General features: G+C 37.1%; 3 protein-coding genes and 1 long non-coding RNA gene across 9 annotated transcripts; 2 read left to right on the top strand and 2 right to left on the bottom strand.

The window, feature by feature from the left end:
* Positions 1-19,612: 19,612 nt before the first annotated feature.
* Positions 19,613-24,385, bottom strand: LOC113280869. Its single transcript, XR_003325833.1, has 2 exons — positions 21,460-24,385; positions 19,613-20,700 (listed from the first exon to the last, which is right to left on the bottom strand). It is a non-coding gene; the product is annotated as an uncharacterized LOC113280869 (long non-coding RNA).
* A 19,637-nt stretch (positions 24,386-44,022) lies between these two features.
* Positions 44,023-47,986, top strand: LOC113280868 (magnesium transporter MRS2-5-like). Of its 2 annotated transcripts, XM_026529448.1 has the most exons (7): positions 44,023-44,223; positions 44,428-44,962; positions 45,997-46,067; positions 46,571-46,699; positions 46,853-47,191; positions 47,343-47,390; positions 47,634-47,986. In XM_026529448.1, the coding sequence occupies exons 2-7, from the start codon at positions 44,518-44,520 to the stop codon at positions 47,862-47,864; spliced, it is 1,263 nt and encodes a 420-aa protein (XP_026385233.1). In that variant the 5' UTR covers positions 44,023-44,223; positions 44,428-44,517; the 3' UTR covers positions 47,865-47,986. The 2 variants fall into 2 exon arrangements, with proteins under 2 accessions (XP_026385233.1, XP_026385234.1); XM_026529449.1 differs by lacking the exon at positions 46,571-46,699.
* Positions 47,987-48,437: 451 nt separating this feature from the next.
* LOC113277171 (glycine-rich cell wall structural protein 1.8-like) lies at positions 48,438-49,232 on the bottom strand. Its single transcript, XM_026526330.1, has one exon. It carries the CDS (start codon positions 49,230-49,232, stop codon positions 48,438-48,440), a length of 795 nt encoding a protein of 264 aa, XP_026382115.1.
* A 13,106-nt stretch (positions 49,233-62,338) lies between these two features.
* Positions 62,339-70,392, top strand: LOC113280867 (ruvB-like helicase 1). Of its 5 annotated transcripts, none has more exons than XM_026529446.1 (19): positions 62,339-62,490; positions 62,830-62,898; positions 63,019-63,106; positions 63,778-63,916; positions 64,082-64,227; positions 64,409-64,738; positions 64,926-65,057; positions 65,171-65,353; positions 65,437-65,544; positions 67,274-67,339; positions 67,436-67,801; positions 67,934-68,062; positions 68,167-68,316; positions 68,460-68,611; positions 68,687-68,800; positions 68,889-68,954; positions 69,034-69,136; positions 69,233-69,317; positions 69,502-70,392. In XM_026529446.1, exons 5-15 carry the CDS (start codon positions 64,105-64,107, stop codon positions 68,691-68,693), a joined length of 1,746 nt encoding a protein of 581 aa, XP_026385231.1. In that variant the 5' UTR covers positions 62,339-62,490; positions 62,830-62,898; positions 63,019-63,106; positions 63,778-63,916; positions 64,082-64,104; the 3' UTR covers positions 68,694-68,800; positions 68,889-68,954; positions 69,034-69,136; positions 69,233-69,317; positions 69,502-70,392. The 5 variants fall into 5 exon arrangements, with proteins under 5 accessions (XP_026385231.1, XP_026385230.1, XP_026385229.1 ...); XM_026529445.1 differs by having other exon boundaries at positions 69,034-69,146; XM_026529444.1 differs by having other exon boundaries at positions 62,842-62,898; positions 69,034-69,317.
* Positions 70,393-72,089: the final 1,697 nt, after the last annotated feature.

Genomic DNA, 72,089 nt, shown 5'->3' with positions numbered 1-72,089 from the left:
AATGACATTGTGATGAAAATTCTCAGATCGTTACCAGCCAAATACAATTCTAATAAGCATGCCATCGTTGAAGGAAATAACCTTAATACTCTATCCATAAATGACTTGGTTGGGAAGTTAAAGATCTTTGATCATGAGCATACATCCAAATATGGAAAGGATATTGCTTTCAATGCACAAAAAAACACTAAATTACTTGATAAAGTAAAAGTGTTGGCATCTCTGAAGATGATCCCTCTAAGACCGATTCATCAGATGAAGATCTTGACAAGTCGGTCTCTTTGATCACGAGACAGTTTAGAGATCTTCTTTTAAAGAGAAGTAAACGGTTCACCAGAGATAAACCTAAGTCATCAATTTCCTCCTAAAAACAGGGATACTGATGACGAGGATATGCCATAGTGCTTCAAGTGTAAAGGTTTTGGTCATTTTGCAAATGAGTGTCTGAATCATAGAAAGTACACTGAAAATGAAGGTATTGCTGCAACTCTTGATGAAATGTCTGATCAATATGATTCTAATGAAGACGAAAAATCAAGTGTTGCACTCCTCTGTGAAAATATTGATTTTGATAATTGTAGCAATACGTACATTAACCTCGATATTCTTCTGGGAGAAACTTCAACCACTTTGGAGGATAAAATTAATTTCTCTTTGTCTTCTGGAACTTCTATTTCTATTTTTTTCAGGTTCAACCGTGTGTCTAGCAGCTTGCACAACTATGGCGTCTGAACCATCCTCTATATTGACATGTTGTTATTGTACTATCAATGGTCATGAACACTCCAATTGTTTCAAGTACAAACATAAGATAAGATATGTCAATAAAATTTAACGAAGAGCAAATCGATTACCAAACACGCTCAAATTTGTTCAGAAGTCGTCTGAGGTATATAAACATATCTCTTCTCCGAAGAAAAATTAGACCACCAGAGAAAAGAATACAGTCTAAACAGTCCGTTGGTAGGCTTCTAAAAGGTCCTAAAAATTATCCCCGGCCAAAAACTTGGTGGGCCCGGAGATATGTATAAAATTAAAGCGCAATGAAACGCGGGCCTACAGTAATACCGCAAGTGCACGGTCGTCGGTTGTAGCTCGTGCAAGTACGGGTCGATCCACAGAGATTGGGAGTGTTTTGGAGTTTCTAGCTATTTTGGGTTCCTAGTTGCTATTGGGCTTCTAATTGTGCTTTGGGCTTAGTGGGTTTGTTTGGATTAAATGTGAACTTATGGGCTTTTGGTCTTTAGAGTTGCACTGGGCTTTGGCCTTACAGGGAACTGAACTTGGGCTCAACAGTTCACTTGTGAATTGGGCTCAGTGTCTTTTGATGTGAACTGGGCTTTGGATTCAGTTGGCTTGGTTTAGCTAGGCCTTTGGGCTTAGTGAACTGTGGCTGGACTTAGTGAACTGTGGGCTTGGGGAGGAAGCAGCAGCAGCAGAGCAAAGAAAGCAATGCAGCAGTGGTGCAGCAGCAGACAACAGCAACAGCAGCAGCAGAAGGGCAGCAGCAGTAGCAAGACTGCACAGCAGCTGCACAAGCAGTGCAAGTAGCAGCAGCAGCATAAGCAATGAATGCAGCAACAGCAGGGGAAGCAACAGCAGGGCAAAACAAGGCAAGAGGAAGAAAATAGAGAAGCAACAGAGTTGCAGGGCAGTGGAATAAGAGAAGCAAAGATGGCAGTGAAGCAAAGACAATGCAATAAGAAGCAAAGACAATGAAGAAAATTTAACAAGACAATGACTCAACAAGCAAAACAAGGCAATATAGCAAAGGGAAAGAACACAGCAACTACAAGCAGAAAACAGTGCAAGATGAACCAAGGCCTAAGCCAAGGGCAGGGATGATAGTGAAACTGAAATGGAGCAAAACTAAGGCATTCTTCTAGAGTGGGAAGAGAACTAGCTTGCTCATTGTCACTAGTGAGCACTAGTTTCTCCCCACTACTCAATCAGCTCAATGCAACCTAAGCATACAAAAGGAATGGCAAGATAATCAGCTTGCTATGAGCACTGATTTCTTCCATTACACAATCAAATCAAAGCTTCAAAGGCTTCTAGCCTAGCATTCCATCACTTCATGATAATGAATTGAAACACAGTGAGCATTTAAACTAACAAAGGCACATTAAACAGAGTAAACACTTAACAGGATTAACATTAACAGGAAATTAAAAGTATGCATATCAACAGGAACATAACAATCATGAACATAAATGAAATTGAACTGAAATTAAAAACATTAACAGGACATGAAAGTCCTGGATGCTGGCTATTCCAAGCATGCTTTCTACAACACACCCACACCCATATTTATAGTTCACAACATAATTAGGGTTCTACCCATTTTTACCCAAAATATCAGTAGCTAGGGTTGGTGATTACTCACCCAATTTGATACAATCAATCCATTTTGATGTCGACCCATGCTTCTATTTGTCCTTCTCTACCTCTCCATGCCTTCAATTGCTTCTCACTTTCGACCTAATTTACCAATTTTGCACGCTAGGGTTTCTGATAGAGAACGTGCAAAAATTGAGAAAATAGGTGGCTAAGGAGAAGGGAACAGATGGTATTGGTTGCTTTGATGGACGTGGTGACAGAGAGTTGGTGGAGGTGTGGTGGTGGCAGTGAAGGTGAAGAAGGTGGTGGTACGGTTGCAGGGGAAGAAGGTGGTTCTCTGCTGTGGAGGTGATGGTGGAGAGGGTTCGATGGTTTGGGAGAGAAGGGGGTGTTTGGTTAGGTGGATGGGTTCGGTCGCTAGGGTGTGAGGCGGGTCCATCAAGAGATGATGTTTCGTGAGATGGGCCGTGGGATGTGAAGCTGGTAGGTGGATCAGATGGTGAGATGAAGTGAAGCTTGTAGCGACCGTCAGATTTTTTGATACAACGAAGTTAACGGCTCTAGATGGGGTTAGGTGTTGTAGTGTAAGGCGGAGATATCAAATGTTGATGAACAGCAAGGGAGCGACCGTTGGATTCAACTACCATCTAATCTGAAGGCTTGGAATTTCAGCGCTGTGGTGCTCGGCATAGACTTCAGATTTTGATGATCTATGAAGGAGCGACCGTTGGATGCTTCTGAGAACTGATCTGATGGCTGAGAAAGGAGGCGCTTTTGTGTGTAGAAAATGAGGTTGTGCGCACCATTCTTCGCGGCTTCCTTGCGTAATTTCTCCCGGCTTTTCACTACTTTTCTGCTCTTTTCGCTCCGCGACTCATCCGAACTTTATTTATTACCTAAAAATGCAAAATTAATTAATAAAAATATTTATTCTTGAAAACAATGAAAATACAGAATATGGGATAAAATGTAGAATTAATGCACAAAAGATGAGTTAAAATGCCAACAAAAAGGGATAAATATATACAATATTTGGCACTCATCAAATACCCCCAAACCTGAATTTTACTTGTCCTCAAGTAAAACAAAACTAAGGAAATCCTAACTATACCACTGTCGCTGGTCTCTCGAATGCATTTAGCGTATGCACTAAGCCTTTTAAACCACTAAGTGTCCCTAGTGGACGAGTTGAAGTCTCGTGAAGGTTTACCAGAGGTGTGCCTACAAAACCTAAGGACAAAATATAAGCTCAGATTCCATCAAACGTGACATGTGCAAAACAGTTTAGCTCACAGCAAAATGGAGATGTCAATCTAGCTATCGAAGGCACAATCCTAGCACTGATAACAAATAAGGACATGTGATAAGAGTGTAAAGTGTATCTACACATGTGTAAAGAAAGATCTGAAGTCATGACTACTAATCACCAAGAGATAGTTTCTCAGGTTAAGAACTGAGGTCGAAATCTAGCTAGCTGTCCGGACTTTACGAGAATTGTGAATGAGTTGGAGGTATTTCACAATTACTCGCGTTGTACATCAATGGCATACACCCTCCTTGCTTATTACAATGAAACAACAAAAGATGACTATTTACATGACTCTTATTTACATTGACTATTCTCTTTTTATTTTTGGAACAAGAGAGGATGGAATTGAAAATACTTGATTATTTTTTTTATTGTATTTTTTTTGTATTTTTTCTGATATTTTTTTTTTTTTTTTTTTTTTTTTTTTTTTTTTTTTTTTTTTTTTTGAACAAGGAAACACTTTTGATACATTACAAAAGGAAACAAAAGATTACATGACACTTTGCAAGAGGTAGCCCTTTTTGATGCACCCAGTTAAATTCGATGGTTGTCTTTCTTAATGTAACCTCCACCTTCTATCCCAACCAACCAAAGAACAAGCTAGTCAAGTTTCGTTCAGTATTCTAAAGTGATTGGCAATCGTAACTTCCTATCAAACACCTTGAAGATCGAGGCCATACATGTATTGGTAGATCGTGCGCGTGCAAATTTCTTATCACTATGTGAATTGTGCTAGAATCAGGGTGCCTAAATATCTAGACTAAGACTCCTAATAATACATATTTGCACAAGAGTCAACATTTCAAGGTAAATGAGCTCCATTTTTATGATTTTTTTTTTTTTTTTTTTTTGATTTTTTTTTTCAATTTTTTTGGAATTTTTCAATTTTTTCAAAAAGAAGAAGGAGTTCGTTTTCAATTATGGCAAATTATCATGGTATCTACTCTATACCCCCAAACCTAAACTAAACATTGTCCTCAATGTTTCAAAATATGGAAAGAATTAAAATGCAACATATGGAAAGGGACATGCTGAGTAGAGTAAAAGGAGAGAGAATACCCGATTTCGGCGAAAGCAGAATTAAAACTCCGTTATTCAAGGCAAAAATCCAACATATTTCAGCCGAGATCATATTGGATTAGCAAAATATATACAAAAGGAACAAAAGGGTTTTTAAGAAATTTTATCTACTGGATTATATACAAAAAATTCACCATACACTAACAATCTAAAGAGTTGAGGATCAACCCAAAAGACAAAGTGTAGCGGTTTCAACACTTCACACATAATAAAGAAAAGCAAGTGAACTGTGAAACAAATGAGCTACCCCCAAACCTGGATTTTACAGAAGATAATTTTGAAAACAAAATCGCGCAGTTTCGGGGGTTCATCATGCACAAGGTCTAGCTCGAAATGAACTGTGCTAGGGACGGGCAAACATGCTAATTCCAACTGTGGTTCCTCAAATGTATTATACTTAGAAGCAAAATAGTCCAAGAGGACTTGGGAAGCATACAGTTCCAAACCTAGTTAGGCATTTCAGAAAAATTGGTTTTACAATATTGGTACAAACCAAATCTAGGTTGGGTGGAAGGCCAACAGATTGTGACTCATGTAGGAGAATAGGTGCGTCATTATTAATCAAATCAAAATCTCCTAAATCATCTACACATGTCACATCATGCTCACAATCATCAATCAGTTTAGCAAGTTCACACTCAGAATCATCAACATCATCAACAAATTTATTCTCATGCATCGGCAAATCAGGAGAAATATCACAATGTGACCTAGGTAGAGAATCAGACACATCAAATATATTTTCATGCATATTAGTGTCTACAGAAGATTCAACTATTCCTATGTCATGCTCATCTTCACAGAATAATTGTACGAATCCCATGTCAATATCAAAATCATATGAATTACAATGAGTATTAGAAAAAACAACATTCATGAAGGTCGAGGGCGAGAAGCCATATGTTTTGAACCAACAGGTTCCACAATATTTTCATGTTCTTCTAACATATCATCATAATCATCATCATCATGGTAGCATGCATATTGGTCCTCATTAACAGTGGTGGTGTCATTAGTCGATTCATGTTCCTCTAAATTAGGTTCATATTCAACATTATTTACATGAATGGGACTAGACACTTCATTAGGGACAACATACATTTCCTCATGAATTTCCTCCTTTTGTCGGTGAAGCAAAATCTGATCTAAATGTGCATGAATTCGTTGTAGATCTATCATAGTCTTGCTTACAGAGTCTTAAAGCTTCTGTGGTGGAGTCTAAATTCATGGGATACAAAATTCTTCATGTTCAAATTGTGGTGAATGGTACATGTGTGCATGGTCATTAGGGTTTACAAAATATTGATCGCAACCCTCAAAGGATTGATTATGGTCCCAATGACTACCATTCTCACAATTTATGGGCATTTCATACATTGGATTTTCTCTAGATTGCCTAAAATTATGCAAAATATGACAATTCTCAACAGGGTGGTCTAAACTACCACATGCGGGACATGCATAGATTTCAGGTTGCCTAAGAAAATTAGATGTGAAAGATTCCTCATGTGATTGCATTTCTAAAGCTGTGATTCGAGCTTCTATTTGATCCATAAGTGATGATTGTGTGAGTGAGGCACTAGCAAAATGTTCATTTTCACGTTGCGATGAATGATGCATGTATGAATAGTCATTAGGGTTCATGTATTGCGGCTCGGGACTTTGAAAATGTCCATAATAATTCCTATGACTATTGACATCATGGTCCGTGGAAGGTTCATAACGTGGCACATTCCCATAAGCAAGTTCTCTAAGAGTTTTATTTCCATCCCCAGGAGCAGACCAAAATCCAGACATGATTGGCTCAAAAGCTAAGTAACTATGTTACAAAGCCCAAAATTTGGTTTTTTAAAGGGTTTGGATTTTTGGGAAAAATTTGGTTTTGGTGGGATATATTTGAAAATTTGGTTTTGAAATGGGAGCAAAGTAGAAAATTTTGGTATTTTTTTTTTTTTTTTTTTTTTTTTTTTTTTATGAACTTAGCCTAGCATAAATTATCACACCCCACAAAAGAAAATAAAAACAACAATAAATAATTACAAGCCCATAAAAGAAAAATAAAAGAAAATAAAAGAAAAATAAAATAAAAATAAAAATAATTATTACAAGCCCAAATTAAAAAAAAAATAAAGAACAACAAAAATTATTACAAGCCCACAAATTAAAAATGGAAGCCCACAGGTTGGGTTCTCTTAATGGGTTTAGGCTTACCTATAAAGCACAGCCCAGCTGTTCGGTTTGGTTGCAAAAGCCCAGTTGGGCTTTGGATCGTCCTAAGCTTTGGCTTTTCTATGGCCCAGTTGGGCTTTGGTTCAACTTCTTCACCTTCTGCAGCTTACAGCCCAGTTGGGCTTTGGCTCTCAGCAACAAGCTCAGACCAGCAGGCAGCAGCAGCAGCAGGACCAGGAGCAGCAGAGGTTGCAGCAGACTTGGCCTGGCACCAGCAGGAGCACCAGCAGGAGCACAAGTTCTAGCAACAATAGTGCAGCACCAGCTCCACAGCAGCAGTTCAGGCTAGCAGCACAGCTCAGCAACAGCAACAGGCAGTTTGCAGGCTTGTTTATCAGCAACACCACAAAAGAAAATCAGCAAAGGAAATCAGCAAAGGAAATCAGCAGATGGCAGCACCACTCCCCGGCAGCGGCGCCAAAAACTTGGTAGGCCTCTAAAAGATATTATATTTAAATGCAAAATGGTCCCCGGCAGCGGCGCCAAAAACTTGGTAGGCTTCTAAAAGGTCCTAAAAATTATCCCCGGCCAAAAACTTGGTGGGCCCGGAGATATGTATAAAATTAAAGCGCAATGAAACGCGGGCCTACAGTAATACCGCAAGTGCACGGTCGTCGGTTGTAGCTCGTGCAAGTACGGGTCGATCCACAGAGATTTGGAGTGTTTTGGAGTTTCTAGCTATTTTGGGTTCCTAGTTGCTATTGGGCTTCTAATTGTGCTTTGGGCTTAGTGGGTTTGTTTGGATTAAATGTGAACTTATGGGCTTTTGGTCTTTAGAGTTGCACTGGGCTTTGGCCTTACAGGGAACTGAACTTGGGCTCAACAGTTCACTTGTGAATTGGGCTCAGTGTCTTTTGATGTGAACTGGGCTTTGGATTCAGTTGGCTTGGTTTAGCTAGGCCTTTGGGCTTAGTGAACTGTGGCTGGACTTAGTGAACTGTGGGCTTGGGGAGGAAGCAGCAGCAGCAGAGCAAAGAAAGCAATGCAGCAGTGGTGCAGCAGCAGACAACAGCAACAGCAGCAGCAGAAGGGCAGCAGCAGTAGCAAGACTGCACAGCAGCTGCACAAGCAGTGCAAGTAGCAGCAGCAGCATAAGCAATGAATGCAGCAACAGCAGGGGAAGCAACAGCAGGGCAAAACAAGGCAAGAGGAAGAAAATAGAGAAGCAACAGAGTTGCAGGGCAGTGGAATAAGAGAAGCAAAGATGGCAGTGAAGCAAAGACAATGCAATAAGAAGCAAAGACAATGAAGAAAATTTAACAAGACAATGACTCAACAAGCAAAACAAGGCAATATAGCAAAGGGAAAGAACACAGCAACTACAAGCAGAAAACAGTGCAAGATGAACCAAGGCCTAAGCCAAGGGCAGGGATGATAGTGAAACTGAAATGGAGCAAAACTAAGGCATTCTTCTAGAGTGGGAAGAGAACTAGCTTGCTCATTGTCACTAGTGAGCACTAGTTTCTCCCCACTACTCAATCAGCTCAATGCAACCTAAGCATACAAAAGGAATGGCAAGATAATCAGCTTGCTATGAGCACTGATTTCTTCCATTACACAATCAAATCAAAGCTTCAAAGGCTTCTAGCCTAGCATTCCATCACTTCATGATAATGAATTGAAACACAGTGAGCATTTAAACTAACAAAGGCACATTAAACAGAGTAAACACTTAACAGGATTAACATTAACAGGAACATAACAGGAAATTAAAAGTATGCATATCAACAGGAACATAACAATCATGAACATAAATGAAATTGAACTGAAATTAAAAACATTAACAGGACATGAAAGTCCTGGATGCTGGCTATTCCAAGCATGCTTTCTACAACACACCCACACCCATATTTATAGTTCACAACATAATTAGGGTTCTACCCATTTTTACCCAAAATATCAGTAGCTAGGGTTGGTGATTACTCACCCAATTTGATACAATCACTCCATTTTGATGTCGACCCATGCTTCTATTTGTCCTTCTCTACCTCTCCATGCCTTCAATTGCTTCTCACTTTCGACCTAATTTACCAATTTTGCACGCTAGGGTTTCTGATAGAGAACGTGCAAAAATTGAGAAAATAGGTGGCTAAGGAGAAGGGAACAGATGGTATTGGTTGCTTTGATGGACGTGGTGACAGAGAGTTGGTGGAGGTGTGGTGGTGGCAGTGAAGGTGAAGAAGGTGGTGGTACGGTTGCAGGGGAAGAAGGTGGTTCTCTGCTGTGGAGGTGATGGTGGAGAGGGTTCGATGGTTTGGGAGAGAAGGGGGTGTTTGGTTAGGTGGATGGGTTCGGTCGCTAGGGTGTGAGTCGGGTCCATCAAGAGATGATGTTTCGTGAGATGGGCCGTGGGATGTGAAGCTGGTAGGTGGATCGGATGGTGAGATGAAGTGAAGCTTGTAGCGACCGTCAGATTTTTTGATACAACGAAGTTAACGGCTCTAGATGGGGTTAGGTGTTGTAGTGTAAGGCGGAGATATCAAATGTTGATGAACAGCAAGGGAGCGACCGTTGGATTCAACTACCATCTAATCTGAAGGCTTGGAATTTCAGCGCTGTGGTGCTCGGCATAGACTTCAGATTTTGATGATATATGAAGGAGCGACCGTTGGATGCTTCTGAGAACTGATCTGATGGCTGAGAAAGGAGGCGCTTTTGTGTGTAGAAAATGAGGTTGTGCGCACCATTCTTCGCGGCTTCCTTGCGTAATTTCTCCCGGCTTTTCACTACTTTTCTGCTCTTTTCGCTCCGCGACTCATCCGAACTTTATTTATTACCTAAAAATGCAAAATTAATTAATAAAAATATTTATTCTTGAAAACAATGAAAATACAGAATATGGGATAAAATGTAGAATTAATGCACAAAAGATGAGTTAAAATGCCAACAAAAAGGGATAAATATATACAATATTTGGCACTCATCATCCGTCAAACAGGATTCTAAGAATTCCGTTCAAGAAGGTTACTGTCGACAGATTATTGTTCACCCTAGCACAACTTAATTGTGTTGTTTGTGTATCTTGTCTCATGTGCCTGGTATATTTCAAAAGAGATAAGAGTTTGCACATTTCAGGCTTTAGGAAAAGAGAAAATAATATTTTTTTTTGTTTTGATTTTCCTTTTGGTTTCGCCAGTTTGGAATTCTTCCATTTTTCATATCTAATTGATATTGAAAGGGATTTCTCTGTTTGATCGATAAAAGATGGTTAAAATAGACAATTCTGCCTTCTTTAGGGTTGTGAGTTGTGCGTACGTGAAACCTTTTAGTGTATAAAGGTTCTGTAACCCTACATTCCTTTTTCCTTCTCTGAAAACTCTTTTTATCACAAGATTGCTTGTTGAGCCTGAATTGTGAATTCCTCTCACAATCTCATACTGGTATGGAGAATCCAAGCATTATGTCTTCTGATGGAAAAGATGTTAATATGATTGTTAAGCCATCAATCATGAAGGAAAATGATAAGTCTCATGTTTCATCAACTTTGAAAAGAAAAAGAAGGAACGTGAGAAAACCAAGAGTTGTTCCTTGAAATATTCAGAAGTTTTCTGGTGTTCTTGAAGAGTTGATTGAAACAAGAAAGGAGATTCAGCAAATATAGGATATTGTTTTGAGGAATTTCGAAATTCAGAAGGCCCTGGTTCGACATCAGTCTAGAAGGTTTGTCGGAATTGACTCCTTTCTTCATGAACCTTATGTTCCTATGGCTGTTGACGACAAGGAGTTTGGGGACGATAAAGAATTTTTCAGAGGCCTAATGTCTAGGAAACTTCTTATGAGAATTTATTCTTGTGTTTTAAGAAGGATAACTAGGGTTTGAAATAACAATTATTGTGAGTACACATAGCTATTGCCAACGTTTTTCATCTTGCAATGTTTTTAGATTTATTTATTTAAATTCTAAAGTTTATTTGGAAGATGATTTTGCGATATTTATCTTTATATATTGCAACTTTCTATGGGATATGTGTGTTTGCGTCCGTGAACTGTGATTGTCCCATATTCGCTCAAAAGTTAAGTCTATCACATGGCTTTATTGATAAAAGATAGAATGAACTTTTGACAATAAAAGTTAAGCCTATTATGTCATTATGCAAATATTGATGAATATAGGATGAACTTTTGATTGCCAAGACTACTATTATATGTATTTATGCAAATATTAATGAAAGATAGAATGAATCTTTGAATATTTCGTAGTATTGGTCTTTCCGTAATCCACATCTTTGTGTAAATACTGTGCGGCTCCGTAAGTTCTCTTATGTGAGCATTTTCGAGTAAATTAATCATGGATTCTCTTGTGGTCAATTTAATTGAGTTTTCTGGAAAGAGATTCATGTTTCATGAGATTTGTTAATGTCCAAATCCTTCTTTTCTTGCAAAAGTAAGGTCTCTCTTGTTGTTCTTTCGAGAATGACATTTTATGGGGGAGAGTTCTTAATTGAACTTGTGCTTAATTTCCAAATCTTTGTGGGGAGTGCGGCTGTAGAATATTTTAGGAGTTTTCTTGTATCTTTATTAACTCCTTGATGAATATACAGGAGCAGAGCAGGCAAACACGTTCAAGACCTCACAAGTCTGTGTTTGTAGCTATCTGACTCTATGGACAGAAAAGTCTCTAGAAACGCTTCATCAAAATTAAAAACCAATCGTAGAAAAAGTTTTAATAAATTGGTTATTCTCCAGAAAAAGTTGGATGAACAAATCCGGATCAACTCTGATCTCATAACATAAATTACAATGCTTAAGGATTTGAAATCTGTTAAAATCCCTTTAATGGATTTGAAAAACTCCAGTTGCTTCTCTCTGAAGAACAGTCATAAGTCATGTAATAAACAACGTTCACATGTTGTTAAAACTGATATGACTCAGAACTTTTCTGACGATTCCAAAAGTGTTGTCCCATGTTTGTTTTGTGATTCCTCTAATCACTTTCAACATACTTGTATGTCCTTCCAAAAGAGACTGAAAGTTGCAAGTAATCTTCACATGAAAACTAAACAACTTAGTGCTTCTATAAAAGGACGTACAAAACTATCAGGAAACCCTAAACATGATAGTACTAATAGTATGAGAGCTTTTACTTTAAAATCAACATCACTCTTTCAATGGTTTCTTGACAGTGGATGTAGCAGACATATGACAGGTGATCTCACATGGTTTGTTTCTTCTGACGACTATGAAGGAGGACCAGTAACTTTCGGAGATGGGAGTTGTTGCTACATTAGCAAGAAAGGGACGATCAAATTGCCCGGCGTACCTGAAATCCATGATGTAGTATACGTTAAAGGTATGACTGCAAATCTTCTTTCTATTAGACAAATTTGTGACAAAGGCCATCGAGTTGTCTTCAATGCAAATGGATGTGACATTGTAGACAAGACTGTGAAAATAATTTTTCAAGGAACTCGTGGTAAAAATAATCGTTATCTTCTTGATACTCAGTTCAACAATTGTTGCAATTTGACTAAGGTGGAATCGACACACCTTTGGAATGAGTGTTTTGGTCACACCAACTATCGTCTTCTAACTAAGATCATTAACAAAGAACTTATTAGAGGCGTTCCCAAAATCAATGCAAAGACTGAAGGTGTATGTGGTGCCTGTCAAAAAGGTAAACAAACTAAAGTTCACCATAAATCATCTCGAGATATTCTCACTAAAGATCCACTTGATTTAATTCATATGGATCTCTTCGGACCAATTCAACAACCCACGGTTGCTGGTAAGAAGTATGCTTTAATTATGGTAGATGATTACACCAGATTCACTTGGGTTGCATTTCTGTCTCATAAAAATGAAACCCTTGATGAATTCAAGATTATTGTTAAAAGAATCCAGAACGAACAAGGTCGCAAACTAAAGAAAATTAGGAGCGACCGTGGAACTGAATTCAATGACACTAAGGTGTTTGAATTTTGTGACGAACTGGAGATTATTCAACAACATTCACCACCCATTACTCCTCAAGCTAATGGATTTGCAGAAAGAAAGAATAGGAACATTCAGGAAATGGCCAGGGTAATGCTCCATAACAAAAACTTACTTCTAAGGTTTTGGGGAGAATGAGTTGTGGTATGGAAGAAAACCCAACCTGCACTATCTTAGAGTGTTCGGAAGTAAATGCTACATTCTAAAAGATCGAGAACAGAGAGGGAAATTCGATACCAAAAGTGATGAGGGTATCTTTCTTGGCTATGCTTCTGATAGCCGTGGTTTTCGAGTGTTTGATCTCTGAACTCAGTTCATGATGGAATCTGCTAATGTCATCATCGATGATATTAGTGATGTTCATCATGATAACACTCCTGCTGAATTTCCTCCAACCGAGATAATTGAGAAAGTCAAAGAAATACCAGAATCAGTTGAAGTTATCCCAACTGTTGTTAATTGTGATATTTCTAGTGACGATGAGAAGAGCACTGATCAGGCTACTTGTAGTAGACCAGAGAATTTTCGCTTCCAAAGGGTCGGGTTACGACCCGCTTGGCCAGCTCCGACTCTCTGATACGCCACTCAAGAAACTAGGCTTTCAAAATTTCGGACCAATTTGATTAAGGGTCAAGTAAACTTATTCCACTTGCAGTTCATGTGATGAATTACGAGTAGACAACTACTCTTAGGCTACCAAAGATAGCCGTCACACTTAAGTACACAACCAATGCACAGGAGATGCATACGGTTATGTCAAATATAAAATTTAACAAGCTATTAAACCATACATACCTCCAAATAGAAACAAAGTTGCCTAACCTCTAACCATTCTTCTGACTATACAGTACTGAATAGAAGTGTACACGATGAAAATTCAAAGAAGTGGGCTCCACTAAGAAGTCTAGTACGATTCTTAGTTCTCTAGATTCCAGTGACTCTTAAACAAAGAATCTTAAATGTTTAATGAGCAATGTCTTACAATAAGAAATGACGAAATTATTAGATTGTATTTAAACAAGAACTATAATCTTGGGCATACCAAAATCTTACAAGGCATACTGAATGAAGACAAAAAAGGTTGTGAAATAGCAAAATCAGATAACCCCTTAACCCATTTTTTTTTTAATGGCAAATCTGCCCTTTATGTATTAGTGTTAATAATCTTGATTAGTGATTAAATATTTTGTTTAGTGATTAAAATAATTTTCAGAATTATAAGAGTTGTTTAGATGAAAAATTTGAGGAAAAAAAAATCAAAGTTTTGGTTTGGTTAAGAAGGAGAGAAAGAAAAGGAGAAAGTGAGAAAGTTCTAATTCTTGATTCAATGGAGGATGAGGAGGGTCATCATTCATCTAAAAAACCTAGGAAAATACATATCAACTACAACAATGATCCAGAAATGGCTGATTTCTTAGATTATGAGAATGATTTTACACCCACTCAAACTCAAGCTCAAACTCAAACACAAACTCAAGATGATGATTTTTATGAGTCAAATCCTGATGATGAAGACATTGATGAGGAACCCAATGCTTCTAATACACAGGTACACTTATATCCTATACTTAATCTCACTTTTATAGCTCTCAATTATCAAAAGTTAGGTTTTTTGAATCATGGTTCGACGAAACATGTTGAGATTCGGCTCACATCTATGAGCCGAATCTACTAATTGATGAACGGTTCGGCTTACTGAATTTGTTTACTGCATGCGCCGAACCTATAATTTCCAATTCCAACCCTTTTGCTAGACACTAGTTCGGCTTATATGAAAGTTTCATAGTAAGCCGAACAACATCCTGAATAGCCCGGAATAGAATCATTACTAATTCGGCTTACATATCCAAAATCGTATGTGACGAACATAATTTTTTAATTTCTGGGTTGAAATATTGTTACTGGTTCGGTACATATGGAGAATATCGTATCATCCGAAACCTCTTATGTTCAAGGTTCGGCACATAATATGATTGTCGTCTGAGCCGAACATGAATTTGTTAATTTTTGGGTTAAAATATTGTTCGTGGTTCGGCACATATTGAGGATATCGCATAAGCCGAAACCTGTAAATGTTTATAGTTCGGCACATAATGTGATTATCGAATGCGCTGAACCTTGTTATTATTTTCCCTTTCTAGTGTTTAACCTTGTGATATTCTTTGTAGATCGTGCTTGGACCCATGGAAAATCAACCTGATCCAGTAGACATAATTCACGAGGATACCAAGGATCACTAAAACATGAAATTGAGGAACATCAACCTGATCGTGCTTGAGGAACACCAATACTGGGTTACACCAATAATGATTTTTAAGGCTCGGGTTATAACTCAAATTATAGAAAAAGCCGAACCTGAAGGACAAATGATTCGGCGCGTAACTAACATTAGAGGATAAGCCGAACTCTATAAATTCGACGCATAACTGTTAAGTTATTCATCAAAAAAATAAAATTGAAGGTGTACAATCCCAGCACCATTAAAAACAAAGTTCAGCACCTAAAAGCAAAGGTGTTTGCAACACCATAAAAGTGTACTTAAAACTTAAGAAAAAGTGTACCATAAAAGTGTACCATAAAAGTGTACATAAAAGAGCATTTAACCACGACCCCTCTTCTTAGTTGCACGACCACCTCTTCTTCCACCTTGGTCTTCATCTTCCGAAGCATCATTACCGGGTTGGACGGTAGCACCACCTTGGCTTGTACCTTCACCAACTTGTCGAGACCTCTTAGTGGTAGGCCTTTGTTCGGGTTCCTCGGGTCCTTGTCCTTTGTTGATGATTGCATCCCACTTGTTGATGAGGTATTTTTGTTCTTCCACGGTCATTGGTGTTTTGCAACCAAGTTTGGCCTTCATTTTTTTCAACATCTCCCTACCCGCGGCAACCTATTTTTTCATTTTTCAACAACTTATAACCATGAGGTTGAAGACATTTTTATCATAACTAATATATGAAAATAGTATAAAGTGAAGTCATTCTTACCATAATATTGAAAGCCTTGACTACATCTTCGGAAGTAGACTTGTTGGTGATCTTGATTGGCTTCGCCTTCCCCTTATCAGCTATCTTTTTCCTTTTCTTATTGATAATGAAGGGATGAGAAATTTGGTTATACCAATCCATATAGCCCGGATCCTCTTCACATGGATCATCAAGTAAAGGTGTTAACTTGGACGCATCTAATGTGTTATTGTCTAAATTATTCCAAAACTCAACGGTGGGATCAGGATCATACTTTGGTTCCCAAGATGAAGTGGTGCTTTTAGTTCCCTTACCACTCTTTGGTAACAACCTGAATTTCTCGTCAAACAAAGGAACCTTTTGGACGCATCCTAATTGACGGAGTACTCGCCTAGGATCGTATATAACATAACCACCGGGATACCACAATGTCCCATGATACATACCTACCGGAATATCCTCATCCTCAACAACTTCATCTTCTTCATCTTCCTTCTCATATGGTTGAAAAGTGACATCATCAACACCAAGACGGTCTAACGTCTCTCTCAAACTTGCCACCAACTTCTTTTTGTTCCTTTTCTTGGAGTCCTCGTACGCGTACCATGCTGCAGTTGGCTCTGTATCAACATAATCGACATCTTTCTCAAATACTTTGGACAAGTTCAAAATTGGGAAATGGTCATATATCCACACCTACATCCAAAGAACCACATTAAAAAATCAAAGGAACTGAATTGATAGAAACAAGTTTTATTTGGAAACATCAAAGTAAGAATAAAGTTTGCAAACTCAGAGAACTGTTCGGCTTATATGGATCAAGTATTATAAGCCGAACCAAGTAAGTAAAAACTTCGGCTTAAAAGGTTTTATGGTTATAAGCCGAACCATACTCTGAACTCCCAAAAGTTACCTGGAGCAAAGTGAAGTTCCCTCCGATGTTTGTACTTGTCAACCTAGATGCGGTGGCAAGTTGGTCCAGCAGGTAAGCGAGCGTAGTCGTTCCCCAAGCAAACTTGTTACAAGTTTGAAGATTCTTTACCAATTGGAGATAATTAGCATTTACCTTGTTCCGGTAGTTTCAAGATTCTCAATACTCGGACTGCACGGTTATGATCAGGAGTCTCATAAATTTTCTTCGCCCAAGAATCGGCATAACCAATCAAAACATTTCCTCCATCTTCCGGAAAACCATGAGGCAAACCATATGATCGAGGTGTAATTACGTCATCTTCATCAGGAATGTGTAAACCAGTGATCCGTCGATCATCATCGTCCTTCTCTTTCTTGGGTTCTGCCACCTTCTTACCTTTCTTGTCTTTCTTGGGTTTTCCTTGGGGTTGTGTTTCTTGATGAGCTTCTTGATTATCATCAACTTCTTCATCTTCAGCTATTCCTTCTTCTTGTCTTTCAATTCTTACTTGTTCAGCTTCTTCTTCTAAAATTCCTCCTCTACCTCCCGCTCCCAATTTTTTCTTACCTCCTCCTCTAGGATCGGGAGTTTTAGAAGTAGAAGGTGTTACCTCCATCTTCTTCCTCTTTGTAGCTGCATTGGTCCTGACACAAGTATGAAAGTTATAAGACTAATTCGAACAACAAAGAGATTTGGAAAGCCAAAAACTTGTAAGAAAATAAGAAGGCTCGGCTCACCCGAAATAACACATATGAGCCGAATCATGTCTTGAAATTTTTATTAGCTGACAGGGAGAGTGGATCGGCTCATACCACAAAACAATTATAAGGCGATGCTATATATTCGGCTCACAACCGATACCGTCGAATAAGCCGAGTCTATGATTATGAACTCAAACATGTATTCGGCGCAACATGATATCATATAAATATGTCGATCCTATACACTTGTAAAATTTATGAAATTTTAAGAATGATATTCGGCGCAACCCTAATACTATCGAATAAGCCGAATCTAGACTTATGAATTGAAACCTTTATTCGGCGCAAAACTAATACAACCATACAAGCCGATCCTAAGCACATGCAAATTTTTTGAAATTCAAACAACAATTATTCGGCACAAAACTAATACTACCATACAAGCCGATCCTACGCACATGCAAAATTTCTGAAATTCACAAAACATATTCGGCACAAAACTAACACCATCGAATATGCCGATCCTAAATATAAGTCTCTGTGTCACTAAGTTCGGCTCAAAACGGATTTCAGATATACGCCGAGCCATTCATATGCACTTTCAGGGTTCAGTTTTAAGAACAGCTCGGCGCACATCTAAGATTTGTTTTGCGCCGAACCATACCCTGTAACCGCCGCATAAACATGATTTTGACGAATTAAATCAACCAAACCAATCTAAAACATCAAATACGAGATGGGTTTGTAGAACTAACCTTCTTATTCTCATTTCCGGAGTTGGTTCTTCTTCAATCTCTTCTTCCGGTTGATTTTGAGTTTGTTCTTGACTCTCTAAATCTTCTTCATCTTCAATGGGTTGTTGAGTCGATCGTTCACTTCCGGTTGATTTTGTGGTTGATTTTGAGTTTGTTCTTGACTCTCTAAATCTTCTTCTTCTTCAATGGGTTGTTGAGTCGATCGATTTGAACGAGATACTGACTTACGACGACCCATTATATAGATGAGTTTAATCGTCGACTAAATTTTCACGAATCGACGATTAAATTTCCGCGATAAAAAAAAAGAAAAGGAAGGGTGAATGAGTTCGGCAGTGGAGAGGAAGAAGAAGAAGGTGAATGAAACTGATTTTAGGTGTGATTGATTATAGGTTTTGTATTAGGATTAGGGATAGATTAGTAGTAATTTAAAAGATTTAAGGGCATATAGGTAATTGAACCACCCCATAGGGTACCCCTTATAAGGTCACCCAAGTTAGGACTAGTGTTTTGTACGCCTAAGAAGATTTTGGTATGCCCAAAATCAGGGTTCTTAAACAAACCTGCAAGCATAATAAGTCTAAGTATGGAGCCCAAGTGCACGAAAACATTTACAAGTCGTAATACAAGGATGCTTGTCATATTACATTTTGTGTGTTTCATGAAATCAAAATTCAACCCTCACAATTCACTACCCATCCTAATATCTTAACTTCTCCAAGAATATACTGGATTGCAAATTGAGCAAATCAGACAATAGCAAGTACACAATTCACTACCCATCCTAATATCTTAACTTCTCCAAAAACGTCATAATTCTGGGGTAAGTGTGCGAGATGAATTTAGGTATTAAATTAAGCTCATCACTAGAGAGGGCTTAAGATACACTATAAATCAAAATGTAGATTAAACTAAAATCCCATGCAAACGTGCCTTCAAAAGAAAATTAGATTCACTTAGAATCTCACCCACAAGCAACAAGTAGCCAACAAACACTATATAGAAAATGTGAGTCATAAAGAGTGGTGACTGTTTACATTCAAGTAATTTAGACCACATATATATAGCCAACACTTCTCATGCCAAAGGAATTTATATGAAACACAAAGCTAGCTATATATCGAACTAATTCAAGAAAATGTGAAAAATAGCCTTTCTCTGAAAATACTTCAGTTAACAAACAAGGAACAAAACAAGAGACAAATATACACCCAAAAATGATTTAAGGGTCTAACTTCATTGTGCGTAAAATTGCAAGGAGTATCTTAAGCTCAGTTCATAGCACAAAAATCAAAGATAAAAGATGTTAGTAACATGCTAATCTGCCGTATTTGTATTTCATTTCATGGATTATAAACTAAAACACAATCATGTGATAGGATCTACACTTAAGTCTAAAACGATGCCTATAGACATTAACCCAACCATTTTACAAATTGAATCAGTACCATGGACTGGTTGGTCCAAATGAACATCTACTCATGGATATTATTTGATAATGCGACCTATGTGCCTATACATTGCACTAGCTCACCAGTCTCTACCAAAATCACCAACTACAAATTAGATAAGAAATTCCAGCATTCCCTAACAATACAACTTGTAGCCTTGTACTGGCTCAAGGCCTTGCCTTCAAAACAATAATTAAGTTAAAATGAAATCTTATCCATAAGTAACTAGGCACCCGACAAGTGATACTCCAAGACTGGATAAGCACAGACAAGCATAGACTACTTTTGAAGTATCTAGCAAAGGCTATTCAAAGTAAACATGAGGCTTGATGTGAGAGTATCAACAAATCTGTCGCACGGCCAAATGAAACTATAATGCATGCCCCGTTTCACAATCATTTACCAGAGAATCCAATTCGCATTCAAGATCACACTAACCATGGTAGATACATACAAATGATAAATGAAGATAATTATTAATAGATCATCAGAAATCCTTAGACCGACATGTAATAAAAGTATGATCCACTAAATCAATTAATTATACTACTAATAAAATCCACAAGATTAATAACCCAACAATTGCATTTCCATGTAACCCATCGAAAACTTGCACAACCTTTATAGATTATAAGGCCACATGCATCATTATTGGACATATTAGTATAAATATACCTGTTTGTGGAGACTTACAAAATATAAGAGTTAATCAGGATACGCATTTTATTCGAAATAAGATCAACCATACCTTTACCGCTAACCCCAATTCCAGCTATAAATGAATTGCGTGGCGCCGTTAGCAAAACCTCATTTTACTAGCTAGTATCAAAGAGAAATGAGAGTCCTCTTCTTTCAGGCTCTTTATCGAACACTTTGCAGGCATGAAGCTGGTGGTAGTGAGATATCCTTTATGCTGTACTCTGAGCCCTCTTATAACTTCTCATATCCTGTCGACACTAGAAATCACCAGCAACCCAAGACAAATTCCCACTCATTATTGAGTTAGAGTTCTTCACATTTATCCCCTGAAATACACATAATTAATGGCTGCACTTCAGGTTCTTTAACTAATCTTCACGACAAGAAATTTTAGCATAACTCGACCTCAAGTACACCAGACAACCAAGATCGAAACCAGTACTAACCCTTGTAATTAACTCCTATATGTTAAATGGAACTTGGGGAGAGTTCTATTCAATCTGAGGCACTAGTAGTCGGCCGCAATTCACACATGCAAAAATATCAAAATCCCTAAATGAAATTCCCAAATTAAAGAATAACATGACAAGATAAAATCACCCAACAAAAGTAACTCGCTGAACTCTTCTCAGTAGTGGCGTGATTTCAATTTTGTAACTTAAACTCTTGAGAGAAAAATGAGAAAGAAAAGAATGATAAAAGAGGAAAAGAAGAACCAGAATCCCTCCCATATGATAGAGAAGTCTCCCCTTTCGGGCAAGTGAGGAGACATAGTATTAACACATTACAACCGTGCACAACACGTGCTCTAAATACAAGCCCTCTGCTTGACATGTGTAAGAGATTTTTAAGGCATCCAGTGATAAGATTAAACTAACTTCGTAATTTAAGCACCGCCAGTCACTATAATGGCAACCAAAATTGTTGAAAGCACCAAACATTAACCTTTTTAAGAATTCTGAGTATAAAATTTGGGTCCATGGATTCGGTTAAACCCGACAATGAGACACGGAGTGTCACACCATAAACCCCATAAAATGAACTTCGTCCCGAAGTTCAAACGAAACCAGAAGTAAAAGAATTACCTGTAGTTACCGCACGAGCAGAATAATGATGAGATCCAGAACGCACAGTCCCGCTTGAATCGGAACTGCTCTGATACGAATTGTAGCAGACCAGAGAATTTTCGCTTCCAACGGGTCGGGTTACGACCCGCTTGGCCAGCTCCGATTCTCTGATACGCCACTCAAGAAACTGGGATTTCAAAATTTCGGACCAATTTGATTAAGGGTCAAGTAAACTTATTCCACTTGCAGTTCATGTTATGAATTACGAGTAGACAACTACTCTTAGGCTACCAAAGATAGCCGTCACACTTAAGTACACAACCAATGCACAAGAGATGCATACGGTTATGTCAAATATAAAATTTAACAAGCTATTAAACCATACATACCTCCAAATAGAAACAAAGTTGCCTAACCTCTAACCATTCTTCTGACTATACAGTACTGAAAAGAAGTGTACACGATGAAAAATCAAAGAAGTGGGCTCCACTAAGAAGTCTAGTACGATTCTTAGTTCTTTAGATTCCAGTGACTCTTAAACAAAGAATCTTAAATGTTTAATGAGCAATGTCTTACAGTAAGAAATGACGAAATTATTAGATTGTATTTAAACAAACCTGCTAGCATAATAAGTCTAAGTATGGAGCCCAAGTGCACGAAAACATTTACAAGCCGTAATACAAGGATGCTTGTCAGATTACATTTTGTGTGTTTCATGAAATCAAAATTCAACCCTCACAATTCACTACCCATCCTAATATCTTAACTTCTCCAAGAATATACTAGATTGCAAAGTGAGCAAATCAGACAATAGCAAGTACACAATTCACTACCCATCCTAATATCTTAACTTCTCCAAAAACGTCATAATTCTGGGGTAAGTGTGCAAGATGAATTTAGGCATTAAATTAAGCTCATCACTAGAGAGGGCTTAAGATACACTATAAATCAAAATGTAGATTAAATTAAAATCCCATGCAAACGTGCCTTCAAAAGAAAATTAAATTCACTTAGAATCTCACCCATAAGCAACAAGTAGCCAACAAACACTATATAGAAAATGTGAGTCATAAAGAGTGGTGACTGTTTACATTCAAGTAATTTAGACCACATATATATAGCCAACACTTCTCATGCCAAAGGAATTTATATGAAACACAAAGCTAGCTATATATCGAACTAATTCAAGAAAATGTGAAAAATAGCATTTCTCTGAAAATACTTCAGTTAACAAACAAGGAACAAAACAAGAGACAAATATACACCCAAAAATGATTTAAGGGTCTAACTTCATTGTGCGTAGAATTGCAAGGAGTATCTTAAGCTCAGTTCATAGCACAAAAATCAAAGATAAAATATGTTAGTAACATGCTAATCTGCCGTATTTGTATTTCATTTCATGGATTATAAACTAAAACACAATCATGTGATAGGATCTACACTTAAGTCTAAAACGATGCCTATAGACATTACCCCAACCATTTTACAAATTGAATCAGTACCATGGACTGGTTGGTCCAAATGAACATCTACTCATGGATATTATTTGATAAAGAGACCTATGTGCCTATACATTGCACTGGCTCACTAGTCTCTACCAAAATCACCAACTACAAATTAGATAAGAAATTCCAGCATTCCCTAACAATACAACTTGTGGCCTTGTACTGGCTCAAGGCCTTGCCTTCAAAATAATAATTAAGTTAAAATGAAATCTTATCCATGAGTAACTAGGCACCCGACAAGTGATACTCCAAGACTGGATAAGCACAGACAAGCATAGACTACTTTTGAAGTATCTAGCAAAGGCTATTCAAAGTAAACATGAGGCTTGATGTGAGAGTATCAACAAATCTGTCGCACGGCCAAATGAAAACTATAATGCATGCCCCGTTTCACAATCATTTACCAGAGAATCCAATTCGCATTTAAGATCACACTAACCATGGTAGATACATACAAATGATAAATGACGATAATTATTAATTGATCATCAGAAATCCTTAGACCGACATGTAATAAATGTATGATCCACTAAATCAATTAATTATACTACTAATAAAATCCACAAAATTAATAACCCAACAGTTGCATTTCCATGTAACCCATTGAAAACTTGCACAACCTTTATAGATTATATGGCCACATGCATCATTATTGGACATATTAGTATAAATATACCTGTTTGTGGAGACTTACAAAATATAAGAGTTAATCAGGATACACATTTCATTCGAAATAAGATCAACCATACCTTTACCGCTAACCCCAATTCCAGCTATAAATGAATTACGTGGCGCCGTTAGCAAAACCTCATTTTACTAGCTAGTATCAAAGAGAAATGAGAGTCCTCTTCTTTCAGGCTCTTTATCGAACACTTTGCAGGCATGAAGCTGGTGGTAGTGAGATATCCTTTATGCTGTACTGTGAGCCCTCTTATAACTTCTCATATCCCGTCGATACTAGAAATCACCAGCAACCCAAGACAAATTCCCACACATTATTGAGTTAGAGTTCTTCACATTTATCCCCTGAAATACCCATGATTAATGGCTGCACTTCAGGTTCTTTAACTAATCTTCACGACAAGAAATTTTAGCATAACTCGACCTCAAGTACACCAGACAACCAAGATCGAAACCAGTACTAACCCTTGTAATTAAATCCTATATGTTAAATGGAACTTGGGGAGAGTTCTATTCAATCTGAGGCACTAGTAGTCGGCCGCAATTCACACATGCAAAAATATCAAAATCCCTAAATGAAATTCCTAAATTAAAGAATAGCATGACAAGATAAAATCACCCAACAAAAGTAACTCGCTGAACTCTTCTCAGTAGTGGAGTGATTTCAATTTTGTAACTTAAACTCTTGAGAGAAAAATGAGAAAGAAAAGAATGATAAAAGAGGAAAAGAAGAACCAGAATCCCTCCCATATGATAAAGAAGTCTCCCCTTTCGGGCAAGTGAGGAGACATAGTATTAACACATTACAACCGTGCACAACACGTGCTCTAAATGCAAGCCCTCTGCTTGACATGTGTAAGAGATTCTTAAGGCATCCAGTGATAAGATTAAACTAACTTCGTAATTTAAGCACCGCCAGTCACTATAATGGCAACCAAAATTGTTGAAAGCACCAAACATTAACCTTTTTAAGAATGTGAAAAATACTAGAACCCCCTACTATATGGGTTCAAACATATAGAAGCCCCACAAAATGAATCCTCCACCCTCAACTCCACACTTTCATAAAATGATATTACTAGGCCCGAAAAATCAAATTATCTTTAGATCAGGCCCATAATTAATTATTCCGAACTTTAATAATGGCAACATTGCCCTTTAGTATTTATACAAGGGAATCCCAGAAGCTTCTTTTCATTTCTCTATTCTCTTTCTCTTTCATCTTTATCTCTCTCTGTTGTAGAACAATGGTTTCTAGGGTTCCTGAGATTCATTTTCGACTGCATCAAATCTTCTTCGTCTTCATCCAAATCTTCGACTGCAACAACGACGATCTATCACATCTTCTTCGTCTATGCCTCTGTTATTTCACTTATGTCAAAGATCGATTGCATATGATTTGTTTGATCCTGCATCTGAAGATTCATCTACGAAATCAAATCGACGTGCAGATAAGCTTCATTTTTCATTATCTCTTAATTCAGTTGAATTTATATGTTATTAATTTTGAATTTTTTCTCTCGAAATCTTCGAAGTTATGATTTCACTGAATTTTATCTATGAACTCATGATCAAAGTTCAGATCTGTTACAGTTTAATCGTTTTTTAGCTTTTTAAGATGAAAATATTGAAAGATGTTACAATTTTTTTTCTAGGTTTCCTTACTGAATATCAATCGATCTGTTTATCTTAAGACTTGACTGAAAATTGGTGTTCAGATTCGAAATCAGCGAATCATCATCTCTATTACCCATGTATTTGTTATGAATTTTATAAACTTTGATTGAATTGCTTAATCTTGTGTACTTTACTTCTAATTCTATATAGTTTGATGTATCTCTGTCAATGAAATCGAATTTGTTATCCTAGTATTATTTATTGTAAATTAGTGGTGGTGATATGGTTGGTTGTAAATGAAATTTACAGAAGAAGGGAGTGAAGATATGATGGTGACTAAGGCAAAAATGCAGGCTAGCATTGGATTTGAATGAATATGTTACTGTGAGTTATAGATGGAGATGTGGTTGTGCTATTTGTGGCTTGGATGTAATGTTGCAGGTGAGAAGGAGAAAGCTGCAGCTGAGATACATCATATGTTGTAAGTGTCATTTTATCTTATTTATTGAGTAGCTCTATGTCATATCACTGCTTCTAGCGCTCATGTAGATAATTTATATGCTCTGAGTACACAAGCATATGCATGTGTAACTGGATATTACACAAGCATATGGATGTGTAACGGGATATTACACAAGACATATGGATGTGTAACCGGAGATTACACAAGTCATATTCATGTGTAACTGCCGTTTACACAAGCCATTACATGTGTACCTGCTAAGCACCATGAAACCCAACTGTTTCAGTTAGCGTGTTCGTCTTGAGTAATATTTTTTTTTATATTTATGTTAGTGGAATTATTTGTATGAAGGATCTTCTATGGTTAATAAGTTCCGGTGGTGGTATAGGTGCATGCTTTGGAGCCGGTGGTGGTGTTGGAGTTGGAGCTAAGGTGTGAATGTTGGAGGTATAGGTATAAGTGGCAGATTAGGTGGTCGGCGGAATTGCTGAGTGTCAAATTTACTTTGTTGAGTCTGTAATTCTGTAGCCACTCCTGAGGTGAGGATACGCCGTTGTTATATACTTTTTCAGCTTCGGTTGTTTGCTTGATCTGAACTAGTAAGGTGTTATAATAGTTTATCTTATTCTTGCGGATGCAGGTATTTCAATTCGTTGCAAAGTGAGCGCTTTTCTGGTTGTTACTTCTCTGACATGAACATGGTCATTTTGGCGCCAACTGGAAGCGGCAAAACAGTGTTATTTGAGCTATGTATCTTAAAGCTCCTTTCCTGGTTCCTTTCTCAGGATGGAAGGTTCCTTCATATGAAGGGTACACTGAAAACAGTAAGTTTCCATACTTCTGTTGCTTGTACCGAAAACGCGATTTATTCTCTATCATTTATGTCATACGCCTTGCACAAAACAGATCTCTCAATTTACTGATATCCGTGTTAAACTGCTAATACATATTCTTCATGATATCAATACTTTGGATACTTATGTCCCATATGTTGTAGTAAGACAAACTGATTAATCTCCTTTAATTGATCAGAAAAATGTTATTTGTTTTCACTTTTTGAGTAGTTTGTGTATTACGGGTGTATGTGTAACTCACAATTACACATGCCATATGCATATATAACTCCCAATTACACATGCATTTTGTATGTATACCAGCTGAATACACATGTTTTTTTTTTGGAATGTTTAGACTATGGCATCTTAATATTTTTATGACAATAATTTCTGAATAGTTGTAGCCTTTTTTGGATCAATTGATGTCTATGCAGGTCTCGACGTTTTTTGTGCGCACTGACAAGACACTAGCCTTTTTTAGATCAATTGATGGTCGATTAGGTTGAACTAATATCAAGAACATGTTCTCAAAAATTGCTCACAGTTTGTGGAAGTAAGGCTTTTACATGGTTATATTCCTTTAAAATTAAAAACTAATACGTACCATGCTCTCTCTTAACGTTTATTTTCTTATGTTATGACATGTTAACTCTTGAAGACCTTGAACGCATTGGGATATGACCTTGTTTCCGGTGGTACTGAGAACCATCTGCGAGTCTTGGTCAATCTGAAAAACAAGGTTAGTAGGAATAACGTTCCACTTTAAATGGCATATTCCATATGCAAGTGTAACTCTTAGTTACACTAGTTATATGCATCAGTTACACAAGCCAGATGCATGTGTATCTTCTAGTTACACATGTTATATGCATGTGTAACTCTCAGTTACACAATTCAGATGCATGTGTAACTGCTAGCTACACTAGTCAGATGCTTGTGAAACTGAAATATACATTGTTGTATGTACTGTTCATTTTAATCGTATAAATATTGATTGCTTGTTGTTATATTTCAAGTTTCAGATAACTTCATAAAATATAATTGCTTAAACGTGGTAATGGTCTCGCTGGAACTGGAGTTGACGCTGAATACACAAGTCAGATGCATGTGTAACTCTCAGTTACACTAGATAGACACATGTAACTCTCAATTACACTAAACAGATGCGTGTAATTGTCGATAAATTACACTGGTGATATCAGAATTGATAAATTGAATGAGAACTGCTTCATTGGTTAGTTTGTTTATCCAAGTGGCTATAGATGAAACAACAAAAAACACTCTTGAATCACAAAAGAGTTTGATTGCTCAATTGTTGTACTTTTCTGAGAAATTAGAAAGCTCTGATTCATCCTTATCACCAGGCTCATATGTGTTGACATATATGAAAGAAAGCAGTGCTGAGAAGTAGAAGTCAACTGATAAACCCTGTATTGTCACTTTGGTTTTGGTTTTCACTTTGAAAATTTTAGGGATCTTGTATTGTCTGGTACTGACTACTGTGCTGCAATTTTCAGGGTGATGAATTGTTTCATAAGAAGCATGGGATTCATATATCTGGGAATAGTGTGTCGTTGCCACCTCAGAGGTAAAAGCTCAACCCTGTTGACTTAATCATTTGTCCTTCATATGAGATGATAATTCTTGAAAACCACATTTTAGATCTCAATTACATGCCTCAAACAATGTATAATAATGATGCATTATCTCCAGATTACAGAATGGTAGGATAATACTGATCATTAGACTGATTAGATACATGTGTAACTCTTAGTTACACAAGTGAGATGCATGTGTAACTATTAGTTACACATGCTAATTAGATGTGTAGATACCAGTTACACATGCAAATTATATGTGTAGTTTCTACTTAGATGTGTAACTTTTACTTACACATACTGATTTTGGGTACACATATCAATATGTATGTGTAACTCCTAGTTACACTAGTCATATGCATGTGTAACTGCTAGCAACACTAGCCATATGAATGTGTATCTCCTAGTTACACATGTTATATGCATGTGTAACTCTCAGTTACACAATTCAGATGCATGTGTAACCGCTAGCTACACTAGTCAGATGCTTGTGAAACTGAAATATACATTGTTTTATGTACTGTTCATTTTAATCGTATAAATACTGATTGCTTGTTGTTATATTTCAGGTTTTAGATAACTTCATAAAAGCTAATTGCTTAAACGTGGTAATGGTCTCGCTGGAACTGGAGTTGACGCTGAATACACAAGTCAGATGCATGTGTAACTCTCAGTTACACTAGATAGACACATATGTAACTCTCAATTACACTAAACAGATGCGTGTGTAACTTCTAGTTACACATGCTAAGAAATTATTGTAAATGAATATTAAAGTAATAACTTTTTTTTTTGTGTTTTTTTTTTATGTCTATTTATTTGCATATATATACAAGTGTAACTTTGCATTACACATATCATAAGGATGTGTAACTTCTGGTTACACATGCCATATGCATGTGTAACTTCTGTTTACACCTTCGCACTGTATTTTAATAATTTCGGGCCTAGATTTAATAATTTTGGGCCTAGATTTAAATTTTATTTAATTATGGGCTTGACAATATGCATAAGGGTATCAAGGTCTTTTAAAAACTCGGGGCCTAGATTTAAACTTTTTTTAATTAAGGGCCTCATATTATGGGTTATCCATGGGTTGGGCCTGAGCCTAATTTCCCCTTTAAGAATTCTGAGTATAAAACTTGGGTCAATGGATTGGGTTAAACCCGACAAGGAGACACGGAGTGTCACACTATTCCTGACGAACAAGAACGTGTCCCTCCACGACAACTCTGGGTTTAAAGGAATCATGATCCCAACAGTATTATTGTGGAAAGAGATTCTACAGCTAAGACTAGAGGGCTATTTCAAAACATGTATAATTTTGGTTGTTATCTGTCACAAGTAGAACCGAGAAATATTGATGTAGCTCTGAACGATCCCTTTTGGGTGAATGCAACGCATGAAGAGTTAAATAAATTTATAAGATAAGACGTATGGGAACTCGTACCTTGTCCCTCCAATATTAATATTGTTGGAACAAAATGGATATTCAAGTACAAGTCTGATGAATTTGGCACAATTATCAGAAATAAAGCCAGACTTGTCGCTCAAGGATATTCACAAATTGAAGGTATCGACTTTGACGAAACCTTTGCTCCTGTGGCACGCCTTGAGTCCATTAGACTTTTATTAGCTCATGCTTGTTTTCTCAAGGTTAAGCTTTTCCAAATGGATATAAAATCTGCATTCCTAAACGGAATTCTAAAGGAAGAAGTCTATGTTGCTCAACCTAAAGGATTTGAAAACATTGATTTCCCAGATCATGTTCTTAAGCTCAAAAAGGCATTATATGGGTTAAAACAAGCACCTAGAGCCTGGTTTGAAAACTTGCCACTTCTCTTATTATAAAAGGTTTTTCAAGAAGTGGAGCTGATAAAACTTTGTTTAGCAGATGGAGTGGGAAAGATGTTGTCATTGCTCAAGTCTATGTAGATGATATAATCTATGGTTCAACTTCAAAGAAGCTTGCAAAGGATTTTCAAGTTTCACTTGCTAAAGAGTTTGAAATGAGCAATGTTGGTGAATTAAAGTTCTTTTTAGGATTACAGATTCAACAACATAAGGATGGAATCTACTTATCTCAAGAAAAATATGCAAGGGATCTTGTTACAAGATTTGGTCTAGATAAGTCAAGTCCGAAACTGACACCTATGCCCACTACTGGTAAACTACACAGAGATGAGAAAGGAGTAAAAGTAGATCAAAAATTGTATCGATCTATTATTAGTAGCCTTTTATATCTTACAACCACTAGACCTGATATTTCTTTTAGTGTTGGTTGTTGTGTTAGATTTCAGGCTAATCCAAAGGAATCTCATCTTGCAGCTGCAAAGAGGATCATACGATATGTCAATCACACTGTCGGGTATGGTCTATCTTACACTTTTGATACTAACACTGACCTTTCTGCTTATTCAGATGCTGATTGGGCAGGATGTATAGAAGACAGAAAAAGTACATCAGGGGGTTTCCACTATGTAGGACTGAATCTTGTGACTTGGCATAGCAAGAAACAGAATTCACAATCCCTGTCTACATGTGAAGCAGAATATATTGCTGCTGGCTCATGTTGCATTCAACTCTTATGGATGAAATAAATGCTAGCTGATTACGGAATTGATACCAGAATAATGAAGATCTTCTGTGATAACTCTAGTGCGATTCGAATCATTGAGAATCCCGTTGAGCACTCAAGAACAAAGCACATTGATATAAGGTACCATTTTATTCGAGATCTCTATGAAAATGGTATCATAAGTATGGAAGTTGTGCCTTCCGAACAACAATTGGCTGATATTCTCACCAAACCATTAAACACTGCTAATTTTCAACACTTACGGCATTCTATTGGTGTTATTTTGGTTCATTAATTGTTTCTATGACTCTTCCCCCTGTGCTTATCTCGATCTTTTGGGCAATTGAGTTTGAAACTCCAGTAAGTGTTTACTTCAATTCTGTATTTGTTTCCGTATGATTGATTTTTCTGTCAGAGTTCTTTGTGTGTTGTGTTAAAAGAAATCCTTCTTTTCTTTCGAAATCAAGGTCGCTCTTGTTGTTCTTTCGGGAATGACATTTAATGGGGGAGAGTTCTTTTTGAACTTGCGCTTAATTTCCAAATCTTTGTGGGGAGTGCAGCTGTGGAATATTATAGGGGTTATCTTGTATCTTTAAACTCCTTGATGAATGCATTTAGATTCGGCTTTATGATTGCATCTAAACAAGATGATATATTTTTGCTTTCTTTTGGTCAAGAAATGTCTCTTTCGGAAATTTCATTAGGATCCCGTTCTTGTAGCTTTGCCAATTTTATTGACAAAAGGGGGGAGAATTAATATGTAGTTCACACTACAAATACATATGGTTTTCGGAACATTATGTAAGGGGAAGTGGTTTCCATGTGAGATGGAGTATTGACTAAGGGGGAGTGATACATATCACCATAGTATTGTTGTTGAAGTTGTGATACAATTGAACTTTGACGCTGTGTAATGATACTATGACACTGTATAACAATGATTAAGAACTATTGTTTTCTTATTGTTATAGATACGGATTTTCAACAACGATGATGCTAAACTTACAACCTTTGGGATCATTGGAGTACTTGGAAGTGACGAAGATTTCGAGTAATGTTGAAGATTAGGCATGTGGAATAGGAGCTACAAAAGTTAATTTATTTATTTTTTGTATTCCATATGTATTAATAGTTTTGCCACTAAAATTGACAAAGGGGGAGATTGTTAGAGCATTGCTCGGTCGAACTCGCATGCGTTGCTATCTCAAGCATGTTTGTCAATGTTAGTGATCAAAACAATAAGTCTTGATTTCTAGCCTATATAGCTAAAGGTCTCGAACTAGGATAGAAAGTGTAATTGATCTCAAGACTCCATGGAAATCATCATACAAGACGAAGGACTACTCAAGGAACCGGTGGATCTTCATCGACTAAAAGATATGTGGAGACTTGAACTTATCTGTCACTCAAAAGTCTATCTACTCTATCTCCTACTCTTGAGACAAAAGTCGTGTTGATGTATAGACTTTCATTATACACAGTTGCTATTTCGAGCCGAGTTTAACTCGCCTATCTATTTCTCGAAATATATGTTGGTAAGATTTCGCTTTAGCCAAATTCATCTTTACCTAGTGACGAATGTCATGTTATGTTTCAATCACTTTGGAAATTGCTCTGACGAAAAATGGTCTGTGAATAACGATTGTATAACGTCCTCTGAGAATGTTTCAATGATTGAAATGAGAGTTTAGATTACATAACCATTGGTAGGATATAAGCATTGTTGTGGAAACACATATATGTATAAGTCCTTATTCCTTGAACCAAAGTTTGAGAACTTTGTTGATCAAGAGAAACGGAATGTGGCGTGAGCCAAGTCCGCGAACCGGCGGAAGTTCTCGACCCGAGAATTTCTGCTAGAGTTTGTGAACTCCTTCCGTGAGCTTAAGTACGCGAACCCAGTTCGCGAACTTGAGTAGGTTATATCTAAAATCGGTTGTTCTTGAACTCATGTTTATAGAAACTAAGGAATGCTTTTGCAAACCATGGCTATAAAGTTCAAGAACCGATTCGAGTGAATCAAACTGTTTTTGCTTCGATTGTGTCTTGTGTAGTTAAATAAGATCTAAGCAATTGAACAACTCTCTAACTAGTTCATTTGAGTCATTTGGACTAGTTATGGTGAAGAAGAATATGGTGGATATGAAAGTGATCATATGGCTAACCATTTGGTTAACTATTGTTGAACCAACAAATGTTAATGTTTGGGAACGGCTACATAAACCCAAAATTGGCCATTTCATTTGTGTGTAACAAGCTAAGTTTTTGATCTAATGGTTGAGAAATATTAGCTTGAATCTAATCAGGTTTTCATCTAATAGTGAATATTGAATGCTTTATTACCAAGCTAACATTGATTGCAAAACCTGATTTGAAAGACTATATAAGGGAGAACTCTAGCAACTGGGAAACCTAATCCCCACACCTTACGTGTTATACTAGTTGTGCTAAGCTAGATTCGATTCTCCTTTAACCTTTGGTTTCTTCTTCTAAACCAGGTTAACGACTTAAAGACTTCATTGGGATTGTGAAGCCAGATCGATATTACTTTTCTTGTAGTTGTGTGATCTGATCTTGCTGTTTCTATCGTTACGAGTACAATTGTAATAATTGGCTTGAGATTTATATCTCCGGTAGGCAAGATATAAAAGTAATCACAAACACTTCGTCTTATCGTTTGTGATTACACAATATCTTTTTTCGCTGCGTCGATTAAGATTATTGTGAGGTGATTGATAATACTAGGCTGTTCTTCGGGAATATAAGTCTGGTTTATCAATTGGTTCCTATTCACCTTGATTTATCAAAATACGGAACAAAACTCGTAGGTATATTCGTGGGAGACGGATTTATCTATTATCGTAGACTTTTCTGTGTGATACAGATTTGTTTATTAAAGTCTTCGACTTTGGATCGTAGCAACTCTTAGTTGTGGGTGATATCATCTAAGGGAATCAAGTACGTAGCATCCTGCTGAGATCATAGGCGTAGGAGCATAACTGTACCTTGGATCAGTGTGAGATTGATTTGGGTTCAACTACAGTCCAGACCGAAGTTAGTTTGGAGTAGGCTATTGTCTGTAGCGGCTTAATACAATGTGTGTTCAATCTGGACTAGGTCCCGGGGTTTTTCTGCATTTGCGGTTTCCTCGTTAACAAAATTCTGGCGTCTGTGTTATTTCTATTCCGCGTTATATTTGTATATATAATTGAAATATCACAGGTTGTGCGTTGTTCAATCAATTAGAATATCTGACCTTTTGGTTGTTGATTTAATTTGATTGACACTTGGAAATTGGTCTTTGGTACCATCCAAGTTATCTCTCTTTGATAAAGATTCGCAGATTTCTATTTGCTTGAGTATATATTAAATCGAGAGATTGAGATATAAACTCTTTGATATACTTTTATCTAGATTGAATCTGACTGTCTAGTTGATTCTCTAAAAAGTATATTGGAGTTTGTCCATACATATTGCTAAGCGAAATATTGGGTGTGGTTGTTGTACCCCCGCTTTTTCAATAATAATAAAATAATAATTGCGGAAAATAAAGTAAATGACACAACAAGATTTTGTTAACGAGAAAACCGCAAATGCAGAAAAATCCCAGGACCTAGTCCAGTTTTGAATACTCTCAGAATTAAGCCGTTATACAAAATATAATACCAACTTCGTATAGTTGAGACTAAGTAGACTACCCCTAGATACTTAGTTTCCTCATTATTCTTGTGTCTTCGACTTTTAGAGTCACACACGTGAATAGCTTCTCATTTGGATTGTATTGCAGACAACAAATGAATGAATCTGTTTGATAACCACTCCAATCAATCTTTGGTAAAAGATATGTTTGAGTTGTTGACAAAGGCTCTCCCGTATAAACTAATAAACTCCTTTATCTGTTTAGACCAATCTAAAGCTTGATTACCGAAATAACTGATTTCTAGTCGCAGTCAATCAATATAAAACTCAAAGAGTAACTATAAAGTGATTCCGATCTTACACAACTAGGCAATCAATTCTATGAAAGATAAACATAATTTTAATTGGATCCCAACCGATCAAGGTTTGTGCACTATATTCACAAGATACGAAAACTAATAAGAAAATCTTTTTCGTTTTCAAATATTCGATTGGCTTCTTAATAACCTGCACAACACAACCTGAATCATTTTGTGATCAATTACACACAGAACAGAGTCTGTTAACAATGGATTATTACAAGATGTCTTTAGATCCGAAATGGTTTTAAATATCTTGTCGATACTTTGATCTAATTTGAGTGACCCTTATGTCAGAAGAGAAGGCTGTCAAGAATAATCAAACTACGTGCAATCGAAGTTTCAACAACCGCTAGTCAATCAAATCAATAATCGCAAACTAAAATAACAATGCAATTATCAAGTTTCCCACCAACGGTACTTGTAGAGCTTCTTGATCCCACATAAGTCTTTAAACGAGCGGCTGTGAGAGATTTCGCCCAATTATGGTACTTTCCTCTCCGGATAGACGACTCCACCAGAAACAACACGAATGAAGTTTGCATGGCTCTTAGGATAGTTTGCAAGAAATACAAACTCAAGTATTTATAGACCAAGGTTGTTTGGGCAACAAGGAAATTTCAAAACCGAAAATATTTTCAAGATATGCATTAAAGTACCTAATTTCGTTTTCCTATTTATAATTAATTACCAAACCATATTTCTGAAATTTCTCTTACAAAACTTCTGTTATTAGTGTAACACATTAACTAATAATATTTTCATATGATATGCTTTGATTGTTGGTAATAAAAACATATATTATGAAAATCATAATTAAATATTTTTCAATATTGCGGTTTGGTTTCACCTAGAGTATCAAGGAATATCTTTGAGCAATTAATGATTAGAGCTATGTACATGTTCAAATAATATCGACACCTAGAAGTTCTCACCAAACCCTAATTTAAAGATCACACAAAACATCAAGAGATGTGTGAATATTGGAAACTCGGTTTTGCTCTTTGGGATCGGTTATACCATGACTTACAATTTGAGTTGTGACCGGTTATACCATGCTTCCCAAAATAGGTTATGACCGGTTACATCGTGCTTCCCAAAGCAACTTGTGATCGGTTACACCTTACTTCCCAATTTAGCTTGTGATCGGTTACACCTTTCTCCCCAAAGTATTTTGTGACCAATTACACCTTTTTTTTCGAATTAACTTGTGACAGGTTGCACCTTGCTACACACTACCAGTTAAACCTCAATTCTCGACAAAAGTTAAGATAGGTTATACCTTGTCAACTTGTATTGGTCATCCAAAAGATATTCAATAAAGAATCAGACCAATCATGATTTCCCTTTTGATTAACAAACAAGATCATACATCTACTTACTTAAACCAATGTAATAATACATAGGTTTCTAGAATGAAAATCACACCTATATCTTACACATAATCAACTAACTAAATACAAAGATTATTTTGATGTCGTATTTACGAAGTTCCAAAATTTAAGTGTTTACACTTCATAATTCAATAAATTCCTTGACACTTTGATCATAACGATATGACCAAGTATAACCACTAGAGTATTATATATATACATCTTCGCATGTTATGTTTTCAATATAATATGACTTGAAAGATAGGAATGGAAACAAATCAAGTCAATATTTTCTTCTCATTCTTCAGGTCTTAGGAGTAATACTTATACGTCTCAACATTCCTAGACTTTCTAGTCTAACCTAAACGAAGTTGACTCTAGTAAAAGCGACTCTACATGAGTTTTGATACTAAAATATGACAACCAAACTTGACGTACCAACGCTTGGTGGGTTCAACTGAGCTATGCTCTAACAAATCTGATCGTAACGAAATTTTCATCATGCAACCATAACAATCTCAAATACATTTTGTGTGAATTTAAAAGAAAGTTGACAGTTGAATATCGAATTATGATATGTATTCACTCAACCTATTTGAATTTTTACGGTCGTAAATAAAATACATATATTGTTTGGGTACCTTCCAAACTCGGTTTGACTAGAAATTTTACAACATACTCATTACCTAAATGGGTTACTCATATCAAAATTTCAGCTCATTCTAAATAGAATTACTATATAAACTTAGGTTTTCAGAACTGTCGGGATTCATAAATTATATAGATAAGTTCTCTGAAATACAAGTGTTTTTGTGTCGATTCCAAGTACGAACATTCTGAATTTTCACAACCACTATATGACAGTGCAAGGTATAACATATACAAAATACATAAATATCGAAAGGTAATTTTTTTTTTTTACGGTTCAAACAATACTCATTCTCTTAGGTGACAGAAAAATTCTAACTCGGGTTTACCCTAGAAATTCAACTTCTGAACTTAGGTTTTCAAGGTGATCAACAATTCAAACTTGATTTACTACCAATAATAAATGATAAATAAATAATAAATTTGCCTCAATCATGAAATTAAAGCCTTATAATCTCCTCTTCTTAAACCTGAACTAACTTCTTTTCCCCTAAAATTAACTTTTTTATGCTGCAGATTTTTCTTCTTTGAAACAAGTTGAAAAACCTAATTCCAAATACTAACTTAACTTGTATTTATTTCATTATTCTATCTTATTTGTTATTTAAACCCAAGTTTCTATTAAGGGTAGCCTAACCCGTAACATATAAGTAAGTGGGTGTTACAATTTTTTTTCTTTCGAGTAACCATTATTTGACGAATTGCAGACCGATACTTCTTCAGTAGTTGAAGCTGCTATGGGGAAATTTCACTATATGTTCGCGATTGCAGACGGAAAAACCGAACCTAGCTGGGTACTATTCATAATTGCCGGATATAGCCATCGTAAAGTTTATTAAATGAGAACGAATTGATTCTAAGATCATTTTAGGCTTTCCTACTGCGATGTAAATTTCTCTGTCGATCAGTTTCCAAAGAAGGGCTCCATATGCATAAGAGATAATTTATTCAGTTCAGATCTCGTCCCTCTTCTCTAACAAGAACGGAACGGCCTCTAATAAGGATTTTAGATTCTTTTAGTTTTTTTTGTTGGAGTATGGGTGGTTGTCTTGCTCATGCTCAAGAAGACAAATCGAGAACGAATTTAGCATCGACGTTAGAAGTAAAAGAGGAATCCTAGGAAGATGGAGACGAGACACTTAACCGAAGATATGCAAGATTAAGACGATATCCAAAATTCTCTACCTCCACGTGGCTGAACAAACTATTATTTTACGGTCCGCGAGTTATAACCCCAAAGGTGTCACTATCCATATACAAAAACTCCAACAAAACAAATTGTTCACAAAAACCCCATTTAATATAAACTGTCTATATTACCCTTCTAGTTTAAATCACCCCAACAAAAACAAAAATCAACCACACTTTAATTCTTATTATATTGTCACCCCCAACAAGAAATAAACAACCACCAATAATCACCGCCGCCACCGATAACCACCGCCACCACCTCCGACCACCGCCAACGCCACCTTCTGCCACCGTCGCCACCGACCACCGCCACTGACCACCGCCGCCACCTCCGTCGCCGCCACTGACCACTACCTCCGTCGCCGCCACCGACCACCACCGCTCTTCCGTCGTCGCCCGTCGCCGCCACCACCGACCACCACCGCCGCCGCCCGCCGCCACCACATTGACCACCGCCCCACCACCGACCGCCACCGACCGACCGCCACCGCCGCCACCGACCACCACCGCTCCGCCGCCACCGATACTGCGCAATTGCACCATCACTGCCACCCACCCTACCATCCAGCACCACCATTGTCGACCACCACCGCCACCACCTCCGACCACCACCACCACCACCGATACTACGTAATTGCACCACCAATACTAGCCACCCTACCATCCAGCACCACCATTGTCGACCACCGCCGACCAAAACCAGCACCACGACCGCCCACCACCACCACCACCCAAAAATACGATGAAACCAATTTTGGTTTCATCTTGGTTTCGTGATAAATCACCTGCAAGAAATTTTTTAAGAGGTATTATACATCTTCATTGATAAAAATACATTGTTGAAATACGATGAAACCGATTTTGGTTTCATCAAAAATAAGATGAAACCATAATTGGTTTCTGCGCTTCAACAGCAATACCACCAGTTATGTCTCAAGACCCATTACTCAGCTTCACATGGTATATCTTTCCATCTAGGTTTACAACAATTCCTCATTGTATTGCAGCACTTCATTGCACCTGCAACTACAAATTCACTTCAAATCCCATACCCACTGCATTACTGCCTTCCATTTCAGTTCAAGCTCATACATGAACACCACAAATGCTCCATCTCAGGCTCAGTTTGATCTTCAACTGGACCTGCAATATCCATATTAATTCAACCAGAGCAACACCAGTTCCTCCATGGTTTCTGATTATCACCAGCTGCAGTTCATAATCACCACCAACATAGGCATCTCAGTTCTTTTCTACACTCTCACCCTGCAACTGTACTTAAAAACCATTCTCAAGCATCAGCTCAAACCATTCTTCATAGAGAACCAACTCAAAGCCAACACCAGTACCACCTTCTCTATAATATTAACTTCAGCTACAACCGGAGCTTACTAGCAGCATCAAATGAAACTCGTCACAAGACCCTGTCACTGCAATAACCATATCAAACCCATCACTGCAATAACCATATCAACAATACCAGCTGCTACACTTGCACACTGCCAATCTGAAAGCAGCGGCAGCAACATCTCCTAGCTGACTCTACTCAGCTTCACAATCCAATTCACCACCTGCAATTGCTTCCCATTTCAATTCTAGCCATCATTTTTCTCTATTAAACCTTCTTTTGGACCCTCTCCTTCACCTAATTTCAGAATCAGATTCCACTGTTTCTAGAACAGTTTCCTGTTTCCCTTCTTCCTGTAGTAAAGAAGTTTCATCAACTTTATTCATCCCAAGAGCAGTCCTTAATGTCTCCATCTTTCTCTCAACATCACAACAACACAGATCCATGCTCTATACAACAATATTACAACAACACAGATCCATGCTCTATGCTACAACACATATTATCAACTTCCAGGACCACCATTGTCGACCACCGCCAACCACCACCGACTAAAACCAGCAACATCGCCAACACCCTCCGACGACCACCACCACTGACCAAAAATTAGATGAAATCAATTTTGGTTTCATCATAAATAAGATGAAACCATAATTGGTTTCATCAGAATTCATCAGTAGCTGCACTTCATTTAAGTTTCATTTCTTCTCTAGTTTACAGCATCATCTGCTGTAACTCAGCTCTACTTTCATCCTCCGTCTATCCACAACAGCACCATCTGCTTCATTGACCATTTCAACTTAAAATCAGATCCCTCTTTTTAACTCATCAGAGATCCTTCTAATTTGACTAAATCGTCTGTTGGTTAAGGTACATTAAACGATAGCTTCATTAGTTAATCAAACTTAAGAAACTTCTGAAACTCGTGCTTGAAAAATATAGACCTACAACTATTTTTCAGTCAGAGAAGAATAAAAATAGATAAGCAGATACAAGATAACTTTGTTTGTGTTTTAAGGATATGCAAGTAACTGGCTCTATTCTAGAGTATCAATATTCGTAACATACTGCGAGTTCCATTGATGTGCACCTCAGATACTTGAAACGTATGCCAACGTACACTGAGAATGCTAAAACATCTACCATTCATTAACTTGCGTGACCTAGACAAAATAAGAATCCTACAGTTTCCTCATAACTAAGACAATTACGAGATCACCAATTCTATATACTCAAACAGATGGATTAAAATAAAAAAGCAGGTTCTATATACCTCAGTTCTTTCGTCACGCATCATATTAATGGCAACAACCTCAATAATATTTGCTAGCTAAGCTCCTACCATCCCCTCTGCCATACTAGCGACGGCCATATAATCTACATCTTCAGCATTGTCTGTCATCCTCTTCTTATTAGATTTCCACTTCTCCAGTTGAAGTTTATAATGTGCTTGAAGTTTATAATGTGCTTGAAGTTTAGATTTCCACTGTTCCAGCTGAACCATGGCAGAAACCACCATTTCCTTGTCATCTACTGCTCCACATTCCACCACTGCGACACATAACTTCTTAACCCATTCACAGCTCCATAACATCCACCTGCATCATTTCAGTTCACAAGCCAATGTCATTATCTTCTTTATCCTGCATACCAACCAACACAAGGCTTCAACTGGTTTAAATCCTACCAGCAATCCATGGCTTAACCTCCAATTCCAGTCCTTGCGCTAGAGCTAACACCACCAGACAACTGCACCTACATCTCTGCCATCAGACCACAGTAACAACAACAGCATCAACATTACATCTTCTTAAACACCAGTTCTCAACACAACTTGCACTTCTTATTCAATTCCTTCTCTTCACTTCCATGACCACCTCACTGAACTGTAGTACCACCAATCCATCGTCACCTGCAATTTCAATAGCAGCTGAGGCATCAATTCAGTCAACACACAGCACCAAAAACTCCATTCATCTTCTTCTCATTCTTTTCTCATTTGAATATGCCCATCAACAACATCTTGCGACTCCAGAACCCATTTCAAATCGAATCGTAGTTTGCCAAGTTCATTAATGCATCATTTCGATCATCTACAGTTCCATTTTCCGCTTAACTTATTTCATTATCACCAGCAGCCACAGCAGCTCATCTTCGATTTCTTCTCATCTCTGTTTCATAATTCCACCACCATCATTCTTCAGATCCATCCTCAACACCAGCGGCCTCATTCATTTCTCGAATTGACAGAAAATCCCTAATTTTTTCTTCAAGAACACCAACACAAACCCTCAATTTCTCCAGATCCCCATTTCAGTTCATCCAAAACTCCACAACTGAATTCAACAGAAGCTAGCAGAACCCATCTTCACATCTTCTCAATCTAACTCAACTCTGAGTTTTAATTTCTGAATCAACCCCAGGCGAGATGCAGATCCAATTTCTTGCAATCTCAGATTCAACCCATCTTGAATCTTACCAAAGTCCATCATCTCTATCTTACCCTTTTCTCATCTCCCAATTCTCGATCTATTTCTCGATCAACTGCAACGATATTTACTCTCAATTTCAGGTGATAAAACAGCGACAACTGCTGCTTCTTCTTTTCTCAGTTTTAGTGAAATGAATAAGAGAAAACGTCTCTCGAATTCTTCATCTCTCGAATACTCGCCGTTCTTCTGGTGCAGTTCCATTGTTGCTGATGGTGATGATGGTGGTGGGAGAAGGAGACAGAAGAAAGAAGAAATCAGAGAAGAAGAAGAAAAGGTCGAAGGGTATGTTTGGCTTTTTTAAAAGTAACAAAAACTAAATTTACACATTATTAAAAATAATATGACCGATTTTTTCTTATCACTAGTTTGTTCACCTAGGGATTTTGTCACTAGTTTTGATTATTTTAAGTGATTCTCATAGGAATTGCCCTTAGGAAGCAAATGTCCCCCACCAAATAATATGGGTAGGCATTTTAAGGCATGGGTGAAACCTTAAAGGAGCAACCAACAACTGGATTTTCCGTCGACATTGGCCACATATACCTGCGCGGCTAGAATGTGGTCGGGTGGATCATATATTTATGTTGACCAATTTTATAAAGCAGTTTTTTTTAAACAACTTATTACCTGGCCGTTTATCTTTAATTAATTAAGTTATTTTTATTTATTATTATTATTAGATAAAGAGTGTTACATTACCTAGTTGGATGCCTAACAAGCTAAGCTCCAACAACATACTACTGCATTAATTGAACAGGTTGCTGTGCTAGCCTACCATCGAGTTTCATGGGTAATCTATCCAAAGGAGCCGAAGCAGATGAGGGGATGAAATTGTGTCACAAGGGGACAAACAAACTCTACCTTCCATGTTAATTCCTGCAATATTACGTCACTGGGGGTTCGAACCTGGGACTTCCTGGAGCGCATGAAACTTTGGAAAACGGGGATGACCAGCTGAGCTAGGTGCCCGTTCTTAAAATTTCTTTTTAAGAAATTTATCTTTATGTTATATTATTAATTTCTTTTTTATTTATTTTTTCTCTTTTCATAAAATTTTCGTAAATTGAAGCAATCGGACTCGGAGGGGATGCTCTTATTTGTGCCCGTGCTACGCATCGAGCATTTTATTTCTTTTAATTTGGTGTGGGTGGGGCTTCACCCCGCCCAACCCCGTGCGAATGGGGCTTCGCCCCGCCCAACCCCGTGCGGATGCATTTTTGATTTGGTGTGAGCAAGGATTCGCCCCGCCCCGTGGAGATGCATTTTTGATTTGGTGTGCGCGGGGCTTCGTCCCGCCCGTGGGGATGCATTTTTGATTTGGTGTGTGGGGGGTTTGCCCCTCCCCGTGGAGATGCATTGTTGATTTGGTGTGCACGGGGCTTCGCTTCGCCTCGTGGAGATGCATTTTTGATTTGGTGTGTGCGGGGCTTCGCCTCGCCCGTGGGGATGTATTTTTGATTTGGTGTAAGCGGGGCTTTGCCCCATCTTGTGCAGATGCATTTTTGATTTGGTGTGCGCGAGGCTCCGCCTCGCCCCGGGTGCGATGTATTTTTGATTTGGTTGTGGCGGGCAAATACATTAAATAGGTGGAGTATATGTGTATATTTTATTTATTTTTTCATTTTATTTTCCTAGAAAATATATGGATTTTTTTCCCCTTTATGTATTAATTTGGAAAAAAGAGTCCTTATACGGTAGATATACGATTTCCAAATTGAATTTCGACTTCCATAAAATTCCAAACGATAGGTTAGGTTTTCCTTTTGAGTTTCTAATTTTTAAACCAATCATACGTTGCCAAGTGTCCTCAAATTCCAAATTGAATTTGTTTTTTTTTTTGTATCTTTTCCTATTCTTTTTAAACCAATCATACGTTGCCAAGTGTCCTCGCAAATTTCAAATTGAATTTTGTTTCCTTTTTTTATCCTATCCTATTCTCTTTAAACCAATCATACGTTGCCAATTGTCCTCACCAAAACGCTCGTTTCACAAAACTCAAAAAAGACCTATTTCGGCCAATAGAAAGCGTGGGTTTCCTCACCATTCAACGTGAGAGCTTTATTTGTCTAGACCTTTAAGTCTTTAGATACGTGAAGATGGGCCTGATCAAAGCACGTGTATATGTGGCCCGACCCCAACTTAGATGGAGGGCACATATGGAGACAATAATTCACAAGGACTTGACATCAGATGTGGCTGATAAAGATCTTACCATCCCAATCACTATCCATCCATATCTAAGGAGAAGCGCTCTTTACAGTTTACCTTCCCCAAAAAATTACAAAGGAATCTTCTTCTAGCCTTATTTTTTCATCACGTTTTTCAGAAAGAAATCTGTAAAACAGTAATAATTGTGATTTTCTTGGTCTGACTAGTGGTTTGATTATTTCTTCTTCTTCTGATATATTCAAAGTCCAATCTCATACTTCCCCAGTCTATCTCATTCATCACCAGGTAATAATGATGATTACTAGTAGTTTCTCTTTTAAAAGTAAATCTCCATTCTTGTTGTTTTCTGGGTTTTCAATGATTGATTCAGGTTTTTTGAAAATTTATATAGTTAAAATTGATTTGATGAAAGGCTACAAGTTGAGTATGTTTGGATTTCAGATTCTCAATTTTGATTATTATTTATATTTTTTCCTGTGAATTTTGTAGATGTGGTGCTTGAAAAATTGACAAGGAAGGGGCAAATGTCAAACAATGTGTGAGTTATTATCTTGAGTTGTTGTATGTAGTGAAGAAACAATGGATGAACTGACGTCACCATTTCTATCTTCTTCCAATTGCCATGAACCTACCACCTCATCCCACACTGTAAGAATTGAAACAAATGGGGTTGGGAATCCACAACAACATGGATTTGGTATATCAACCGTCAAGAAGAGAGGTATTGGAAACCGGTCTTGGATACGGATTGATCCGAATGGGAATTCGAAGATATTGGAACTTGATAAAGCGACACTGATGAGACATTGTTCGTTACCTGCTAGAGATCTTCGTCTTTTGGATCCTGTGTTTATATATCCTTCTACGATATTAGGTAGAGAGAAAGCTATTGTTGTCAGTCTTGAACAGATAAGGTGTATTATCACTGCTGATGAAGTTCTGTTGATGAATTCGTTGGATGGGTGTGTTATGCAATATGAATCAGAACTTTGCAGGCGCCTTCAGACGACCAGAGAACAAAGCGGTAATTATACTAACATTATTAAAGCCTTTGAGTTTGAATGAGATATACAAAAATGGTATTTTCTTCTATATGTGTCTATAACTTCTTATGCTCGTCATGGTGGCTTGTGTTACATAGATAGTTTCACGCCTTTCTACTGACGTCATAATTTAGGAAAACTGATTGTTAGTATGTTGATAGACTAATAAGTCCATGGAGATAGTAGGTTCAGTAGTCCAGCAAACTTAAGAGTTACGAGAAGGAGTATTGTTGGATGTTCGCTTACTATTGACCCTTGTCAAATAAAAATTGTTAGCTGGATCAAGCTTTTTGAATTAGTGGTTTACTGTCACAGACATACATTTGCAGTTAGAATTCAAATGCCTGGTCCCTAGTTTCTGTTTTCGCTTTGCGGTACACAGATAATCCTTTTGATATCTTTTGTGCATTTGTTAGATAAACTGGTTTGTACATTTAGAAACATTGGCATCACGGTATAAGATGTAATGTAAAAAACAACTTATACACACTCTTTCCTAGGCTAAATGGACTTATCACCCTAATGACTACCCTCGCTACTCAGTTGATCACATTATGCATCTCTGCCAGTTTGTTTTGAAAACATAGATGACACCATTTGAAGCTAGGATGGTAATATGAGATTATGAGTGTTTCTTGCTGAGCAGTTGACACATTAGCGTATGAACATAAATTAGGCTACCTGACATTATCTTACACTCAACACTTGGGAACTTCGAAGTCTAAAATTCTTAGTTACTTATGAGCACATGTGCGATATTCATAAAGCTATTAGTCATTCCTTAATAGTTAATACGTTTCGGGATTAGTCGTTAGAAACAATATATTAAAACAGCCATCAATGTTATAAAATAAAAATCTACATGCTATTTAGATGATTTCCTTTTCACTTTACAGTATGAACAAATGAATATCCCCTTCAAAGTATTTATAATATCATAAGATTCTATTAAATTTTTAGTTTATAATCATGAATTCTGGGTGATAATCTTACACCTTGTACTGATTCAACTCAGATAACCTGGCTTTCGAATTCAGGGCAGTCGAGCTGGCTTTGGAATTTACTTGCATGACCCTCGACGCTCAGGTATGTGGAAGTTTTCTTGATGTTGGTGGCTTACCCTCCAGGATTCTCTTGACTTAGTTACCTGCTTTCTCTAAATCCATAACGAGATGAGTACTATGCGAAACACCAATTTCCTAAAATGGAAGGAAATTTTTATGAAAATGACAAATCTTATTTTATTGAAATAGCATTAGTATTATCTTTTGGTATCTCAGAACAATTCTGTGGCATGGATATTCTGGTTCAATAAGATTGAGGGGTAGAGTCATTCAAAAATTACTAAGTGATAACCCTTCTCTTCTCGAGCTAAATTAGTTTTTAGTTCTTTTCTTGATTACTCAGTAATTACATAATCTCAAGTGTACTCTTAATGAGTCATTTAAAATGGGTGGTGGGAATGAAAGAATCTAGCTGGAAAAGACAACATTGAGTTAGTTTAATTCCATTTTCACACGAAGCATGAGGGAGGTTCCTACCTTTGACATATCATGAGTTCTTGAATGACACCATTTTTGGTTTTGTAGGTGAAAGAACTGGAAATGGAGGTATATCCAGTTTTAGATGAGTTAGCTACATCAATTAACACCCGCAATCTAGAACGTGTTCGTAGACTCAAAGGCCATCTGCTCGCATTGACTAGGCGAGTTCAGAAGGTAGAATGGACAAAATACCTAGAACTTTGACATTTCATTTGCTGTTAAGAATTGTTTTTAGGTTGAAGACTCGGGCATTAAAAAACTTAGTGTCAGTTTTTATTTCAACCAACTCCAGAGTGAGGTATATTTACTGCTGGGTTGAATTTCCAGGTCCGAGATGAAATAGAACAGCTCATGGATGATGATGGGGACATGGCAGAGATGTACTTGACAGAGAAGAAAGAGAGAATGGAGGTTTTTTCCTCAACGGAACAATATTTCTCTAGTAGTTTTGCGGAGGAACCCAAGATGGTCTCAAAATCTGCACCAATTTCACCTGTTGCATCAATGTCTGGGATTCATAAACTGGAAACTGCTTTGAGCGGTGCTTTTAGCAAACACGGAAGTTATATGAGTTCATCAGCTAATGGGTACAACATCGAAGAGCTCGAAATGTTGCTGGAAGCATACTTTGTCGTCGTTGATAATACCCTCAGCAAATTGTTCACGGTAAGTATTTTTTTCTTAAATCTTTTGTCAGTTTATATATCAGAGAAGATAATAAATGAAACACAGAAAACTATTTCAGTCCTGAAACAGAAAGTATACCTGATAAGGGCATCTCTAATTTTTTGGTGTTTAATTGTTGTGTTGGTTGCAGCTCAAAGAGTACATAGATGATACCGAAGATCTCATCAACATTAAACTGGTGAGATTTAATTGTGAAGTATAATTCCAAATTTCTTCAAGGAGAGGTTTTTCGTGTAATAGATTGTTTTTAATTCGGTTTTTTGAAAGCTGCTCTCTCTATAAGCTCTGTTTTGTCCTAGGGTGGTGTCAATGTTAAACTTTTTGATTCTTTCTTTAAATTTCGTATTCCTCTGAGCTTAGAGTTTTTTAAGTATAAATTGAACTTAATTAACTTGACTTCAACTATCTCTGAATGAAACAGGGAAATGTTCAAAACCAGCTCATACAGTTCGAGGTGCTTCTGACTGCAGCAACTTTTGTGGCTACTATATTTGCAGTTGTTACTGGAGTTTTTGGAATGAACTTAAAAACTACAATTTTCGACTATGCAGATGGTTTCAACTGGGTCCTGATTATCACAAGTTCAGCCTGTGGATTCATATTCATGTGCTTCTTACTGTATTTCAAGTACAAGAAAATATTACCATTTTGAGTGGTGAAACCAAGTACCAATAGTCGGAATGAATTCCATTATTCGTTAACTAGTTCCATCATTTTTATAGAAGTTAAAATATTACTACCATTTTGAGTGGTATATCTGAGTGAGTTTCAGAATGTCGGTGGCTTTTGTTGATTCATTGATCTCCACGTATCTCCCAGAGTGATAACAAGCAGAAGAGTGACAAGATCCCGAGAATCTACTGAAATACCTGTCAGAAATGTGGTTGGCAAGGCTGCTAAATTTTGCAAAGCAGCATGCAACATCCATAATATCAAGCATAAAACTTGCTTCTGGCAAGACTAACTCAGTTCCACATTGCGCATTTTAGGCTACTGATTGATATCCAGATGATAATGTAGACTGTTCCATAACTTTACAGTCTGTGGAATTATGAAGCTGACAAAGAAAGCTGACTGTCTTTGATGATAGCATTCACAAATCCAAAGGTTTCAAGGCTAAAAGTAATAAAATGCTAGATATTCGTGCGTAGAAATTTTGCTGATTGCATGAACAAACAAGAAAATAACCTAGAATGAAAAGGGAACATGAACATTGCATCTCAATTCAAGGCCCGTGTCTACCACCACCACCTTGTCCTCCTCCTACTCCGAACCCGAATCCTCCGCCCATACCAACACCACCGCCAAATCCTCCTCCACCTCCATACCCTCCTCCATTTCCTCCCCCATACCCTCCTCCAAACCCTGCACCGTATCCACCTCCACCTCCACTTCCACTACCTCCTCCCCCTCCCTCACCAAAACCACCATTTCCTCCATTATCACCTCCACCGTATGCTCCTCCTCCCTCACCATTTCCTCCAGTGTCTCCGCCCAACCCATCATTACCGTCGTCCTTGCGGTCATTTCCTTGGTCCTTATCATTATTATCGTCTTCATCATCATTTGAGTTATTTCCTTCATCATTGTCACTATTACCGTCTTCATCATTTGAATTATTTCCTTGGTCATCTTCATCACTATCTTCATTTTGACCATCACCACCACCACCAGTTGCACCATCATTTCCCCTTTCTTCACCATTGGTATAACTTCCTTCCGAACCTCCACCCTCCTTCCCGCTGTCACTACAGTTTCTTCCATTTTCACCAACTCCCAATGTGGAGGGGTTGACACTAGGAAAATCTTTATTTCTTTGGCTTCCTTGGTTGGATTCTCCTCCTAATGAACGACCTCCATAACCACCCTGAGTAGTATCCATACCTTTCCTTACTTCAGGAACTTTGCCTGAATCTCCTTTAGGCGATCCACCCCCTTTGATGGGTCTCAAGCTCTCAGCAGAGGGAAGAAGAAACGCCGATGTTAGGAGGAATGTAAGAAAGACACAGAAAACTTTCATTATGACGTTCATTATGCTTGAGGTTGTGATGTACTTGTCATATACACTCTAGCTAGCTCCAGTATATATATGCATGCAGTGGCCAATGAGCAGTGAAAAAAAGAGGGACATGGAGATGGTAATAGTAAAATGCAGGGTTTAATTGTGAGATTCAGCTCCTCTCAGAATAATAATAAAGTGTAGAGAAGCACGTTGGAGTGACACACGTGAATCTGTAGAATAGCTGTCTATCTTTCTTATGAGACGAAAAGCTCTAACTTCAGCAATGGATCCTGTCGTGTGTGCATGAGAATCAATCAGTTTGAAGGCTGCATAAATTTTGGGATTCCAATGTGTGATATTTGTCCTTACCTGATTTCACAACTTCAAGTTAAAAATTCTGCAGATTTAACAATTTAGCTTGCACAGTACACTCGGCCGCATACAGAAAACCTACTTTAAATGGTCAAACTGAATGGTCTTCACGGGTTGCAAAGGGCTGTACATTAGACTAGATGCTGTAGAGAGCAGATGCACCCTCCATCCATCAGAACCTGCCAAACTCGGGGTAGTGCACTGGGTGCATAGTGACTCAGAAACTGTCGAATTGCACTTTTGATACCTAAAACCCTTCACGGGTTGCGGAGCAGTGATCATTAGATGCTGTAGAGAGAGAGAGAGAAAATTGTCCGAGAAAATCGAGGTGCAGCCGGGGAAGGGATTTTATTTCACAATTACTCGTTAAAATGCTATTATTAGGGCGTCATATTTCAATAGAGCGGCTTCACATGGATTCCTAGTGACTAAAAAGTTGATTACGAGGTGTTTTGATGCAATATCAAATGTCTAGGTTATCCTTCAATGTGACATTTTTTTTACGGTTGACTAGACAACCTTGCAAATCAAATCCATTTGATGGAATATATATCTACAACCTAACCTAACCATAATAATAGCCTTCTTTTTTGCTTACAGTTGACTAAACAACCTAACCTAGCCGTAAAACATCATTTACGGTTATCTACAACCTAACCTAGCCGTAAAACTTCATTTACGATTGACTATATAATTATAACCTAACCTAGCCGTAAAATTTCATTCACCGTTGACTATATAACCTAATCTAGCCGTCAAACTTCATTTACGGTTAGAAATTCCTAACCGTAATAAATCTTAAAACCTGTTACGGTTGGAAGCTGTTTATTCCTAGCCGTAGATAGTAAGAAAATATATATCTACGGCTAGAAAATTGATACGTCCTAGCCGTAATAAAAGAATAAAAAAATATTTCGGACAATTATAAATCATAATCAGTAATTTAATCTAAAAATTAAGGGCTGTTTAGCCATTATAAAAATATTTTATATAAGGGCTTTTTAGATTTACTTATGGGTGACTCTTTTTGTCCTATTAGGTGACGCCTCTTTATTGAAATGTGACGCCCCAATAATAGTCTTCTTTAAAAAAACAAAAAATGAATCAACTGACAATTAAGTCAAATAAGGTTTGGAAGAAATTTTGGGATGAAAAATTTAGGCTTGGAAGCCCAGTAGTTAGGGATAACACACCCTTGTTATTACATATTAAGCTCTAAAAAACCAAGGTGATACTCTTTGAGTTACACAAACACCGGCCATATCATTTAATCCAGAACCATATCCAATAAAAATGGAATAAAAACCCGATTTTCATTTAAAATATTTAAATTTAGTTTTAATAAATTTTATAATCTCAATCCTACCCTTTACTGTATATATCATTATCGATATTTCTTCTTCTCTCGTTTAACAGTTTCATTTCTTTTATCTTCTCTCCTACCACTAGCAGCAACTCTTCCGACCGCAGCACCACCAGTATGCCATTATCCAGATCCCACGATCACCTCTGTTTCTTTTTGTCCTAATCCACCAACACTTCTTTTGCTTTTTCCTTCTATAATTTCAGATCCACCAACATCACCTCCGCCGCTACCAAATCCACTACGATGTTCAGATCTGACATTAACAACACTTCCGTCTCTTCCTCTTCCTCCCCCACCATAATCACCTGAAGCACCTCATCTTTCTACTCCTACTCCTACGACAACACCAAATATCCTATCATGTCCTGATTCTTTACCAACAACTCCTTTCTCCTGATTGATCCCATGGTGGAAATGAACCACCGATAACGATGGGATTTAAGTTCATCTACTTGTGTTGGGAGAAACAATGGATTTTATAATGGTAATTTGAAGTTTTTAAATATTAAAAAATCTTATCATTTCACTAGTTTTTTAATTGAATTGGATACCAGATCCCATTTTGTTTGACATTTCGTTGGTTTAGATTCTTGAGAATTTGATTTGCAGTTTAGGTTGGATTACTAAGTTATGTACAAAATTGGGGATAATAGTTATATGTGGTTAGCTTAGTATAATAAAACATGGAGAATTTGATGTATTTTGGTTAGCTTACAAGTAATTTTTTTTTCTTCTGGTGTGTGGATTTATACTGTAGGATAAGGTACTAATGCAATGACTATGAGAGAGTGAATACAAATTGAAGAGTTAATGTCTCTGGATGACGCCAAAGATAGAGTTCTTCACCTTCAACCATTATGTGAGAGGTAAATATGTTAAAAGTTGGAATTTTGATGACAAAGGTCTTCTTGTGCATCTACATAATGCACCACAATGCGCAATTATCATCTACAAAATCTGCTAAACCCTTTTGGAAAGTCAAACCATGGACATATAGCATAATTTTCCAGTTATATAGATGATATTTGAACCAACATATCGCTCTGAAAGAAGTTATGGATTTCAATTTTAACTTTAAGCACTCTCGCCTAAGTCGCACAGTACTTATTAGTTTCACACCGAGGAAGAAATGAATAGTTTATTTTTTTACCATTCTTATTTGATTTCGGCGTTTAATTCAATCTTCCAATAATTTTATGTGGTGCTATGTGGTGCTACTATCAGAATCATTCTTTATCACATTGGTATTTGTCTATTAATTGTTAATTTGAGGCATTAGCTTTTTTGAAATAAACGTGTGTACCTTTTCTGTACCATTAGATTCGAGGTAATTTTGATTAGGTATTAGAGATTTATATTTTTGTCCTATACATCTTCCTGCATTTTTTGGTAATATGATTTTTCCACTGAAACCAGTAGACAGATAATCAACTATATATTTCATCTAACATATGTTATGCAGGAGATTGTTATTTCATCATAATATAAAATTCAAACTTGCATGATTATTGTTTGTACTAGATAAAATGAAATTTAGTGAATTTGAAATTGAATTGAGTTAATTGAAATTCCAATTTACATTCGGCGTACAATTAAATTTGAGTACAAGGCCGGTTTATATGTCTCGTGTCCCTATTTTATTGCATGTAAGTTATTAGAATACCGGCATGGAACTTTATTTGCGTACGATGCCGGTACCTGGCTACCGGCGTGATCTTTATTTTGAGGACAAAAATATGTTATGCAGGAGATTGTTATTTCATCATAATATAAAAATTGAAACTTGCATGATTATTGTTTGTACTAGATAAAAGAAAATTTAGTGAATTTGAAATTGAATTGAGTTAATTGAAATTCCAATTTAGATTCGGCGTACAATTAAATTTGAGTACAAGGCCGGTTTATATGTCTTGTGTCCCATTTTATTGCATGTAAGTTATTAGAATACCGGCATGGAAATTTATTTGCGTACGATGCCGGTACCTGGCTACTGGCTTGATCTTTATTTTGAGGACAATGCCGGAACTAGAGCCGGCATTTTTGTTATGTTCATCGGAATGCCGGTTTTATTACCTTATTTTGTTAAGTCTCTGTAGAGAATTCCCACAGTACCGACATGGACCTTTATTTACATATGATGCCGTTGAAATAGAACCGACATGTATTTTTTCCGCACGATAATGACGGTACACGTGCCGGCATTATCGTTATGTTCACCGACCATGCCGGTTTTGATTACCTTATTTTGTTAAATCTCATTTTGTACGTAGGTCCAAAACAACAAAAATGAATAAAGGAAAGGGAAAAGTTGTTGATGAATGAAAATCTAAGTCTTCTCGGCCTTGACGTAGTCGAGATGATCCGGAACGTCGTAAGGTCATGATTCGGGAGATTCCTCCGGTGGGAGACACAAGCAACGAAGATGATGGTGAGTGGGAGAAACATGTACCTCTTGATCCAGCAGGTGGCTCATCCTCACATGGCTTAGGACAACATGAAGTTGAATCTGGTGAGAGCAAGAAAAAGGACCCACCAAAGCACCTCTCAAAAACATATGACATGCTTCCAGAACGCAATGATGGAAAACACTGGGGTCAGCCAAGAGATCTGAAACTCTTATTTGATTACAAGGACTCTTATGCTCGTTGGATATATTCAACTTATGTAAGACGTTTGCATCTTGTTATTATAATGTTTACATACGATATTGGAGTTTGTCTGGTGTGTTTTTATATGACCACAAAAAAGCCTTCCGTGTTTGCCGCCATCAACAAATGGATACATGGAATTTGGAAGGGGAGTGTGAGGCTTTTCAATCGGGAGTAAGAGCATATGGGTTCTATTCCGCGGTAGAATATTATATGGCCACTGATCAAGTGACGGCGAATTGCTTCTTGGAGAGGTTTTATGCTTCAACTGATACCATGCATTTTCATTTTGGCGAGATGACCATTATCCCTGAAGATGTTCATAGAATATTAGGTCTAAAGATCCTTGGAAAAGCCGTTAAGAAAGGAGATGACAGTGACAGCCTAGAATGGTCCAAGATCTACGAGCTGATTAAAAAGTTGTTTGGTTGGGACGGAAAACGATAAATGCAAATATGTACGTGTTAAAGAATACCATGACAAAGCCTATTAAAGTCGTCAAGCTCAAAGAATTATTTGGGGATACGATGGGCAAGGAATTGAATGCGGAAAAAATTCAGCAAACTATCACTGCTTATATGCTGTTCCTCTTGGGCGTCGCAATATTCCCTGACTCTAATGGTAACATGGTGTATATGAAAAACTTAGAATACTTGGATCTCGTGGAGGAGGTTCATGAGTATTCGTGGGGCACTGCTTTCTTGGCACATTTTTTGGCGGAGATGTGTAGATCTTCTAAGGAGACTTGTCGTCAATTTAATGGGAATTTCACTGTAATACAGGTAATTTGAACTGGTTATTTTGTTTTCCAATTAGTTGATTTCTTATACATTTCATTGGAACGGTCTTTCATTTGCGTAGGTGTGAGCTTATGAACACTTCCCAGCAGTGTTCAAGGAGTACAAATATTTGGAGTCGTCAACATGTGGTTTGGAACCACATATTCCAGTAGCTAAGAAATACTTTTTCGACAATAAACTGAAGCCTAACAACAGAACTCGGTTATTCGCCATGGGAGAGGCTTTGGACTCCATCGATGTCGAAGATGTTGTGTTTGACCCATATAAGAACGAAAGAGGAGTTCACTTTACAAGGCATGACAATTTAGCATTTTACAATGGACCATTGTTTCATCCAAAATGATTTGTTATGCATAATCCTCTCTGTGTGATGCGCCAACTTGGGTACAAACAGAAAAAACTTACGGGTAAATCTGATCACAAATTCTCTCATGACTTTCCTCAATGCCTATCAGATGAACAACGTATGATGGTAGTTTACAAACCAACTCCTATACTTGTACATTGGAATGAAAGGGAAGAAAAACAACTAGTGCTAGATAGGGATGGTTTGGAATTGGCGGAAAACGATTATGAGTCGGAACAAAGCTTCCTCAGAGGTCATTCGAGGTACTCGCATTCTTACATTGTATACCCGGCCACCGAAACAATGCCTCCAAAAGCAGAATCTCCCTCCACAACTCCTGAAAAACTTACACTACCCGTACTTCAAAAGACCCTGCTTTTGTTGGTACATATTTCTGGTTCACTTCCTATTATTTGAATGTATGTATATAAACTTATAAAAGTTAACATGCTAATGGAAAAATATGACAACAGCGTTCGCGGCTTTTGAAATTGGGAGAGTTGTTTAAATGCAAGAACAAGAAAGGAGAGGTGCTGACCCCGACATAAGTGAAGACAGTCGAGGAAAAGATAGACAAAATTGAAGATCCAAATGCAAAGGACTTGTGGCAGGAAAGGAAGAAGAGGGTTCACAAGAAGCCAAGGACCGAGTGATCTAAGATGTTTGTTAATTTTTTTTATATAGTATTACATACGTCTTTAAACAATATAATGTCGGTTTATGTTTATTTGTGTGTTTCTTGCTAAACTTTGAACATCTTTGTTTCATTTGTTTTTGGTTTGGAACATCTTAACTTTACATATGGTTTGTTAAACAATCTAGTCTTTGCTTGTGTTATTTTATGTGTCTTGCTAAACTTTGGAGATGTTGATTTCATTTGTTTTTGGCTTAGAATATAATATATTTGTTAATCTATGTGAAACTTTATGTTTTTTTCCTTAGAACCGGCACGGTCGAAAATGTAAATACAACGCCGGAAACCTGATTTCTTTTCAGACTAAAGAAATTTAGATTTCCGGCATGGATAATCATTTCTAATCAACGTCGGGACCCTTTCTTTTCCTGTCACATAATTGATCTGTGTATAATTCTGGCATTGTTAGGAAGTTATTATTAACGCCGGAACTTAAACTAATATCTTTGTGTACTTATGGTGATTAACCGGCATAAAAGAAAATAACATTTCTAAGTCGGAACCATTTCCGGCATAGTAAAGTTTGAATTAAATCATGCTAGTACGTATATAGCATATGGTTTAGTGATTACAATTCAAACTTCCAAAAAAACAAAAGGTTGCGTATTAGTGAACCACATATATCCAAATTACTCATCATCGCTTCCACACGTATTAACTTGAATCTCATCCTCTTGAAGAGGTTTCTTTGATAAGGCCAATGCATCCCAAAATTGGTGATTCTCCTCATACAATGACATCCATCCCTTTCAGATATTGGGATCTAGATCCTTATTTTTTACCATCGCACAAACATGTGGTAATGGATAATTGTCCTTGAGTTTTGGAATAATGAAATGATTACCGTTCACCAATGCCAAAAAAACTCTTCTCTTCTTAAGGGATCCTTCGCATTTTTGCCACTTTGGTGTAAATTTTATTTCTACGGTGGGGGTAAAATAATGAACAACACAATTAAATGATACGCGTGTAATTGTGATACCAAACTATCTTCTCAAATTCTTGCATAACTCTCCTCCCTTCCATTACACCCTTCTAATGGTTGTTGTGCGCTATAAATTGTACTTAGGCAAGAAGCGTTCTGATTATCCTTTTCGTTGAAGGTTCTTAGAATCACTCTTGGTTTGATACATGCTTTGGTCATTATCTTTACATCCTCGAATTCATGAGGTTTTAGCTTGGCGACTAGGGAGTGACCAACAAAATCTTTCGGATCCCGGTGGTTATGTTGGCCAAACCACACCGTACAATCCCATTCATTTTCTTTTTCTCTTAAATAGAATACAAGCTTAAATGGGAAATTATTCTTCCTCGTACGAGTCTTGCATACCCTATTAGTTTTCTTTTCATATACATAACCCTTTCTCTTATGGATATCCTTCTTATCGTATTTCCCACTTCTCTTACAAACCATTTCAAAGCGAGTATCTGAACGTTGGGTATTCCTCACCAACACACACTTGTTCTTAAGAGCCGTCTGTTTTGCCCAAGCAATTGCTTCCGCTGGGGATTTTATTCCCTATATTAGGACAACAATGGAATATTATAAGGTTTATTACAAGAAATCCCTACATAAAGTTCTAAAAACTAGGTGAAAAGTATTGTTTGGTAACATACCGGAGGCATCTTATAGTATTCGGACGGGACCAAGCGGGTCGGAATTTGTTGGATCAATGTATGTCACAATCTAAGGAATAAATGAAAAGAAAATTGAATTAGTCTCAAAAATATTAAATTACTATGCCGGGTACTATTTCCGGCATGCTCGACGACAGTTCCGGCATTTTGGAAATACACTCGAAAAAGAGGAAACAATTATAAACAATACCGGCATTGTATGTTCTTGAGCATAATGTCCGGAAGAGGCAATACCGACATGCTCGTTACAGCCGGAAACAGGAGCCGACATTCTCGATATGTGAGTTTTCCAGCCGGAACCAAGTGCCGGCTTTGCCATAATTTAAAAAGCATGCCGGGAGTCGCTACCGGCGTGCCCGATAATTTATATACCACGCCGGTATTTGAGTTCAAAAATCTTAAACTCCTGGATGTTTTTCTTATGGTACCAGCATGGTAAGTTAGTAGTAAACCATGCCGGTATGATTATTCCATGGAATATTCGGTGGTAGGTAAAAAGTATAACTGTGTACCGGCATGCATATTTGGTTTAAAGACCACGCCGACAGTGTTTATAAAAATGAGGGATATATTGTACCGACATTCAAATAGTATGAATATCATGCCGGTTACTCTAGTTCCGCGTGTTATTAATACTACGAGAATGCCGGCACTAAGCTTTTTCAGTGAAAAAAATAGCGGTTTTAGAAAAAAAAAGATCAAATTTTCGACCTCTTTGAAGCATTACCTGTATGTTGGGTTGCTTGTATGTTGAACATGTTTACTTTCTTGGGTTGGTCATGCTCACGAAAATCAAGATCAATGGTTGTTGGTTCATCATATAATTCTAATTGTGAGTTGTTATCATTAACCGAAGATTGAAGATATGATTGTTGTTGTAGTTGAGCTAAAGATTCAGCAGATGCAATTCTTTCCTCACAATCATTTTCCATTTCCACAAAAATATTTCCACTTAAATTTTTTCCCCTCCTTTTACTCTCACCTCACTCACACAGATTCAAATAAAACACACACTAATTTATCCCACAAATACTTAAGAATTTACTAATTATTATTAACCACTAAACCTGATTAGTGAGGGCTAGATTAGGAATTAAAACAATAATTACATAAGAGGTGACCCAGCTTTGCTATTTGGATCCCTATTTTGTCATATACCTATATCCCCCAATTAGTTTGCATATCCCTCAATTGCGCGTTCCAAAAAAGGTGTGAAAATGTATTTTGCCCAGAGTAATTGCCACAAAAATAAAATAAAATATCCCACGTAAATTTTTAGTTAGCCAAATAGTTTGACAACTTAACACACTCACGTAGCTTTAGCTAGCCCATTAGTTTGACAACTTAGCACGCTCACGCAGTCACGTGCGCTTAATTTTTTTAATCAGCTGCCACTTTTCACTCCCCCTTATATAAACAGAAAAGAAATCTTGTTATTACTGGTATATGTTTTTTTTTCGAAGGTTCTATCACAATCACAGGCCACATTTTTTTTCACTCCCTCCCAAGTCATTTCAAGTTCATTGATAATGAACTATGATTTTAGGCATACCAAAAACTTTCAAGGCATACAAAATAGTTTTCCCATCCTAGGTGACCTTATAAGGGGTGTCTATTGGGTAGTTCAATTACCTATATACCCTTGAACTTAAAATCAAAAAATTAATTATCCTAAACATCTCTTCTTCTTCCTCCTCTAGCTAAACCTCCTTCCTTTTCTCTCAAATTTTTTTTCATCACTGTAATTAATTATCGATTCGTGAAAATTCGATCATCGGTTAAATTGAACTATATAATGGATCGTACAAAGAAAAAAGCAAACATCAGGTGTTCTAAATCCTCTTCCAATCCATGAATTAAAGAAGAAGAACCAATTGAAGATGAAGGTGTAAAAACTATAATTGAACCGGAAATTGAATCGCAAATTCAACCATTTGAAGCTCCAAATACTAAAATGAGGATAATAAGGTATTCCCTACAAACCCAGTCTTTTATTTGTTGTTTTTCATGGATTGAATGGGTTAAATTGCTAAAAACTTAGGGTTTTTGACGGTTACAGTAGCGGGTTCGGCTGATAATTGAGTTGAGTTTTGAGCCGAACTGTTCTTGAAATTTCTCCCTGAAAGTGTCTATGAACAGTTCGGCTAAACCGTAAATGTCAATTTTTAGCCGAACCCCAAAATGTGTATTGAATACGTCCCATAACAGTGCCAGGTTCGTCTAATACCTTGCAAACCTTCCCGGCCGAACCTGAGAAGTGAAATTTACCCCAGGTGGTTGTCAGGTTCGGCTGACTCGATTAGATCACTTTCAAGCCGAACCTCTCTCTGTAAACACTTCGAAAATATTGATTTGCAGGCTCTAGGTTCGGATAGCTCGTGTTGTTGAGTTATCAGCCGAACCTTCTCTTTGCACACTTAAGTTTTTCGATCTTGTTTTGTCCATAACTTTTTCGTCCGATGTCGGAATGACCTCATTATTTTTGCGTTGTGTTTGTCTTTTCATTCTCTTGAAGTTAAAGATAAGATCTAATTGATTTTAATGAGTTTAATATGGACCTTGGTATTCTCCATATTTATTAGTCTTGTACGTGCAATCCAATATAATAACTTGTGGGAAGCATAGAGCTAATTGGGCGCATTCCGGGTGGGCAAGGAAAAGGTGTGTGACTACGCTCACAAATCATTGCAAACCGATCCCATCGGCTTTGTTGTCCTTTAACTAGTCCACAATTTATCTTCATCGCGTGTTCCTCGAGCCAATCCAGAACTTCTGGTATAGTTTTCCATATCTACGTTCATTCCAAAACAAGTAATTTGTAAGAAAAACTTTGGAATATTCCGACAACATTAAGGTAAACAAAATATTCTTACATACCAAATCATTTTGGAAGTGATCCTTGGTATCCTCGTGAATTATGTCTACTGGATCAGGTTGATTTTCCATGGGTCCAAGCACGATTTACAAAGAATATCACAAGGTTAAACACTAGAAAGGGAATATAATAACAAGGTTCGGCGCATTCGATAATCACATTATGTGCCGAACTATAAACATTTACAGGTTTCAGCTTATACGATATCCTCAATATGTGCCGAACCACGAACAATATTTTAACCCAAAAATTAACAAATTCATGTTCGGCTCAGACGATAATCATATTATGTGCCGAACCTTGAACATAAGAGGTTTCGGCTGATACGATATTCTCCATATGTGCCGAACCAGTAACAATATTTCAACCCAGAAATTAAAAAATTATGTTCGGCACATACAATTTTGGATATGTAAGCCGAATCAGTAATGATTCTATTCCGGGCTATTCAGGATGTTGTTCGGCTTACTATGAAACTTTCATATAAGCCGAACTAGTGTCTAGCAAAAGGGTTGGAATTGGAAATTATAGGTTCGGCGCACGCAGTAAACAGATTCAGTAAGCCGAACCGTTCATCAATTGGTAGATTCGGCTCATAGATGTGAGCCGAACCTCAACCTGTTTCGCCGAACCATGATTCAAAAAACCTAACTTTTGATAATTGAGAGCTATAGAAGTGAGATTAAGTATAGGATATAAGAGTACCTGTGTATTAGAAGCATTGGGTCCCTCATCAATGTCTTCATCATCAGGATTTGGCTCATAAAAATCATCATCTTGAGTTTGTGTTTGAGTTTGAGCTTGAGTTTGAGTGGGTGTAAAATCATTCTCATAATCTAAGAAATCAGCCATTTCTGGATCATTGTTGTAGTTGATATGTATTTTCCTAGGTTTTTTAGATGAATGATGACCCTCCTCATCCTCCATTGAATCAAGAATTAGAATTTTCTCACTTTCTCCTTCTCTTTCTCTCCTTCTTAACCAAACCAAAACTTTGATATTTTTTTCCTCAAATTTTTCATCTAAACAACTCTTATAATTCTGAAAATTATTTTAATCACTAAACAAAATATTTAATCACTAATCAAGATTATTAACACTAATACGTAAAGGGTAGATTTGCCATTAAAAAAATTTGGGTTAAGGGGTTATCTGATTTTGCTATTTCACAACCTTTTTTGTCTTCATTCAGTATGCCTTGGAAGATTTTGGTATGCCCAAAATTATAGTTCTTGATAATAGGTATTTATTTTTGGGTATGCTTTATGCAGGTGTAAAGTTTGATTTTTCGTCTAAAATTATGTGGAATTGAGATTGATTTTTATTATTGGATCATTTGCGTGATCTACTGGTTTTCCATTCTCAACAAATTCTATCAGTTTCAGTTTTATTTTATTTTTTTGGAAATTAGGGTTAACTAACTCGACTTTAATTGTGTGTGCTTTATAACTTTGAGGTTGTAATAAGGCAACTTTGTATTTATTTTTCTTATTAGCAATAAATATTTTTTCTTCATCTGACGTTAATAACTTTGTCTTTGTCGGCTAATGTTTAAAACGTCATGAGATAGATAATAGTCACTCTTGACATTGAAGTATTCTTTCGTCATTTCACATCACCTCTTAGGATATATATATAGTATTCTTTGAACACGTTAAAAGAAATAACCACGAGCATCAATCAATATTATTCGAGTTTAGTCTCTAAATTGACGCTCAAACCTAATTAAGAGAAACACTTCCATTTCTTAACCGAGTGACAATTGAACCACAATTTACATGCCAAACGAAATCTGAGAAGACAATGAAGATGATGGGTGAAATCGTCTTTGGTGTGGTCAATAGGTCCGTGTCCTTCAGGGAAGAATATCTTTTACTACTGGTAGACTGAAATGCTAGATATGCTTCTTTTGGTCCCCCAAAACCGAACCTGCAATCGGATGCAAAGCCGGACATTTAACCGGGAAATAAGCAACCCTTTCTAGAGAGTAGTCAGTCAAAGAGAGTCAAGCCTTGTCATGGAAAATGACTATACTATACACTACTATTTTAAACCCAAAGGCTGATGACATGGTTCTCCGACCGAGCCCGACCAATCGCCGGTGGTCGCTCCAGTCCACCTTCCTGTGGCATCATCGTGCCTAATTCTCCGTCTCACCACTTCCAACAAGACTATACTACCATGTATATGGTAGCATTTTAAATTTCTTAGGTCCTGTTTGCTCTATAGGACACATAACCGCACGTATCAAATCTTGTAATCGAACGGTTGGGAATGAGAGTGTGTACAAGAGTTAAACCCTTGCAACGCAACGTGCTTAATCCCTGTTAAAAAATTGCCTCTAGCGATTCCCTCCACCATTTTCATTTTCACTTTCAGTGTGAGAGAGATTCAGAGAAAGCTTGGAGGTGAAGAGAAACCAGCGAGAATTGACGAGAGTTTTGGAATTAAGAAGCCGAAATCCTGAATCAGCTTTTGTAATAGGTCGTTTCAGCTGAAATTCTCCTTCTCATATCTGTTTACAGGGCTTATTTTAAGTAAGTTGTGATTCTCATTTTCTTTCTTTTGTTTTCTTAATAATCTTCATCAGAGAGATTAATTCCTATCTCAAGTATGTTTCAAGTGTTTGTTTAAGCTATAGTATCAATTTATATATTTATTTTTTTTTAAATTTTTGGGGGTTTTCCTCTTAGCTTAATCGGAGAGACTGTTAGGGTTTTGAGGTGTTTTTTTGGCCGATCTACTGAGTTTCGTATGTTTATGTAGTATCTAAATTAGTGCATTTTAACGATTTTAGTTTCAGATGGAGTTGATTTTGATTTGGAGAATGGCTTAGGAAATGAAAGAAAAATAAATTACTAACAGTGAATTTTCAGGATGTATCTCAGTGAACTCTGCTCGCTTTGATTCTTCACCACTAAGTTGTTTTCCAGAAAACTCTAATGGTAAGGTTCATCCCTGCTCTCACATTTATTCCATTTCCAATTATATGCATTAGTTACTTTATTGTGTACAATCAATTGCCACATTTTGTGATTTGGGAGCTTTTTTTATTGAATTGACAGGGAACTCCTGACGATTTTTTTATCTGTCTTTGTTACTGAACCTGCCGAATTACCCAATGGAATTCAAGGTTATAGGGTAATCACCCAGGTAATTATTACTATCAGAATAGGATTGTAATTTAATGTTGAATCAGAGTTATCATTTTAAATCACTGTCTATTCAATGCTGAATGTTTTAACCTCAAGGCTTGGGGGTATAGGTCCATGGAAACACACTAATATAGAACGAGACAGATCAACCTTCGTCTTCTGATAAGTAATCACGTCACTGACTGTACTTTGTTTTGGAAGTCACCTTATCGTTTTTTGTTGCATGACAGAATACAACCTTTAGAGATTTCAAACCTTGCAACTCGGGTAAAGGGATGTCCAAAACTTAGTAATACAAAATATTATGTCTTAGTGTACCGAGTGAACATCTCAGACAAGTGATTAGCAACTCGATACCTAATAGCTTGGGGTGTAGCTTGTAGATAATTATAGTCATGAGGGGTAAGTCTGATCTTGGTTGAAAACTTTTAATGTTTGATTCTGTTTCACATCGACTGTCTACTTGTTTATTCAAAATTGAAATTCTGATAAAATAAAGTTGAATAGTTTATGAATCTTCAAAAGATATGGTTTAATTTTTAATGTTTGACAGTAGTATCGGTGACTATAAATACATTATCGTCCGTTTTCTTTTTCCTTCTCCCGTTTGTTTTTATGGAATATAAGATTATCAAAGGCATTAATGGAAATACAATTTTTTTGTTGCAGACCAATATGACCGATGTCGATAAGTATAAAAGGCATGTGAATGTCGTTACCAAGCGTTATAGTGACTTTGTGAGGTTGCGGGATTAGCTTAGTGAAGAATTCCCGCAAATTACTATTCCTCAGGCCCGCAATGTAGTAGGTAAATACTTAAAAGTCACCTTCTTAATTGCTCTAATACTCATGTTTTCCGACGTTGTTGAATTTAAACCAATATGTGAAGTAAGCAGTATTATGTTCCTAGGCTGTGAAGCAATCTTTGGTGGCATTGGCTAATTGTGTGATTTATTTCTTTGTTCATCTGTAGGATTTAGTGCTAAGTCCATTGAGATGCAATGTCGTGCTGTAGACGATTTTCTAAAATTCTTGGTTTCAACAAGTTCTTCTCTCTACAATAGTGTAAGTTTAAAGAAATTCTTGGTGGCGGAGACAGTGGCTGCGGCAGATGAAGAGGTAATGCGAAGTAGTACATTATACTTTCACGTCGTCCTCCTTAGTTCAAAATTGTTGGATTTTCTCTTAAAGCCAAACTAGTTATTAACAAAAACACTTACACTTCATGAGGGCCAAAATATAGGAAAAACCGGATGGTCTTATATCTGTTTTTGAGTTGTTTTTTTCTTTTCTTCTGCAGCAGTATGGGAAGTGTGTTCCTCGAATGGCAGCACGCTTATCTACAGATTTAGAAGAAATCTTGATTTTTGTCAACAAAATGAAAGAACAAAAGATGGCTGGCAACATGGTTTTGCTTGATGGTGGAAATTCGCTGTTGCATGACGCAACTCTAAAACTTGGGTCAACTTGCAGAGTAAGCGGAGTGCCCTCTAGTGATGGTACAGACAAGGTGTCTTATTTCTGCTCAATATCTGGATTGGAAGAGCGGCTGCGGGATAAAATCAAGGAGGGTTTAAGGAGGGCTACAGGTCTCCATGTAGAGCTGAGCAGAAAGGTCTATGAAGGAGAGGTTGGATGTTACTCTCTTAAGTTAGTGTTTCTAATCTTTGAATGTTTTGTTTGGTTAAAATCTGACCAGTAGCGTCGAACGTCGTTATAATGAATTTATAAATCATGAAGTTAACTCAATGCTTCTTAGCAGGTTAAATTAATATACATTGAATATTTAATGCAAAATCTATGCACTCTCATCACAGGTCACTAAGCTCCAGCGAAATTATATCGATGATAGCAACAACACTATTAGGAGTATCAGCATTGATCTGGCAACTACCCAAGAAACAAGGGAGTTACTTTTGGGCGAACTTTATTTCGATGCTCTGGAAAAGGTAAGATTATCAATTATTGACATAGAAACCGTATATTTTACTTAATCTTATTTTAGGTTCCAGGAAAATATTTTTGACATGACAAATTTTATTAAACCTAACAATTATTGTAGGTTGAAGTTGAAGACTCCATAGTCATTGATATTCAGAGCGGAGCAGTTAAAAATAAAGGCCCCGTCACTAATACTTCTTCAAGAACCAACTCACCGGACGAACCAGACCTTGAGGCACCCATCGCACGAGGCAATAATCCACAACCTGGAGGAAAGGTTCTTAAAGTGATAAAGGCAGCCCAGGTTTGTTTTAATTTGCAACTCACCTGTGTATTTGCTGTTTAAAACTGGTTTATATTAAGTGATGACAGTTACTTTTGTAACAGAATGTTTCACTTCATGATCTTGATGAAGCAATTACTACACAGAGGAAAGATGAAGGTATCTATTCTTTTCTGATCAGTCAGAAAGTATCAGCAGCCAATATCGACGAGGTAGACCTTATTACTTCTTAGGCGAATTTTCATATGCAACTTTTTTTTTTTTGCTCAGATGAATAAGATTTTATTACTAAAAGAACACCCAAAGAGTCACAAAAGCAGCCAAAGAGCCAAAATATATTCCATAATAACTTCATCAAAAAAGCTTTGTTTTATTTCCATCAATCTTTTAAGACCTAAACCACCTTCTTATTTGAACAGAAGTATGAAAAAATCTAGTGTTAGCAGCTCCTTCTTTCAGCCATTTTTCTTGATTTTTGTTGTGGAATAGATTTATGATGCTGAGTCACTAACTCTTGCTTTCCTCTTGCTGTAATAAGATTATTTAGGAGAGTAATGTCTGCTGTGTTTTTTTAAGATAGTAAAGAAGCTTGTTTTACCTCTTCTTCAGCTTGTTGCAGTTGTAGTCTCACTTCTCCAAATAAATTCCAGTTCCATTCTCTAATTTTAATTTCCAGAATCTTCATTTTTTGCATGAAAACAAAAGCTGGATTACCAATCACCTCCTCAGACCATGCTTCTTTGATTAATTCTTTGAAACCTTCTTGAGATAACCAGATTTTAAGAACTCTAAAAGGTATGTTCTTAGGCTTTTGAATATGAACACAAGAACCCAGAAGAGGGCTATGATCAGAAACTCCTCTAACCCCATTCTGGATAAAGATCACACCTTTTCCAGAATGAACCCAGAAAAGATCAAATTTTTGCTGTCCTTAGAATTCCATCTAATTTTTGGTTCCACAACCCAGCATAATGTTGGACTAAACTGATTCACTAAACTTATGAGTATGTCTTTGGCTTGAGGTCTTCTCAAACCTCTGACATTCCAGAATATTGTTTTCATTTGGATTTAGAGGTTTGAGAAGATACAAGACTTCTCATTTCTTTTTTCTCTTTAACTAAATTTTGAGCCTTGTCTTCTTGTTGTAATGAGACACTGATGGGCTTAGGTTTATCTACTTTCTTAATAACTTCTTTTGCACCTTCTTCCTTGTCACCAATAATATTCACAACTCGAAGCACTGAAGAACTACTTGAAGCAATATCTAATATTTTATCAACACTTATTAGAGGAAATATATCAATATCTGAATCTTGCAGAGCATGGAATTTACCTGATTACTATGATGTGAATTTGCAGATTGCTCAACTGTATTGCTCACTGTAGGAATAATAGTATCAACTATTTCATCATCAATGATTTCAGTTTCTATCCTCTTGTCAGATATTTCAGGTGTTTGACATATGTCAGTACCTATAGGAATCCTCTTTGATGTTTTAACTCTCCAAACATTCTTCTGTTGAACTGGCGTAGCACTATTAGTTTCATTCTCTTGAACTGCTTTTTTCTTTTGTGTTCTACACTCAGTTACTATGTGTCCCATCACATGACAGTGACTGCAGAAATTAGGTAGTTTTGGTATCTGAATATCTTGCATGAAGCTGAGATCTTGAATTCAAAGAAAAAATTGAACCGAGAAAATAATTTTTTTGCCTAAGTTGGTCGCCCGATCCTCAGACAAGTTAGTATGTTCGTATCAATTCTTCATATGCAACTTCGATAGTAGGAATATTTTCTGAAATACTACTAGCGACTACTATCCATGGCAGATCGTTGTCTCCTTTGAATGTGAAAACCATTACCTTTGGGTGGATTTAATAATAAGAGTAACTACTGTTTATTCTAGAAATCATTCTGAAATAGATAGTTACTTCATAACAGGTTGTGAATAATCTTGTTAACGAAGGATTGGCAAAGCGTAAGTATGGAATATTACAGATTTCCGAGGTATGTTCTTTTCTCTTCTTTCACATTTTGTCTCTCATAGTTGATGATATTTTAGTATTTATCCCTCTTAACAATCAAAACAATCAAAACTTGCAGGCACAAATGCTGGATTTTGAATGTTTTTCCCTCATAAATAATGCTTTGGAGACCTCGTTTCTGTCAGTGTTTTTAAGTGCTGCTCGAGGAATGTGTGGATTTAGGGGATCAGAAATATTTATCCCTACTAAAATACCTGGTGTAATTTTTCCTCGTATGATTATAATTCGAGCACCAAATAACGAGGATGCCTTCAGAATGGCAACTCTTTTTTGGTATAGCAATGAGAGACAAAAACTAGTCACTCCCGTTGTTGATAGGTTAAAGCGGAAAGATATGATTAATTGTGTTGTTCTACTCGCTGGACCTCTTCAAACTGGAAAATCTGAGTTGGCATATCAAATATCCAAGAAACTTGGAAGTGAGGTAAGTGTGAACCGTCATTAATAGTGTCTAAAGAACTTATAATTTGTAGTTTTGACAATGTGAAACTCTTGGTCAACGTTTGTATGAAGTTGTTTATTATAATTTCAAGAGAAATTTATCTTTATTTTGTAGGATCTCTTTTTCCCAATGATTGAATCAGATGAATACCCAGTGGCTGAGCTAAAAAAGATCTTGAAGGATACTATTTGCCGAGCTGTCAGTCTAAAGATGAGAAAAAACAAGAAGGTGTACGAAGGAGAGGTTAGGCAGTTGTGTTTATAGATAGCATTTTTTTTTAATTTATGAAGATAGTTATAGAGGCCTTGAATAGGAAAGATTATAACTTTGATATATTTCTTATTTAGGTCGTTGAAATCTCATCAAAAGCAACTGGGAGTAGCAGTGGTATCAATTGGCAAACTACTTGTGACATTGCGATTGGTTTAAACACAGATGCAAAGGAACAGCATGTCGAGCTCGGTGAACAACTTTCAAAAGCTATTATAAAAGAACAGGTATGTTTACTAAAGCTTCCACTTGCCCATCTGGACCTGTTATAGATACTTCCACTTACCAAAGCTTCCGCTTTGGAGATAATTCGTAAAATTCAATTGTTGATTACTTAGGCATGACATAATTCATGAATTCAACATTTTAGGTAGCCATTGGAGATGTTATTTGCATTGATTTCTATAACAAAGTGGTGACAAGGATTGGTAGAAGTCCCACTTTTTCAGAAGAAAAAGATCATGGGAAAAATGTATACGTGGCCCTTCCAAAAGGGGAGATTCTTAAGGAGGGAACATCCAGGTTGGTTTTTGTTATATTTTAAACGCTAGTATGTTTTTCATCAAAATTATCACTGATAGTGATGGTTATTTATAGGATATAACTATTTACGATCTCTATAAGACTGAAAGACGAGGACATAGTATATGTAAGCGAGTGAGAAAGGAAATGAAGCCAAAAGAATCCATAAGAGATGATGCTATAAACAAGGTGTACCTCCCATGACTTTCTTGGATTTTCCAGTTCATTCTTGTTTCCTTGTTTCAAGGTTTTAACTAGTCTAAACTGATATATGCAGGCTATTGAAAGTTTAGTAAAACAAAAAGTGGTACAACCACAACGAGGGGTTTTATTCATCGATCAGGTACATTTTATTCCTATTGATTTTACGTTCATTATCCATTTGTTCTTCCTGCAAGCTTGATTATTGCTATTATTTGCAGGTGGACAGCTTGGACGAAAAGATCCTTTCCTTCATTAGCAAGATCATGAAGGAATCAGAAAATGTCTTTCCAGTATTAATGTTCTCCACGGAGAAGGATATAAGTGAACTTAAGTATTGTTTGTCACTGGCATTTATTACCAAAACTAGGTGAAAATTGTGATACTAATTTTGAATGGTTAAATTTGATATTTTTGCAGTTTAACTGGCATGCCCAAGGACATATTGGAACATATGGTTATTGTACATACTCAAGCATGTGGGCTGCCAGAAAATTCGATAAAGGTTTTTGATCTTTTCTTGTTCCTTATGGTTATAGTTGAATCTTTATCCGCATTGTGCATGTAACCCCACTAAACCTTTTACCGTCTAATTTATTGCTCTTTCTTAACGGGTCTTTATTTTGCTTACTTTTAAGGGTTGAGATAAGGAATATATGGTGGTAATTTTTTTTTCCTTATGATTGTAGGAATTAGAACCAAGGACTCTGTGTACTGTTCCTGCATTAGAAAAGGAGGTTAAGTTCATAGATGCCTTCCAACTTGTAAACGCATCTTTCGGTGCCGGTGCAATAGCAAGTATAGTTCTTGCTGCTGCAAACTCAGACACTCCACCACATACATTTGGCTTTCTGATCGGTGCGTTTGTATGTTGCAATTCATCTTTGCTTCATTATCTATGTGTGGCTTTCGACTTACAAAGTTCAATTAAAGAACCCAAAGACTCTAAGTCTACCAAGGAGATCTGGATAGACAGATCAAAGGTGAAGGTGCTTAGACGGCAGATCTTCTTTGGCTTTTTTGCTGGAACTTCGGGTGTTGGATGGGTCATAGCATCTCTGGTAGCATATATTTTAAAAAAATTTAATAATCCGACTTGGATGTTTGTTGCATTGTTGGTTGTACTTGGTGGTAGCTATGTATGGTTTGTGAAAAAAATCTGGAAGCAACTAACAGCTATGTGGTGCTGTGAGGAACAAAGAACACTTTGAGAATTGAATGCGAAGTCTATATTTCCAGCAGCAGTAGATAATGCCAGCGGTTACATAAAGGTGGCTGATAGGGTGCAGTTATGAGGACATGGCAGGTGAATTTTGTTTTTCAGAGAATTGAGTATACCATGTTTGGTTCCTGTTGAAGGAGGAAATGATGCTAAATAAGTCTGGACTCTGGTGGTTTTGGTGCTCTTCATTGGGATCACAAGGGAGATGTTTTATGTGCTGCTACTTTTGAAAATCTCTTTCTGTATTTTGATTAAAAATATTGTTTGTTTGTTTGTTTGTGTCATTTGATTTTGTTACTGTAACTCTTCATCTGTGTTGGGTGCACTTCTGGAAATCAGTATACAAAATTTGGCTGAATGAAGATGTGAATTCCCACCAAGTGTTAAAGTTTCATTTAGACCCACACATTAGTTGTAGGATGTATCAACTACTGCTGTGAGATGCCTGTGACCCTATCAGAATCTTAGGATACTTTTCACAAAGGACTTGCTCTGACAAAAATAGGAAAATCAGAATCAATATTTTTGTTTGGGTATGATCTACAGGCATTAAACTTATTTCCGAATTCAAGGAAATTGCACTATGATCGCGGCTCTTAAGTTTTTCTTGGTTGTTAAGCTTACATCTGCTTAAACTAAAAGAGGGGGATTATGAATCTATGATGATCATTTTTTTGCTTGATATTGTCAGCTTCTGCTCCGACCTTCACAACGACCAGGAATCCCTTCCACACTCCTCCATTTTCATTACAGGCTCTTGCCTCCCTCCAACTGTGTTTACTCAACTTGTTGATGAGTTAGACAAAGAAACCAAACACCAATGGATATCCAGGAGACGCGAAGCTGAAAACGAAACCATGGAAGGTTTTGATAGCTTAAATACTGAAGATTTTGGTTATGCCCACCTGGATCATATAGCATTTTCGGTGTGACACTGACTATATGGCGTCAAGCTTTTTTTTGTTTCGTCTTTAGGCTTTCCATAAATTAAGAGGCAAACTGGTCTCGTGAAGACATGGAAATGCCTGTTTAGCTCGAATTAAAGAACGTAGTTCAGGTTAACTATACTGGAAACTCGGCAGCACCGGCGGGCTTTAGACCATGATGCTGATCACTCAGACCTCCTTCTTGCTTAAACCGTGAGCGAAAAAGCTTTATAGGAAGCAGCTAAATGGTTAGGTTAGGTGGGTATAGCACTTGCTGTGTTGCCCATTACATAAGTTGATTCATAGGCATGACTGAAAGGCCCAAGTCCTAGATGTGATATATAACTAAGAACACAAAAAAAAGAGGTGCCTGGTGACATTTGTACCGCAAAAAACAGATTCCAATCAGAAGATTTTGAAGCTAACATTGAGGGTGTAGAAGAAAATTCTAAAAAGAAGGCTAGGGAGCTTCAAAAGTTACATGGGGATGGTAATCCTAGCTCCTCTAATGCTAATGATAACTTAGGTAGAGGCTGTAGATCACATGTCAAAAAGAAAAAGTAGCTTCTTTGTAGGATTTGTTCATGTTTGTTTTCGTCGCTGCTTTTTCGCAGTTTGGTTTCTCGCTGTTTATTGATAAAGTTTGTGTCTGTAACCTAACATTTTGCACAGAGGATCGGCTTAATGGGAAAATGTCACGTCACGCACAGTCATCAGCTTGCATCATCGTGGTGTCATCATGACGTCAGCTCCGGCATCAGCATATGTGCACGACATCAAACTGGGACGCCGCCATCACGACTCGGCGGCCTGTATCAGCATGCCGTCATCATCAGCAGCACTTGTGGAAGTCGTCATCTTGAAGTCAGCGGGCTGCATCAGCATGACATCATCACCACAACCGACGACATCAGCAACACATGAGTACCGTGTCATCATGGAGTCAGGCCAACACCGATGGTAGAGCACGGCAACCCTATTTACGGCCAGACTCTTGTCCGGCTGCAGCTGATTTGCTTCGGTACATGAGCAAGCGGATCATTCTTGTTTCGCTGCAATTTTTACCCTAGCCGAGCCCAGCCGCCATCCGAGTCTAGCGTCTTGAGAAGATGTTTTAGCCCCAGTTCAG

Source organism: Papaver somniferum, chromosome 5, assembly GCF_003573695.1.
Source record: "Papaver somniferum cultivar HN1 chromosome 5, ASM357369v1, whole genome shotgun sequence".
NCBI lineage: Eukaryota > Viridiplantae > Streptophyta > Magnoliopsida > Ranunculales > Papaveraceae > Papaver > Papaver somniferum.
The sequence above is the reverse complement of the archived record's forward strand: the minus strand, read 5'-3'. Positions and strand labels throughout refer to the sequence as shown.

Bases quoted from the DNA above. Each gene is read 5' to 3' on its own strand.
- LOC113280867 (XM_026529444.1), top strand. From the start codon at position 64,105: ATGCAATGTCGTGCTGTAGACGATTTTCTAAAATTCTTGGTTTCAACA. The intron at 65,058-65,170 runs GTAAGATTATCA...CAATTATTGTAG, and splicing joins ATTTCGATGCTCTGGAAAAG to GTTGAAGTTGAAGACTCCAT. The intron at 67,802-67,933 runs GTAAGTGTGAAC...TTTATTTTGTAG, and splicing joins CCAAGAAACTTGGAAGTGAG to GATCTCTTTTTCCCAATGAT.
- LOC113280868 (XM_026529448.1), top strand. From the start codon at position 44,518: ATGGATGAACTGACGTCACCATTTCTATCTTCTTCCAATTGCCATGAA. The intron at 44,963-45,996 runs GTAATTATACTA...GATTCAACTCAG, and splicing joins GACGACCAGAGAACAAAGCG to ATAACCTGGCTTTCGAATTC. The intron at 46,068-46,570 runs GTATGTGGAAGT...TTGGTTTTGTAG, and splicing joins GCATGACCCTCGACGCTCAG to GTGAAAGAACTGGAAATGGA.
- LOC113277171 (XM_026526330.1), bottom strand. From the start codon at position 49,232: ATGAAAGTTTTCTGTGTCTTTCTTACATTCCTCCTAACATCGGCGTTT.